This window comes from Cavia porcellus, unplaced genomic scaffold (assembly GCF_034190915.1).
Source record: "Cavia porcellus strain 051 isolate PalLab524CR breed Dunkin Hartley unplaced genomic scaffold, mCavPor4.1 scaffold_13, whole genome shotgun sequence".
Taxonomy (NCBI): Eukaryota; Metazoa; Chordata; class Mammalia; order Rodentia; family Caviidae; genus Cavia; species Cavia porcellus.
In genome coordinates this window covers 5,895,377-5,967,465 of record NW_026947496.1, presented here as the reverse complement: position 1 = coordinate 5,967,465, position 72,089 = coordinate 5,895,377, and the positions used below count along the sequence as shown (strand labels likewise).

At 38.1% G+C, this 72,089-nt stretch overlaps 1 protein-coding gene and 1 non-coding gene across 2 annotated transcripts; both read left to right on the top strand.

Annotated features, from left to right (window-relative positions):
• Window positions 1-24,927: 24,927 nt before the first annotated feature.
• On the top strand, window positions 24,928-25,046 carry LOC111754968 (5S ribosomal RNA). Its single transcript, XR_002789633.1, has one exon. It is a non-coding gene; the product is annotated as a 5S ribosomal RNA (ribosomal RNA).
• Window positions 25,047-48,108: 23,062 nt separating this feature from the next.
• Cavporv1r657 (vomeronasal 1 receptor cavPorV1R657) lies at window positions 48,109-49,065 on the top strand. The gene has a single exon (NM_001167435.1). The coding sequence runs from the start codon at window positions 48,109-48,111 to the stop codon at window positions 49,063-49,065; it is 957 nt and encodes a 318-aa protein (NP_001160907.1).
• The last annotated feature ends 23,024 nt before the right edge of the window (window positions 49,066-72,089 follow it).

The window sequence follows — 72,089 nt, the reverse complement described above, 5'->3', positions numbered from 1 at the left end:
ATGATATACTCACCAGTTCTCTTCTGGGCTCGTCAAATAATTTCCTTGGTCTTTTTATTTCCTTAGTCCAAGGAATTCCCACTTATTTCCAGTCCTGTCTTTGCCTTTCCAAATTACAAAACTCTGAATCAAATTTGGGATCTATCCCTGAGACACCTCAGCACTCACTTATTGTGTTCCTGAGAAAACAAATTGAAAAATGTCAGAGGAGCCTCTCTCTAGGTGAGTTGTGAACCAGTACCAGAAAGGATGATAATAACAGACTTTCCATTCAGGTTGATGCTCAGTACCCTGTCTGGATCGAAAGCCCAGAGCGTAGGCAGGGAAGGGCACCCACTCTGAGCTCAGATTTCTCAACACAAACAATGAGACTATTGCTATAACTGCCAAACACTGCAGAAAATTAAAATGAGTTACCCTAGTTTGTACTGAGTCACAACCTGCCAAATTCATAGGAATTCTCAAGGAATAACTATAATTTATACCTTTAATAAAGGTTAAAACCTTTAATAAAACCACATCAAACAGTCACATAATACGTTAGTATACATAAATTTTAAGAAAATGTGTAAAAAAAAACCCTTCATATTAAACACAAATGTTTGTAAAGAGTTATCAGTGTAATAAAAAAGAGAAAGCCTGTCTACTTTAGAATTACACCAATGCATCTAAAATGAGGGAAACAAATTTTATGACAGCTAGTGATACTGACAAGTTAGAATACTCTTAAAATCGAAGGCTGAAGAAAACAGAGGCTTCCTCAGCAATATAAAAAGTCCCTCACTGATCCTAACTTCTGGAAGAATGCGAGGTGAGGGCCACCCCAAGGCCACCCAGACACTCTGGTGAGCCTTGCTGCTCCAGCTTTTCTTGAGTCACAGCTCCCTGAACCCAGCGCCTAAAACTTTTGGCCTATTAAAAATCAAAACAAGAGTTAATGTCCTGACTCTGAGACCTTTCACCAGCTCCCTTGCTTCATGAAAAAGAGGTTAAGATTTCATCTTCCGAGGGGAATGTACCTGGCACAGGTGAGTAAAGGAGGAGGGCTCAGGCCTACTCTCCTGGCAGCTGGGGTCACCTGAGCTCTGAGCTGGTCCACATGGCAAGGTGCAGCATCCCAAGTCATATTTGTACCTTTAGGATTGCAGAGCTCTGGGCTGTCAGCAACTGACAAATGTCAGAGTTGTGCTCTGTCGGGGAGAAGGAAACCCTCTGCTGAACCTCATTTCCCTGAGGTACAACTTTCCCTCTCCTTCCACAATTACTGCATTTGTTTGGCTCAAAGGTTGTCTTGGGCTTAATTGCTTTAATAGAAGAAAACAAGAATGAGCAATCAGCAAAGTTTCCCTGTTTAGAGTTTACAACTTCTGGAGACATCTCTGCACAGTTCCAAGCTGTCAGTTAGAGCAGGGACAACTCCTGAGGCACAGAATTACTCCCTGCACTTTGGAAGCAATCACTAAGCAAACTTTAGTGCTATCAGACAAAGTGCTGTAACAGCAAAGGACACTGAATCATCAGGCCACCATGCAAGCAAGTGTAATCCTGAGGGGCAGAGGAAGGAAAATCACAGCGAAGTATCAGGAACCACCTAGCAGTACAGGCTCAGCTGATCAAAGAGTTCCCAGAGTTATTCAGCCATCAAAGGAGTCCGGTGACCGCTGTGAAAGCTTACTTCCCTGATGCATTTAATAACCAGCTGGTCGAGTTTGTGGGAAGCTGGGCTTCAGCAGAAATACAGCAGGGTGGTTCAGAGTATAGGGCGTTCTATAGTAATCCACGGGTATAAAGGTGTACGGCTGTCAAAAGTGAGTTACTCAGATTTCACTTTTCTTTTTGTTTTTATAAAAATACGCCTACTATAGGACAGCCTTAATCTGGTTCATGATCTCCAGGAAGATTTGCAAAACACTCATCTTCAAGGCTTCCTTTCTCCCACTGCTGTCATGTGTCATTTATCTTCCCGTTTGTGCAACTACCGATCTGTGTCCATTCTGACTAGAGAGAAAAACCAGCAGGAGGAAGAAACACATGCCAGAAAAGCAAATCTGTGTCAGAACTTTCAAATTAATATTTGCACACTTTTTTATTGGTACAGTGATCCATTATTGTCACTTGTACTTGACAGGTGGCACTTGACAGATGTTTCCTGCCTCAACACAATCTGGCTTCTCTAAATTAGAAAAACAAAGTAGACAGTAGTTAGTCAGCAAGCTGTGGAGGGCTGGGCTCCTCTCTGGGGGGGACCTGGGTGTCGGGGCCTGCAGAAGGAAGACTTCAAGTCATAGTGAAGGAGACACTGACACATTTTACCACCTCTAAGTACGGGTGTTTGCGTGCAAACTCTTTATATTTGAGAAATATTCAATAGACCTGATTTGAAGTGGTCCTTTAGTGAAATCCTGGATAAAATTCCATGTTTGACAGCGTACCATGGATCAAGCTGAGGGACCAAGGGCTTGGGCATGAGGTGAAGGCCTGGCCCCTAGTTCATTATGTGATTAACAATCAGGCAGTAAAGTTAGTCACACACATACACTTGGTGCTTTGTTTTGTTTCATTTCATTTTGTTTTGTTTTTTAGAAATCATTCCTAAAAAGTAATAAGAACTGTGGGAGTAATAAAACCCAAAATGTGTAAATGTTATTGTAAAAAAGAGAGGAAAAGAAAGTGCTCTAAAGGACACAACTGCAAGTGTGTTTAGGTGTGCAAGATAGATGACCATATTACTAAGTTTTTGATGGATCATTGAACACAACTGTTTGGAGTCTCACTGTTTGAATGTCCACTTTGCAGGCTTTAATTTTGTAACTTGAACAACTATTTCTAAGGTGACAATATGTAATCTATTAACTAGTGATTTCTTACTGCTTATTTTTTTTAAAATTCTGTATTACTTGTACCCTTTTACTATTTTGGGGGTTTTTTTCTTTAAATAAAAAAATTTTAAAGATATTTATAGTTCTTTTTATTTTAAGCCTTTATTTTTTTATTTTTATTTATTTATCAGTATCAAGGATCAAACTCATGACCACCTGCTTGCATAGCAGGTGCTTATGCCGCTGAGCTAAATCCCCAGCCCCCATAAAATTTAAAAAAAAAAAAAACAAATCAATCCTATCGTTGCAGTCACATCTATGGAAAAAAGTGCTTACCATTCAAAATGTGCACCTCCATCTTGCCTGTGATTTCAGTGACCACATACAAGGGAGATGCCTACTGCACTGAAACCCGGGTGAATGAGCTGGGGTGCATCCAGCATGACGGGCTGCACAGCTTGCAGAAGGGTGAGATGTGCTTAATGAGCCTGTGCTTGTTTTCCCTAAGCAGCAAATGCAGACACAGGAACACGTCTGCATATACAGTTTGGATGAAGGAAAAATGAATGACATTTCTAAAAGAGAAAATACGCAGGTGGTATTGTATGACCTGAATTGCAAATAGCAAAAGTAGGGAAGACATTTTTTTTACTGAATTGGTTTTCAGATTTAAAAAAAAATATTTTAAAGTATAACTGAGGGAAACTAAAGAATTTTAACATAAAAAGTGTAGAGTGCATCAGCAAATCACAATTAGATCTTCCAATAAGCTGCACAAGCAGGCCATGTGGGACCCAGGAAGTGAGAAGCCAGAAGGTGCCCCTGCACAGCTACCAGGGCGGGCTGGAAACAAAACCACTTCCCCACCGTGCAGGCAGCTGGCTCTCTCAGAGGGCAGGCTGAGCTGACAGTGACTGAGGCATAAAGCAAGTGAATGCTTGTACTGTTCGGTTGACTTTGCAGGCCTGGGGCCAGCGGTCTGAGCATCTTTGGGGAGGATAACAGTATGCAATACAGCAAATATGGGGGATTTCCTTTGATCCTGTTCTTGAAATCCAATATGGTTCTTGCTGTTTTGTTTTGTTCTGATTTATTGTTTTGTTTATACAATGTTCTGTTTTGATTGGTTTGATTCTGTTTTGTTTTACTGGACTTTATTACCCTTAAAATAAAACAAAATTTTAAAAAATGCTTGTAACATCACAGTACTGAAAGGGAATACCAGGTACACTTTTTTTCAGAATAAATTTCAAAGTATAGATTAAATGGATTAATTAGATGAAAAACTCCTGACCCTCAGGTGTAATGATCTCACCAGCAATCATTTCTATGTGGACGGTGGGGATACAGACAGCCTGTATCACAGACTCCATCTTGTTGCACTCTAAGAAAAATAACTTCATTATATTTGTATTATAGCAAATTACCTGTATCATGGCCATACCATATATATGTTTTCCTTCTCCCTCTGGGTGACCTAATTGATACGTTAATCAATGCTCTCCTCTGTAAAGAATTGCAAAATCTTACCTAATTGATATGTTAACCATTGTTGCCCTCTACAAATAACAGATGTGGTGCTAAAATAAGCTAACAAGGGTTGTTAATTACTGTTTGACTTCTCTATACTCTGCTGAGGAAACCAGGATGTTTTCCTAATTTAAACTTGTTTGAAGGGTAACTTGCTTGTATGCAGGAAGACCTGCTTGTTAGCACAACCCTTTCCTGATCTTGTTTTTCCCTCCCCCACAAAAAAGTAATCTCGCCGTATTTCTGTTCTGTAATGTGCCTCCTCTTGTTCTGTATGCGCCAAAAGGGTTAAGTTCCAAATCCTTGTAAAAACTTAAGTTTCAGCTTCTTGTAACTTTCGACCCCTTCTCACATGTTAGTGCTAACAAGCTGTCCCAAAATAATTAACTTTCTACTTTCTTCTCTGAATCTTGTTGTAGATGTGCTATTCCAAGATAATGCTTATCTGCAGGATGGGAGTAACTTGAAAGGCAACAAAGGCTCCCGATGTTATCAGAACTAAGTGGATAGCTTTAGTTTCCAGACTTGAGACAACAGCTGAGGGTTTTTTGTTTGTTTGTTTGTTTGTTTTCTCCCTCTCCTGCTTTTAAAATCCCTTTCTTCAGTCTCTGGGGTGCGCAGTCTCCAAATTGGCTCCCGGGAATTGTGTCACCAGGCCTGGCCTAAAATAAAGCATTTGCTCCTCAAATTTTAATGTCTTGCTTCCTTGGGTTTTATTCTGGCATCCAGGCTATCACACATCTCACAGGGACTTTATCTTCCACAGTCACTTTTTAACTTGTAACTTAGTCCTGATCTCCTAAAAATGAAATACTCTTTCACATAACTGTGAAACACCTACTAAAATCAGGAAATTAATATTAATCAATGCTGTAGGTCAGTAGAACGTAGTTAGACCTCATCAACTGTTTTAATGATGTTAATTATGGCAAAGGACCAGCCAACCTGGATTCCTGTTTGACATATCCCCAGCCTACTCACTCAGAGCTTGTTCTTTTGGACCCAAAAAGTTGGCTTAGACTCACCTTGCACAGTCAGAAGACCAATCCCAGAAAGAAACTTGTTCTCTAAGGAGGCGCAGTCCATGTGATGGAGAAAGGTAGTGAACTGTCTGGGCTCTCTGCGAATTCTCAGCAAACAACACCTTTTCCTTGATTTATCATCAGACACAGCTCCCTAACCATCAGGACACAAAACCACCTCAGCAGTTTCACAGCAGGAGATTCAACCAGCTTCCTGTCTGCTCAGGTACTCGTACTGATAATGGACCATCGTGCTTCATCCAAGGAAGAGACGACTGCTTTGAGTCTGGAAGAGCCACTGGACTCATGGACTCAGTCACTAAGGAGTAAAGCTGGATGGCGGCCAGTGAAGAGGAGGTTGCAGAGCTGCGCTCCCCAGAACCCACCCACTAGCTGAGCCTGCAAGTGGAGAAGAGCAGCTGGCTGGGCCTGAACAGCTCTTGGGGAATTCAGAGGGCCCTACCGGCCCTTCCTGCCCAATAGCCCTGCCTAGAGGAGAGGGAGAGAAAAGGGTTTTCTGCAACCTTCACTATCATTCTCAAATTATCTGTCAAATTACCAGCAAAATGCCTGTTGTTTAATACTGATTGTTACTTGTTTTAAACTTGCAACAAGGAAACAAGAAATAGTGAGGTTCTCGGCGCAGGCTCTACTGTACATCCTTCTCAGAGAGAAGGGCTCTGGCATGGACAGTGGACCTGAGTCAGAAGATGGCCCGTTTCACAGAGCATCTGCGAGGCACTCGCAGCTTAGTCAGTGTGACAGAGAATCCCACACAGCTATGAGGGCAATTACCTGAGCCTGGGAGTGGTCAGAAGCACCGACTTCTACAGTGCCAGTGCCAAGAAATGCATGCAGTCATCTGCACAAGCCGCTGTGGCCTGTTTTTCCTTATGGTTACAGAAGATATTTTTACCTCCCCTAAGGACACTACCTAGCATTTCTTAACAATCAACCTCATTCCCTCATTAAAACTCTAAGAAAAGTCTATAGCAAATGGCTCGCAACCATTGTGACCCAACCAAGAAACACAGTTGTGCAATGCGGAAGGCCCACAGTTGTGCAATGTGGAAATTACACCCCATAGAAGTGTGCAAATCGATCCCCCGAGCCCAGCTGCGCCTAGCCATCGGTGTGCAGAGGAGGAGCTGGGAGGATCTGGAGTGCCTGCAAAAGCCCCTTCCTATGTCTGGAGGACTGAATATCTCTGCAAACAGGGAGGGATCACAGGTTCCTGAGGCACCTGGGCCTGTGGTGAGTGCTCAGCACACTCTGCCCAAATCTCAGACAGTTCCGGACCCCCCAGGCTTCCAGGTGCAGTGAAGTGGAGCAGTGGGTTAGAGATCACTACATCTGCCTCCCCATCCTGGCTGCACTTGGAGGTCTGCTGAGCTTCCGACGGGTGGGCGGGCCTACAATATCCCCCGAGCCCAGCTGCACCTAGCCATCGGTGTGCAGAGGAGGAGCTGGGCGGATCTGGAGTGCCTGCAGAAGCCCCTTCCTTTGTCTGGAGGACTGTGGATATCTCTGCAAGCAGGGAGGCATCACAGGCTCCTGAGGCACCACAGCCTGTGGTGAGTACCCTAACCCAGCTGCGATTGAAGAGCTGTGGAGCTTCCAAGGGGCAGGTGGGCGCACAGTGTCCCTGAGGCCCAGCTTGTCTGGAACTGCGGAGTTCTGAACAAGCAGAGGAGGGCCATTGGTTCTGCAGGCCCAATGGCTTGGGGTAGCGTGGTGCCAGAGTCTCAGTAGCTGCAAACATAGAAGGGGATTTTCAACAGATCCTGAGGAAGCTTTCAAATAACACTTGAAACACAGAAATATAGGAAAATGACAAAACGAAAGACCGAATTACAACCACAAACCTCCAGCCAATCTCAGGAAACCCTAGGAGGAATGTATTTAGAAGAAAATATATCCCATCCACCTCATATATCAGACACAATAGCTACTGAAATTGACAAGCAACTCCAGGAAGCTTTAAAGAAATTCAAACTCGAAATAATCTCCCAGAAAAAAGAAGAAATGATAAAAGAAATGCAAGAGATTCCAAATATATCTAAAGAAAACACAGATAAAAAATTGGAGGAACTAATCAAAAAGATAGAATCCATAGACGAGCAATATAAGAAACAAACAGAATACATAATGCAGATGCACAGAGATATACAGGAAATAAAAAACTCCACTGAAAGTTGTAAAAACTGTCTTAATGAAAGTGAAGATAAAATTTCAGACCTTGAAGACAGGATTGCAGCTAGTGAACAGGAAAGGAAAGATCTTTTAAAAATAACAAGGAATCAGGAAACAACAATTCAATAACTGCAAGACGATGCAAAGAAGAATAACATAAGAATGATAGGGATTAATGAAAAAGAAGGAGACAACATAAAGGATATCAAGAGGATATTTAGAGAAGTAATAGCTGAAAATTTCCCAAGCATGACATCAGAAACTGACATCAGGATCAATGAAGCATATAGAACTCCAAATAGTCATAACCAAAATAAAACTACACCCAGCCATATAATAATCACCATCCCAGAAATCCAACACAAGAATAGATTATTAAAAGCTGTCAGAGAGAAAAGACAGATCACTTATAAAGGAAAACCTATCAGAATCACAGCAGACTTCTCATCACAAACAATAAAGTCAAGAAGAGCATGGAGTGAAGTATTCCAGATCCTAAAGCAAAATGATTCCCAAGCTAGACTGATAAATCCTGCAAAACTATCATTCAAAATAGATGGTGAAATACGATACTTCCATGACAAAGAACAGCTGAATAACTTCATGAACACCAAACCAACCCTGCAAAAAATATTGAAAGACAGTTTAGATACACAAAGGAAAAAAACCACTAAGCAAAGCAGATAATTAAACAGAACAGAAAGATAAAGATGCAACAGCAGAGAGATAAGATTCCTACAATTAGCCAGCATTTAACAGTAATAACCATTAATGTAAATGGTCTCAATGCACTAATCAAAAGAAACAGACTAGCAGAATGGATCAAGAAACAAAATCCAACCATATGCTGTTTACAAGAAACCCATCTAACCCAGAAGGATACTCACAGACTGAAAGTCAAAGGATGGAAAACAATTCTTCATGCAGCAGGAATCCAAAAAAAGGCAGGAGTAGCCATTCTGTTTGCAGACAACGTGAACTTTAAACCAACAATGACCATAAAGCATAAAGAAGGTCACTACATACTCGTAAGGGGAAAACTCCAAGAAGAAGAGATAACTATCTTAAATATATACGCACCAAACTCCAGAGCACCCAGTTATATAAAACAATTATTGACAGAAATGAAAACTCAAATTATCAGTAACACAATTGTAACACGAGACCTTAATACGCCATTGACACCAAGGGACAGATCAAACAGACCGAAAATGAGCAAAGAAATAACAGAACTGAATCACACCTGTGAACAAATGGGTTTGATAGACATATACAGAATGTTCCACCCAACAACATCAGAATACACATTCTTCTCAGCAGTACATGGATCATTTTCTAAAATAGACTATATATTAGCTCACAGATCATATTTAAACAAGTGCAAAAGAGCTGAAATCATCCCCTGCATGTTATCGGATCATAGCACTCTGAAATTAGAAATTAATGATAAAAGATACTGCAAAAATCCCACAAACACATGGAAACTGAATAACACACTCTTGAGTAATCAGTGGGTCACACAAGAAATTAAACAAGAAATTAAACAATGCCTAAAAGAAAATGAAAATGCAGATACAACTTACCGGAATCTCTGGGATGCATTGAAAGCCGTCCTGAGAGGAAAATTTATTGCACTGAGTTCCCACATCAGGAAAACAGAACACATACAAATAAATAACTTGATGCTACACCTCAAACAGCTAGAAAAAGAAGAGCAAGTCAAGCCCAAAGCCAAAAGAAGAGAGGAAATTATAAAAATCAGAGCAGAAATCAATGCAATAGAGACTAAGAAAACAATCCAAAGAATCAATGAATCAAAGAGTTGGTTCTTTGAAAGAATAAATAAAATCGATAACCCCTAGCCAACCTTATTTAAAAAAGGGAAGAAAAAGCCCAAATTCATGCAATAAGAAATGAAAAAGGAGAAATCACTACAGACCCAATAGAAATACAGAAGATCATCAACACCCATTTCGAAAACCTCTACTCTCAAAAGTTTGATAACACAGAAGAAATAGACAGATTCTTAGAAGCATATGAAGTGCCAAAGCTAGATCAAGAGGATGTAAAACTGTTGAATAACCCAATCTCTGTTACTGAAATTGAAAATGTAATTAAGTCCTTACCCACCAAGAAGAGCCAAGGCCCAGATGGATTCACTGCAGAATTCTACAAGATATATAAAGAAGACCTAATGCCAACACCCCTCAAACTATTCAATGAAATTGAAAGGGAAGCAATCCTTCCTAAGTCATTCCTGGAAGCAAATATTACTCTAGTACCAAAACCTGAGAAAGACCCAACTAAAAAAGAGAACTATAGACCGATCTCCCTAATGAACACAGATGCAAAAATCCTCAATAAAATATTGGCAAATAGGATCCAGCAAATCATCAAGAAGATTATACACCATGACCAAGTGGGATTCATCCCAGGAATGCAAGGATGGTTCAACATACGGAAATCAATAAATGTAATCCACCATATCAATAAAGCCAAAAATAAGAATCACGTGATCATCTCTATAGATGCAGAAAAAAGTCTTCGATAAGGTCCAACACTTATTCATGATAAGAACTTTACAGAAAATTGGAATAAATGGTCTTTACCTCAATATAATAAAGGCCATTTATGACAAACCAACAGCCAGCATCATACTAAATGGCCAAAAATTGAAAGCCTTTACTTTAAAATCGGGTACAAGACAAGGATGTCCTTTATCACCACTCCTATTTAATATAGTACTGGAAGTACTAGCCAGAGCAATTAGGCAAGAAAGAGAAATAAAAGGGGTAAAGATAGGAAAAGAAGAAGTTAAGTTATCATTGTTTGCAGATGACATGTTACTCTATATAGAAGACCCCCTAAACTCCATTGAAATACTCTTAGATACAATAAATAAATTCAGTAATGTGGCTGGATACAAAATCAATACTCAGAAATCAATAGCATTCCTATACACGAACAACAAAATTACAGAGAGGGAAATAAGAGAAACTGGACTATTCACATTAGCAAGCAAAAAAATGAAATATTTAGGAATTACTCTTACGAAAGAAGTGAAAGACTTATACAGTGAAAATTATAATACACTGAAAAAGGAAATTGAAGATGATCTCAGAAAATGGAAAGACATCCCTTGCTCATGGATAGGAAGAACAAACATTGTGAAAATGGCCATTCTCCCAAAACTGTTATACAGATTCAATGCAATCCCAATAGAAATACCATCAACATACATTATAGATCTAGAGAAATCACTCCTAAATTTCATCTGGAACCAGAAGAGACCTAGAATCGCAAAGGCAATTCTAAGCAGCAGAGACAAAGCAGGAGGCATCACAATCCCTGACTTGAAGTTATACTACAAAGCTACAGTAGTAAAATCAACATGGTATTGGAATCAAAACAGAGCTGAAGATCAGTGGAATAGATTAGAAGATACAACCACAACTACGAACACACTCAACCACCTTATTTTTGATAAAGGAGCCAAGCAGGTTCACTGGAAGAACGACAGTCTCTTTAATAAATGGTGCTGGAAAAACTGGCTCTCCGTTTGCCAAAAACTAAAGCTAGACCCATGTCTATCACCATGTACTAAATTAAAATCTAAATGGGTCAAAGATCTGAATATTAAAACAGAAACACTAAATCTATTGGAAGACAAATTAGGTAGAAACCTTGGAGACATAGGAGTAGGTAAAGAATTCATGAACAGGACTCAAACCGCACGGGAAATACTTCCCAGAATCAATAACTGGGACCACTTCTTATTAAAAAGTTTCTGCATGTCAAAAGAAATCTCCAGCATAGTGAAAAGAAAACCCACAAACTGGGAAAAGATTTTAGTGAACTCTCTCTCAGACAAGGGACTCTTGTCTAAAACATATAAAGAATTAAAAAAAAACTCAGACCTCCGAAATTCAAAGATCCAATCCAAAAATGGGCATCTGAGATGAATACGCAATTCTCAGATGAAGAAATGCAAATGGCAAATAAATACATGAAAAAATGCTCATCATCATTGGTCATTAGAGAAATGCAAATTAAAACCACACTGAGATACCATCTCACTCCTGAAAGAATGGCCAGGATCAAGAAAACCGACAACAAATGCTGGAGAGGCTGTGGGGAAAAAGGAACTCTCCTGCACTGCTGGTGGGAGTGTAGACTGGTACAGCCTTTGTGGAGATCTGTCTGGAGATTTCTCAAAAAGTTGGGACTGGAAATCCCATTTATTCCAGCTATTCCACTTCTAGGCATATTCCCAGAAGAACTGAAAGCATCATACCACAGTGATATATGTGCACCTATGTTTATAGCAGCACAATTTGTAATCGCCAGATCTTGGAAACAACCCAAGTGTCCATCAACTGAGGAATGGATAAAAAAGTTGTGGTATTTCTATACAATGGAGTATTATTCAGCTATAAAGAAGGATCACATTGTGATATTTATCAATAAATGGGCGCAGCTTGAGACCATACTCATAAGTGAAATAAATCAATCTCGCATGTGTGAATACCGAATAGTTTCCCTAATGTAAATAATGATTCAAATATATAAAAATATGTGGTAATCATGATTCCCCATTAGGTGGCCTTGAAGCCTTATAAAGTTTTCACTCATTAATTAGAAAGGCTTTATTATGGCTTCTTGATATGAAAATATTTGAAGCTAGAGTATATGAAGTTTTATCCAAATATTTCAAGGAAAAAGACACTATGGTAACTACTATTAAGTCAGGTTATAAGGTGGTGAAGTACTAGGTTGTTGAAACAGTCATGCTGTGACCTCTATTGTTATATTGTTATGTCCTGTTTTATCTCAATCTCCCCCTTATTGTTTCAAAAAAAAATTAGTCATTTCTTATGTTTGTCTTAATTAAAGAAAAAATTCAAAAAAATTAGGATATATAAATAGTAACTCTTTTTGATTTCCTATTAACTTGTTTTGAAGTCCTGTAGTACTCCCACGATCTTGTTTTGACTGATTAGACTCTGTTCCATTCTATATGATAGTATCAAGTTTGAAGACATAGGCAACTACTTTGAAGACAATAAGATTCACTAAGATACCCATTCTGGTTTGACTATTGTCTCCTTTGGAAATCCTGTAATGTTTACAATGCCTAAGTTTTATTGGTCTTGTTCTCTACTGTTTTGTCCAACTTTATAATATCTAATGAGATAGACAATTCTTTTTAAGGAAACAAGAGACAACGTTGATAACCATTGTTGATAACCTTGTACTCTGTTCTACACCATGTGCTATGTCTATCCTTGGTTTTGACTGACAGCTTTGTTTTGCCATATTTGACTGTATTCTCTCCCCCCCCCAAAAAAGTAATAAGCACTAAGGAGTAATAAAATCCAAAATGTGTAAATTTTGTTGTAAAAAGACAAGGAAAAAAAAAAGAAAAAAAAAGAAAAAGAGCTCTAACGGATATAACAGCAAGTGTGTTTAGGGGTGTTAAATAGCTGACTATATCAATGTTTTTGGATCATTGAACACAGCTGTTTGCAGTCTCCCTGTTTGAATGTCCACCTTGTGTTCTTTGATACTGTGATTTGAGGAACTATTTTCAAGAAGATAGTGTGTAATCTACTAGCAGGTGATTTCTTACTGTTATGTTGTTTTGTTTTGTTTTGTTTTGTTTTGTTTTGTTTTTGTAGTTCTGTATTGCGTGTACCCTTACGCCGCTTTGGTTTGTTTTGTGTTTTTCTCTTTTTCCTCTTAAATTAAAAAAAATAATAATAATAAAAAAAAAGTTGTGGTATTTCTATACAATGGAGTATTATTCAGCTATAAAGAAGGATCACATTGAGATATTTATCAATAAATGGACGCAGGTTGAGACCATACTCATAAGTGAAATAAATCAATCTCGCATGTATGAATACCGAATAGTTTCCCTAATGTAAGTAATGATTCAAATATATAAAAATATGTGGTAATCATGATTCCCCATTATGTGGCCTTGAAGCCTTATAAAGTTTTCACTCATTAATTAGAAAGGCTTTATTCTGGGCTTCTTGATATGGAAATATTTGAAGGTATACTATATGAAGTTTTATCCAAATATTTCAAGGAAAAAGACAGACACTATGGTAACTACTATTAAATCGGGTTATTTGGTGATGAAGCACAAGGTTGCTGAAACAGTCATGCTTTGACCTCTATTGCTATATTGTTATGTCCTGTTTTAACTCAATCTCTCCCTTATTCTTTAAAAAAATTATTTAGTTATTTCTTATGTTTATTTTAATTAAGGGGAAAAATTTAAAAAATTAGGATATATAATAGTAACTCTTTTTGATTTCCTAATAACTTGTTTTGAATTCCTGTAATACTGCCACGATCTTGTTTTGACTGATTAGACTCTGTTCCATTTTGTGCGATAGTATCAAGTTTGAGGGTATAGGCAACTACTTTGAAGGCAATAAGATTCACTAAGATGCCCATTCTGGTTTGACTATTGTCTCCTTTGGAAGTCCTGTAATGTTTACAATGCCTCAGTTTTATTGGTCTTGTTCTCTACTGGCTTGTCCAACTTTATAATATCTAATGAGATAGACAATTCTTTTTAAGGAAACAAGAGACAACGTTGATAAACATTGTTGATAACCTTGTACTCTGTTCTACATCTTGTGCTATGTCTATCCTTGGTTTTGACTGACAGCTTTGTTTTGCCATATTTGACTTTATTCTCTCCCCCCAAAAAAGTAATAAGAACTAAGGAGTAATAAAATCCAAAATGTGTAAATTTTGTTGTAAAAAAGAGAGGGAGGAAAAAAAAAGAGCTCTAACGGATATAACAGCAAGTGTGTTTAGGGATGCTAAATAGCTGACTATATTAATGTTTTTGGATCATTGAACACAGCTGTTTGCAGTCTCTCTGTTTGAATGTCCACTTTGTATTCTTTGATACTGTGATTTGAGCAACTATTTCCAAGATGATAATATGTAATCTATTAACAGGTGATTTCTTACTGTTATGTTTTTTTTGTAGTTCTATATTATGTGTAACCTTACACTGCTTTGTTTTGTTTTGTGTTTTTCTCTTTTTCCTCTTAAATAAAATAAAAAAAAAGAAGTGTGCAAATCACATCCCTAGGGGTGCAGCGAGAGGCAATGAGAGGACACAGAGGCTGTAGAGATGTGAGTCAAACAGGGACTGAGGAAATCACTTCTCCAAAAAAGCAAAGCAGTCTGAGAGCCGTACCCACAGGACACCTGGATAAACCACAGGCCAAAGAAGACTCGGCAGCTCATCTCAAGGGTTGATCCTCTGTGTTCTGTTCTTCATTCAGCTAATGCCTGTGTGGAAGAAAGATAATTAAAAACAGTATCGTATGCCCACCTATAGAATCTCTCCAGAGAAGTAAAGGAGAAAAAAGCAATATTCTTACTGAAAAACATTAAACCAGAATATCTGTGACAAAAGACATTCATTAAAGATACTGCAAGAACGGGCTGGTAGCTCAGCAGCATAAGCGCATGCCTTGCAACCACGTGGTCATGAGTTCGATCCCCAGTACCAATAAATTAAAAAAAAGATACTGCAAGAAAAAAAATCAACCTTTATATCCTAAGAAATACAAGCTCGCATATACAGTTTCCCGAGACTAACTCTAACTCAATTCAAGTAAGAGAATCCAACCATGAGTTCAAACATAGTTCACCCAAACTTACCTGGAGCACAGGCTGTCCGCATGTGTTCACTTACCAGTGAATTATCTTAATGACAAGGCATGGGATTGCATTCAGAGCAAGGTGCCCAGGAAACCGAGACTTTGTACCCATGGAAACCGGAGGACATGGGGTGATGTAGATTCAGAAGGACTCTAGGGCCTTCAGAGAAACAATTCCGGGGCATAAATTTGCAAGAGCATCATTCAACTTTCAGAAAGATTTCCATATCTCTCAAAAGATCAAGGAAAAAAATTTAAGTTACTGGACTTCTAAAGAAATACCCCAAGAAAAGAGAGACAAATTCCCCACTTTGCACCACAGGAAATCAGGCATCTGCTTCTTCATTTGCTTGCACCCTTCTAAGGGGCACAGAGTACCTTACTCATACGCTGTGCCTGGATTTCCTCCTTCAAAATTGTGAATGAAAATAGTAATTACATTCAAAGGCTATTCTTTCATTCATACCTCCCTTTTCAGTCCAACTGTTGTTTTGAAGTCCACTTCCAGGTGGTGAGAAGAGAAAATGCCTGAAGGCCAGTCTGTTAGCTGCCCAGCTAACAGTTCCTGTCACAGTTCCTGTTACTTCTGTCTCCTAGAAACCGCTGGTCACTGTGATGCATATTGTGAGAATCAGTCAAAGAGCGAACTGCTCTGCTCTGTGCTTCCCCTTTCACCTCCTCCCTGGGCCTGCAAGGCCGATATTTTGGAATGATTATGATCAGCACCCACTGACATAAAATAAATCTGCCTCCAAATGCTGGGTGTTCTTTTGGTGTTTCTGCTGCTGTTGCAATAGGACAGAATTAGTGTTTAAACAGGAAGTCCAGGTGCACGGACCCCTGCCAGACTGAAACAGCCAGACCCTAGCCTCTCCCGTGAATCAGCACCATTTCCAGACGAGGCTACCAAAAACAAAGGACACATCGGCGAGCAAACCCAGTCTGGGAGCCAGCACCATGTGTGGACCCCCACTGGACTGGGATGGCCAGATCCCAGCCCTTTCCAGTGTGTGGGCTGGCAAACAAGGAACAGCCACCCCACCCCTGGCAGCCATAAGCAACTGTTTTATCCGGAAAACCACAGGCTGTGATGATAGCTATGGAGGTGAAAGGCAGCTGGATGCCTGTGGTGCTTTGGAGTTTCACTACCATTACAGGTCTAAGGCCAGTGGTCTGATCATATGCTCAGCAGAGATACCCAGTGTGGCATCCAGTTGGGATCTCCTCCTGAGGGTTGTGGCCATTGTTGGTTCCCTATGGTCTTGTTTTGGAAATCCTATACCATTTCCATTGTTTTGTTGGGTTGGGTTTTATTCTCTTTTGTTTTGTTTGATTATGTCAAATCACATGGCAGGAGAAGTTATTTCAAAGATAGCAAGATATATTATGGTAGCAATTTTGGATTTACTGTTGGCTTATTGTGAAGTCCTTTATTGCACTGTCTTATTTTTATTGCTTCTATTCTGATCTGTTTAATTTTTACTATGTCTGTTCTGTTCTGTTTCATTTTTACTATGTCTGCAGCTATTTTGAAGACATCAAGAGGCATTACTGCAACTTTCATTGATTTCATAACGTTTTTAGGCCTGTATCTCTTACACTGGTTTGTTTTGACTGGTTTTATTGTTTTATCTACTTTAAAATAAATAAAAATATTTAAAATAAAATAACGTGAAAGAGAAGTCCAGCTGGTTTTGCATGCCATTTGCTGCTTCACAGGCCTAGAATAAACCAGACACTGATGGTGAACTTCTGAACTGCTAGTGCGCAAAGCTGGAGCAGGGAGACTTCCCCGGCCAGGCCCACGTTAGGACCTGCTCAGAAGCTGGGTCGCCAGGGTGGCTCATCACATCTCACCCCATGTTTCAAGGCTGCCTTAAAAGAAGAAAGACGCTCAGTTACTCTGTCTTGGAGGCTGGACGCCACTCTGACTCCCAGCTTGGGATGTCAGGAAAGGGAAGGCAGATCTGGAGGATGGGAAACTCTAGGTTCAGAAAATTGCCTAATTATTCACTTCCTGGCTGAACATCCACCTGCAATACACAATTCCGTGTTGGGAGCTTTTTTAGTGCTTGAAACACTTCACTCTGGCCTTTACAGTTTTGCCAGTCTTCTGGAATCCTAATGGTTTTACTTTAATAAGTGATTTTTTGCTTTTCTCTGACAGCTTTTAAGCTTCTGTCTTCCTATTGGACATCTGGGATTCTGAATATGAGATGTCCTGGGGAACTACTTTCAGCATTGTACTTATTTGGAAAACCTAAAAACTTAAAGTATAATAACCAAGCAATATTAATAATGAAGTGAAAATCAGAAGAAAAAAACGGAAAAAAGAAAAGCAGCCAAGGTGACCCACTTCCAACAAAGAAGCAGTAACACATAAATATACCCAAAATAAAACTAGAACCAAGAATAAAAACCTCCACTCAAACGGGGCGAGGTGGTACACGCCTGTAATCCCAGCACTCGGGAGGCTGAGACAGGAGGACCTTGCAAGTTCGGGGTCAGCCTGGGCTACAAAGGGAGCTCAAGGCCAGCCTGAACTGCGTAGCAAGACCCTGTCTCAAGAAAGACCAAAAAACTCCTGAAACTCCCATACCTTGTCAGAGCTTCAACCCTGAGCTACCCCACAGCTCTGCCCGCATCAGCATCATGGTCTGGCTGTGAACGCAGAGCAGGGTCCACCGTGGGCCGGACAGCTGCCTGCCTGAATGGGGGTGTGGGGCCTGCTCCCACTAAATGCATGGGCTGCGGGCTGGCGCGGCCTCCTCAGGCCTCTGAGGCTCTGAGGGCTGGAGCCCACTTAGAGGTGTGGATATTACGATGTCCCCTACCGCCTCCTTGCCTAATAGATGCCAAAAAGCCACTGACCCCAGCACGGCTGTCTCTGCCCCTAGCTGTCCATCTGGCCAGCCCGGCCTGCAGACCCAGCACCACCCAGGCCCCCTGAGGCCCCTGCCCAGTGCACAGCTGCGGGCTGGCCTCACGGTGTCCCAGCCTGCCCGACATGCGGGAAGGAGCAGGCCCGCATCCACTGCCTTCCAGCTCTGCCAAGTTGCTCTCTGCTTTCCCAGACGTCCCCGGCTGTTTGTCCCTCCACACTGTGTCTGTCGTAGAATCAGTGCTCTTAGTGGGAAAATACCCCTAATTTCCATAGGTAATCTAAGAGGACGATGATTGTTACACTGTGTATCGTCATCAAAGTCATTACAAGACACAAACCAAGAAGATTACTACAAAAAAAGATACCAACATAAACTTTCTCTTCAATGAGCTAAGAGTAAAGATGACTGCAAGTGGAACAAATTAACGCAGGTATTGAAACGTACCTAAAACACTGCAGGATGGGACTGCAGAAGGGGCTGACCGCCTCCCTGCTCCCTATTACTGCTCCTGTTCTGCGCTGCGCAGCTCTCCCGTCCTCTGCAGCCCACCAAGCAGGGGCCAGGGGTCCCCCGGGATGGCACCGGTGGGGTGCCGAGTGTCTGGTGTGCAGCTCTCCTGTGGTGCATGGGAGAAGTGACTTTTTATTTCTTCTGTGTCCTCCCTCAGCCCGACCCTCTCCCCGCTGGAGGGGGGCAGGTCTGGGGTGGAGGAGCGTACTGTGACCCCAGTGGTCTGCTTCCCTTCACACTCCCCAAACACCAGGCTTTAGTCCAGCTAGGTTTTCATTTATCCTCCCATATCTGACTCTCTCACCCAGGGTATCTGCTTAGCTCCAGCACCAATTCAGAGGCACTCACCTCCTAGGTGGTCATTCTCACTTCTCAAATTCTTTTTTTACAGTACACTTGGTGACAACAAAAAATAATAATAAAATGAAGATGTCCTGTTAAAGGTCAAAGCAGGACTGAGAGAACAGTAACAGGTAATGGCTCTTTACCCCAAGGCTCCCACCAGTGAGCAGTGCAAGTTGGAAAAATTACTACAGCACTCACAGTTGTCAGGAATCCCACTGTGAGGACCTGACCCTTCGGATATACATGTTTAAGAACTACAACAGCACAGGAGTATGCCTTATTATAGGGACACAATCCAACTGTCTCGCAGAAAGTGTGTTTTGTTATCGGTATGAAAATCCTGAGGGGCTGTGGGGCACCTGGGGGGAAGAGCACCTGCATACCTGGCATAGTATGCCCACCACCAAAGAGGAAGAAAAAACAACCATCGGTACCCATCCATGCAATCACTATTTGGAATTTTTAGTATTTATGAAAGAACGTGTAAGTTCAAAATGTACTGATGTGAAATAAAAATCCAGGGTGTTTGGATGCATGAGTGAGAAGTAATGTGAATAGAATTCAAAGTAGAAAGTAGTTATTTGTAGATTTTTACCTTCATCAACTTCTGCAAGAATAAAAAAGAAATTTTAAGAGTTGTTACCTATTTTGAGAGGATAATAACAAATGGAGGCTTTCAATAGTTCCTGGTTTTTGAAAAGATGTGAATGCATTTTTTTCAAAGTCTAAGTTAATTGGGAAAAAATTTATAACTTGTTTCTAGATACTCCCCATAACATTATCAACTATTTTTTCTCTTATTAGTTATAAAAATAATTTGATCATGCATTTTTTGAAGAATATCTTTTTTAACTGAACAGAATCAAAGTTCATATTTGACTAAAATATATGTATAGTTCTCACAATAAGATAAATTGACCAAGCCATTTTAATAACTGTTTTATTATTTTGAAGGTAGTAAAATACAACAGAATAAGATGGAACAAAGCCAACTGAGACAGTCTAGTGAAATTGATAGAGAACTTCACAGCAGGTTACTGGGATAACAGCAATAGGTACCACAGTATATCTCATTATCTTCACAATAGTTGTTCTTTCAATCAGATACAGCAAAATCAAACAAAATACAGAACTTATCAAAACAGAATATTGACTAGAGCAATACCATTAATCAGAACAAAGCAAAACAGTGATAAAAATATTTGCCTTTAAAGAGATGTTAGAAGGAAATCCCCCTTATTTGCTATATTGCATATGGTCAACCTCCCAAGAGATGCTCAGATCTCTGGCTCTCACTTCCTAAGCGGGAGGGGGTGGTTTGAGTCAGCCCGCACACAGGTAGGCTCAGAGCCGCTTACCAGGGAGGTGAGCGGGCTACTTGGTTTCCCACCACCCTAAGTTCCAACATGGCGTGGATCTCAAGAGAAGCTGATGGTCCTCACCCTCGGGCAGCCACAGCCTGCCACACCACAGCCACTTACCAGAGGGGCAAGCTGATTGGTCATCAAGCCATTTTAACAATACTGCATGCAAATCTTCACATGAGATTGTCAGTTGTCTGCCTTGGGAACCACCGAGGGGATTGGTAAACTACATTTCTGGGTACGTCAGGTGGGGCGTGGAGGTCTGACCTTGGGTACCATGGGTGGTCCCCAGCTTCTTCCTCTCTAGAACTTCCCCTGTTCTGCTTCCAGGCTGACAGAACCAACATCTTTCCTCCAACATGATGTGTCTACCTTAGAGTAGCCAATCATAGACTGAATCTCCTGAAACCTCTTACCCTTTAATCTGTGGGTATGTGTTAGGGTCTGTGCCTAGACCCCCAAACCCCCAAATGGATACACAGTGAAGGCTCAAAGGAATGAATGAGACACACATCATGGTCTTTAGGGCTGCAGGAGGGATGCAGTCCTTGACAGAGCTCGTAATTCTGCTAAACGGCCGGCTGACTGACACTGGCAGCCCATATTTAATCAGAAGGAGTTGAGTGGGCAGTGGAGGAAACCTGATCAGGATCAGAAAATCTCCAGGTGGCCTCAGCTGTGGCCTGTCTTACCCCAAGTTGTCTCCTTGTTCTCAGTTCAGCTATGCCCCAGCCACGCCACAGCCCTGCGGGTGTGCTCGGCTTCAACACTCACCAATAGGTATGGGGATGTATCTGTGTGACAGGACAGCTTACTAATACAACTCACTCACAGTAAAAACTCTTAGAGCAGTGACAGACAGACCTCTACCTCTTCCTTAAGCATCTGCCACCACATCTCTATTATGGTTTCTGTAAATATTTGGGCTTTTGTTCTTCTGCTAAACAATAACTAAGCACTCATTTCTACTTGGATTGTACTGTTCACACAGCTTCTTTTCTTGGTGGGGATGGGGTGAGACTGAATCTCACTCTGCAGTCCAGCCTGGCTGCAGACTCCCTGGGGTCCTCTTGTCTTCCATACAGACTTTGAAGTTATTTGTGTATCACGATGTGTGTTGGAGCTTCTCTTTCTCTATAACTGTGGCTTACATGAAGGTGAACGGTGTATTGTGTCTTAGGGTCACATCATCCCTGTGACCACCTTTTCCCAGTACAGAGCATAAAGAGCAAGACCAAGTGGACATTCCCGGCGGAGGTTTCAGGAACTGACTCACAAGAATGGACATAACAGGACTTCCAGGAGAACATGGTGGACAGATAGCAGCAGCTACGGAGGCTCGCTGAAAGACTCGGCTTAGAATTCAGGAATGGTGCGGACTAAGGAGTCATAAGCAGGTGGAGATATGCTCTGCTGACCCAGGATGAACTGGGCTGAGAGAAACCAACTTGGAATGCAGTCCTGGTGCTAGAACAGGAACAGAGGGGCCTCAGTGTGGAGGCTGGAGCCCACGCCATTGGAAGCCTCGATTTGGGTTTCCCACCGCTTGGCAGCTGTGTCTACATCAGCTGGGCAGGGAGAGAGACCTGAGAACCGGAAACGGCGAACAGAGTTGAAAACAGGACAGGCAGAGAGCCGTGCATTGATTTGCGGTGAGGTGAGTGAGAGAAACTGACACTCTCCCACAGTTTAATGAGACTCCAGCAGAAGACATTCTGGAACTGGGCAGACTTGCGGGAGTGGGGCGCTGCAGCGACCTCAGCCATGTATCCCCTTCTCAAGTGGGATTGGTGAGAAGTGCCTAACCTACGTGACGCTGCTGGTGGAGACCCAGTAGGCTAGCACAACCCAGATCCTAGAGACTGAGGGTGGCCTGGAGTGGCGGGCCCCGCATAGGCTGCCTGGTCTACAATTTCCTGGTGTGTTTCGGTGGGTGGGAACACCTAGCCAGCGCAATTCAATCAGGCTGTGGCTGACAGGGAAGGAAGCTGGGCCTCCTATATAAGCTTGCATATATAAGGAACAAAGAATATGGGAAGAGGCAGCAACAAGAAAGGCTCCTTGGCCCCCAATCCTGAGAAACAGGCAATAGTGGGCACCGCACCAATAGACATAAAGCATCATCTAGAGAGCCTCATAGATCAGTTCAGGAATGAAGTTATTAATGACCTGAAGCTAGAAATAAGCAGAATAGTTAGAGAAATGCTAAGCACCACCCAAGAAAAAACAGATGGTGGAATGGAAGAACAGAAAAAGAGGGGAGAATTTTTTGATGGAGAAAATAGAGAAAGCATAGAATACGTGAAGCAGGTTCAAAGAGACTACCAGGAAACTAAAAAGTCTATCAAAAACTGGCATGACAGCTTGAAAGAAACTAAGGACAGACTATCTGAACTGGAGTGCAGATTTGTAATATGGGAGAATGAAATGAAAAACTTCCTAAAAATAACAAAGAAACAAACAGCAATAATACAAAGACTAGCAGATGATAAGAGGATCCATAACTTAAGAATTAAGAACATATAAGAAGAAGTAGGGACACAAACCAATGAACTACAAAAGCTACTCACAGAAATAATCCAGAAGAATTTTCCTAATTTAGCAAAAGGTAAAGATACTCAGATGTATGAGGCATACAGGACCCCAGCCACCTACAACCCAAACAGAGCAACACCCAGGCATACAATAATAAAAATTCCAGAAATTCAATACAAAAACAGAATATTAAAAGCTATCAGAGACAAGAAACAGACCACTTACAAGGGAACACCCATCAGAATTACAGCAGATTTCTCTGCACAAACCATCAAATCACAAAGAGCGTGGAAATAATTCAAGCTTTGAAAGTTAATAATCTCCAGCCAAGATTGATATGTCCTGCACAACTATCTATGGAAATTGATGTAAAAACAAGGTGCTTCCAGGATAAAGAGGAACTAGGGGAATTTGCAACCACCAATTCAACTCTACAGAAAATACTGCAGGGTATTCTAAAAAAGAAAAATACAAAGAATCCAGAAATAGTGGCAGAGGGGCCACAATGAATGGAGCAGAAAACAAAATGAAGAAGACAAACTGATAGCTAATGACAGAAAAAGAGCTCAACAGAAATGAGGCAGAGAAGATTGGATGATAGGAACAGCTATTTTGGAGAAAATGACATCTTAATAGGTAATACTGATTTAGTATCATCTTGTTTTGAAGTCTCATCAAGCTTTTGTTCTTCTGTCTCCATTGGTCTAAACAGGTTGTATCTTATCGGATTTTATTATGTACGATCGTATAAGCAAAAACTTTTAAAGACAAGGAGATTATACAGAAACCATTGTTCATTTTCTGTTAGTTGATTCTAAATACCCTGTAATGCTGTCATTCTCTTAAATGGTTTTAGATTGTTTTGATATACTTGATGCTACAGTATACGAAGTTATACTCAAAGATTTTAAGGAAAGAGACAAAATGATAACTACTTTTATGTCAGGATTATCTTGTGGCGAAACACTATTCTGCTTAAATGGTTATGTTTTGATCTGTGCTGTTTTATTGTTATGCCCTCTTTTATCTCAATCTCCACTTCATTATTTACTTTTTTATTTTTATCCTTTTAATTAAGGGAAAAATTAAATAAAAAATAGCAGGATATATTATAGTAACCCACTTTGACTTTCCATTATCTTGATTTAAAGCCCTGTATTACACTCACCATCTTGTTTTTAACTGATGTCCCCCTATTCTGTTTTGCTTGATAGTACCAGGTTCAAAAGTTTAGGCAACAGCTGTGAAGATAGTGAAATTCAGTATGACCCCCATTTTTGTTGACTTTTCTCTACTTTTGAAGACCTATAATGTCTCCAATGTTTTGGTTTTGTCAGTTTTGTTCTTTACTGTTTTGTTCAATTTTATTATAACTGATGATATAGGAAATTCTATTAGAGATAGCAGGAGGCATTATGGTAACCATTATTGATCACCTTGTATTATGCTTTTACATTATCTATTATGTCCACCCTTTTCATTTGATTGACTCTGTTCTGTTAGGTCACATTTGGTTCTACTCCCTTCCAAAAAAGTAATAAGAACTGTGGGAGCAACAAAACCCAAAATGTATAATTGTCATTGTACAAAAGAGAGGAAAAGAAAGTGCTCTAAACGATATAACTGCATGTATATTTAAGTGTATAAGATAGAAAATGATATCACTGAGTTTTATTGGATCACTGAACAGAACTGTTTGCAGTCTCACTGTTGGAATGCCCACTTTACAAGCTTTAATTTTGTGACTTGAACAATTATTTCTAAGATGACAATATGTAATCCATTAACTAGTGATTTCCTATTGTTTATTTTTTCTGTAAATCTATATAACTTAAAAAAAAAAAAAAAAGAATGGACGTAACGGTCTCCCTTAAAGTAAAGGACAACACTAGACCCTGAACCACAAAGAAGACACCACTGAGCTTAAGAACAGGCAGTGTCTCGGTGAGTCAGGATATGTTCAGTGATTAGTGGCACAGAACTGTTAAGGGTGCTCTGGAATTTGGGTTTCCAAGAAAGGGGCTCTTGTCTACGGCCATACCACCCTGAACCCGCCCGATCTCGTCTGATCTCAGAAGCTAAGCAGGGTCGGGCCTGGTTAGTACTTGGATGGGAGACTACCTGGGAACACCAGGTGCTGGAGGCTTTAAAAAAAAAAAGAAAGGGGCTCTTCTGAGCTTCCCAGTGAAGAGTCAGAATCAAGTTGAGAAAATGTAAATTCAATCCAGAATCTTAAGCAGAAAATAACTGTAAAGAAGTATGTGATTAAAACTACTCCAGACCTGAAAGGAGAGACAGACAGGGAGGAGAAACTGTACACATTTCATTCTACGAAACACTGAGGTGGGTAAGTAATGACAACTGTCTTTCATTTCTGATGTATGGATACGTCTGTAACCAATAAAATCAAAATAGTAAGATGTATTCTGCATCATTTCTTCTCTCAACTTTTACTTACTATTTGAAGACATAATGGCTGGTTTCCCAAATATGATGAAAAACACAAACCTAAGAGCATAAATTCTACATGCCTTTATGACAGAAAAAATGAAAACTGAGGTAATACATACATGTATCAGTCTGATGTAGCCATACATGCATGTAAATATGTACATATTTGTCAGTATCAAATAAATATAATAAAAAAGAAAATGAAAAAGCAACTTGAGAATTAAAAGAACAATACTTTTAAACCATACATCTTCTAAAGGGTTAAAAACCAAACTGTATAAGAAACTCAACAGCATAGAAATAAAATAACCTGATTAAAAATTAGGTAAAACATCTGAATGAAGTTTTCTCAAAAGAAGACATAAAATGATCAAAAGCTACATGGAAAACATTGAACATCACTAATCAAACACAAAATGAAAAAGCCACAGTGAGACATGGCACACCCCTGAGAATGGCTAGGCTAGCATCAGAAAGATGAAGAGCACCTGAGTTGGTGGGGGTGTGAACAGAACCCTTGGCCATGGGCAGCAGGGACATGAGTACAGCCATTAGGAAACACAGTAGCAAAGTTACTCAAAGGTTTTCAAATAGAACTACTACATGACCCAGAAATTCCCCTGCCGGACACAAATCCATGGGCAATGAAATCCACAGGTGGAAGCATCAATGCTCCCCTGATTATAGTAGCAACGGTCACAACCGTAAGACACAGAGAACAGAGAGACACCCACTTACAGGTAAAAAGCAGTAGCTAGGTAAGATGATTAAGTCACAGACCCAATGTGAAGCACAAAAGATAGTAACTGTAATATTGTGCTGTCTGCTGAAAATTTGCAAAGAGTAGATTTTAGTTGCTTTTAACACACGTTTAAAACACAGTAACCACATGAGACCATCAATGTTAAACTGCCTGACTGCAGTAACCACTCCTAAGACATTAAAACATCATGCTGTGGACCTGAGATATACACAATAAAAATATTCAATTAAGAAATACTAGGTGCCTGGCCAAAAGTGTGGAAGTCATCACATTACAGTGACACCTGCAGACCCATGTTTACAGCAGCACAAGTCCTCACAGCCACACCCTGGAAGCAGCCTAAACATTCATGAACAGATAAATGGATGAAGCAAGTATTTACCTATATTGGATGGAGTACACCCGAGTGATTCACTAGAAATGGATGCGCCTTGAGACCATCCTGTTAAGTGAGATAAATCACACACAAACAAATGTTACAGAGTTTCTATTTATAAAAAACCCAAATTATAAATAAAAAGAAAAATAAAAGACAGATAATAGGAAGTAGGGAGACTGATCTTTCCCAAGCACGAAGGAGATGGATAGATGGGAGGGAGAAGGGAGCGAAGGGGCAGAGGGTATAAAAATGAACTAAGATGTGTCATGGACTGCAAATACGTACTAATACATAAGAAATATTAGGTACCCTAAGTAAGAGGATTGCACCCCAAAATTAGATTACTACCATATCTGCTTCACAACGGAAATCCTTATATTTTTTGCTAAAACAACACAGAATGCTTTGATCCTCTGACAGTTAAAACTGACTCTAGAAGTCGATCCAGTATCAGCAGCAGTCTCTCAATTCCTTACAGATGATCATTCCTTGTAGCTGATAATCCTTACAAGATTTCTCTTATGAATATGAAGGTAACACAGGATTAAGGAAATGGAACTGGGGAAGAGCACACCTCAAAACCGCTGAGTTCAGTCCCCAAATTAGGAAACCAGTTGATTTCCAGAAGAGCAGAAATGCTCCAGGTTGTGTATCAAGGGCATGACCCTTTGCCAGGCCTTGGGGTTCAGGCTGAGGACTTCTTAGCCACGCCAACCTACTCTGGCAAAGAGAACAGATTTTCGTGAGAGAGGAAAGCCGAGGTGGGACCACAGGCAGCACCAAATTTGAGGGTCACTAAAATTGGCACATCTCTTTTCTACTTTTCTATAAAGTTCAGCACCTGGCAATGGCTTCCTTGCAAGGACTCAGACTTTACATTTATTGCCCAGATGGAGCTGAGCTGTATGAGTGTTGGTGTCAACAACCAGAGACACCATCTGTCCATGGTCCCTCATGCCACCTTCCTATCTGTCCCTTTGCTTCTCATTGCACCAGTAGACAGGAAATAAAATCCAGGGTGGAGAAGGCAGCTGATTCTAGGTGCACAAAGTGGCTATGCAGCTGCCTACATAACATTTGTGTGATCTCCACCCTTCTCAGTGACTTTTACACATCCTAATAGGAAGGAAAGAAGGAAGGAAGGAAGGAAGGAAGGAAGGAAGGAAGGAAGGAAGGAAGGAAGGAAGGAAGGCACTGAGGTGAGGGGACACAGCTGACAGCTATCATTCAGGAGACACTTTTCAAAGGCACAAGAGCAATAGCGCTATGCAGAGTAAGTGGGAGTGAGAAGAGGAGGAGGAGAGAAGAGTGCAGGGTTCCTAGTAGTGCCCAGGAGGAGCTGACCTGGTGGGAGAGGCGGTGGGTGTCAACCTGCAATGTCCAGCTTTGTCTCTTCTGCTCCTGCAGCCTGTGTCTCCCTGAGGACTCGGAGTCAGCCTTGTGCATGCTGGGGCTGCTGGAGAGAAGGTTCCTTTCCATCATTTTATTTTTACTCAATTCTTACAGGTCCTTCTGTGTGGTACTGGACCTCCCCAGATTTTAAGGTTGTGAGTGAACATTTGATGATTGCAGCAATCCTCTGTGTACTGTTTGATGAGTGTTTCTATATTCAGAAAAGCTGGGCATCCATAATGATATAACCAGTAGCACAGATTTCTAAAATACTGGTTCAAGCTTGTGAGAATACAAATTACACATCCATAACAAGAAGTCAATTATGTACTTCAAGCTCTCACTTCATACGTGTTTCTGCGCACTTGTGTGTGTGCTATGACACTTAATCAGATGTGTATGACTACAGTCAGCACACAAGGATCTCCGTTCCTTGCAGTCCTGATATCCACACAGAGCAGACAGGAAGGCAGTGCTGCCATGAAGATCAGATAAGTCAGATTCAGCATGACGTATCTGTACCTTCTTGACAGTTCAATTTGTTATAACCAAGAAATCACAGTTAACTGTGACATCATACGTTTTCTTCTTTTTTCTTCTTTTTCTCCAAAAAGTGTGTCATTTTCGCCAAAAGATTTTTACATAAACTTTATGTCTAGAAATCATGGTTAGTCAATTTCTGCACCTAGTATCCAGGGAATTCCAGCCTCATTTCCATGTTTTTCAAAATTTCAATATTTCAGTTTCGTGAAAAATGTCATTTTTCTTGAAGGCAACATCTTGACTACCTTTACAAAAATAATTGATCATGTATTTAAAATGTTGTCTTTTAACTTTGTAAAAAATGCACTGACAATGCAGAGTGTCTTAGTTACTTTTTACTCATAGCTGACACAAAATACTTGAAGCCCAAAGTTGGCAAAGGAAAGTTTTATTTCTTACAGTTTTTGGAGGTTTTAGTCCATACTCATTTGGCTCCAAGGCAGGCTGGCATGGCTGGGCCACAGTTCATGGCAGCTGCAAACAGGAAGCAGCACCCAGCCAAGAGCAAGAAAAACCTTCCTCCTGCCATTACAATGCATCCTGGCTCCACCCCTTTGTGGGTGGAGCGCTGACACCATCAATCCAAGCACTAGACAATGAACTGATCACAAAGGCATAATGCAAATGCATGAGGCCTGGGGCCACAGACATAAACCATGACACAGAGCATTTGAGTACTTTAGCATTGCAGTAACGTTTTGAATCAGGATTTGTGAATCTTTGGGCTTGGTGCTTTTCAAGATTTTTTCAGTAATTTATTCTGGTATCCTTTCATTTGCTCATAAAATTTAACATGTATGTTTCCATTTCTTTCAAAAATATCATGAATATTTTGATTTTGTCATGGCAAACCTATATTGATTTGGTTAATATTGACAATGTTCTATCAGTGAATGAAAGTGTACTATTATTTCTATATATTTTTATTGTTCGTAATTTCTTTGAGCAGTATTTTGGAGTTTTTACCATAAAAATTTATCATCTATTTGGTTAAAATTACTATATGTTTATAATAAATTATTTTCTTATTTTCTGAATTTATTTTAAGAGAACATTTCACATTTTCTTTCCAGGCTTCTTTGTATGAAATCAATTTATTTGTACATGTTGTATTCTGTCTGGCAAATTTGTTAAATTTATTGGCTCAACAAATAGGCTTTCTTGTGTGTATAAAATGTTTTGGATTTCTACCAAATAATAAACTGTTGTCTGTGAAAAGAGATATATTCTGTGATAGTTAAGCTTTATTGGGTCAACTTGATTGTCTAGAAACCTACTTGGGGTGTGCCTAGAACACATTTCTGGGGTATCTAGGCAGATCATGGAGTGGTGGTCTTGGGTGATACATCTGACCCTTGTCTTTTCCTTCCTGTCTCTTGCTGATCCTCTGCTCTGCTTCCCAGTTACCATAAAGCAAAAAGCTGTGCTCTCCCATTCTCTTCTACCGTGAATGTCTGACTTTGGGGTCTATTCACTATGTACTCAATCCTCTGTAACCAGGAGTTAAACTAACCCTCTGCTACTTATGTTGTGGGGATCTGCTACTGTGTCTCAGCAACTTGAATAATCACTAATGCAGAAAATTAGTACTAGAGAAGTGTGTTCGTTGCCATGAATGGACTCCAAACATGCGGTTCAAAAGTGCCAGGAATTTCTTTTAGAAGAGTTTGCAGAGATGGAGACAAGAGAAGCCTTGGGGTGCTACACATAGAATATACAGGGTGATTCTGGATGGCGCTCAGAACAGAGTGGAGAAGCAATGCAGACAGTAAAAGTGAGGATCAAAAAGTTTTAGCTGGGAAAAGGGATTCCACTTGCATTTGGATTGCAGAAAAAAATGTATAATACTCTCCAAGAAAACATCTATAATTTGCTTATGTCCTGAAACTGTAGAGGCCTGAGGTTAAAGTCAGTGAATTAACTGATCTGGTGGAAGAAATTAAAAGGCAGTGTAAGATTCATGAGGTGGCATGTTACATCCTGATTGTCTTTAGCAAGCTTCATAGTGAAAAATGGTGGCAAAAAGCAGAGTGGAAAATTTTGAAAACCTTATAAGAAGGAACATTGTGCAAATTTGGGGCCACACGAATGAAAATAGCATCTCTTTGTTACCCATTCCTCAGCTGATGGGCATTTCAGTTCTTTTCAAAATTTAGTTATTGAAAATTGTGCTCCTATAAACATGGGTGCACATATTTTTCTGTGGTGTGATGTGTTCCATTCTTCTTGGAAAATAAACAGGAGGAAATAGCTGGATTACACGGCCCCTCCAATTCTAGTTTTTTGAAGAGTCTCCAGGGATAAACATAGTGGTTTCACCAGTCTGCACTCTCACCAACAATGAAGGGTTCCTTTTGCCTAGAGCTCTGCCAACATTTGTTATTGGTTGATATCTTGATGACGGCCTTTATTCATGAATTGAGAATCTATGTGTTTTAATTTACATTTCCTAAATAAGCAGCAATGTTGAAGATTTCTTCATGTGTTTATTTGTCATCTGTATTTTTTCATCTATCTATTGTGTGTTCATCTCAGATATCCATTTTTGGACTGGGTCTTTTAATTTGGGGAGTCTGATGTTTTTAAATTCCTTATATGTTCTTGATATAAGTCTCAGGGACTCTGAGTCTCAGGAAAAGCTGACTAAAATGTTTAGCCATTATGTGAGCTTTCTTTTCACTTTGTTGGTGATTTCTTTTGATGTGCAAAAACTTTTTAAAAAGATGAGACACCAGCTGTTGATTGTTTGAAGTAATTCCCACATGGTTTGCATTTTATTCATAAACTCTTTGCCTAACCCTATGTCTTCAAGATTTCTACCTGTCTTATCTTTCAGTAGATTTAGTGTCTCTTTTTTAATGTTGCAGGTTGGCTTAGCTAATGCCAACTTTTGCCCTGTATTTGATCCTAAAGTGTGAGAAATTACTCAGTATACAAATCCCATGAGAAAAGCAGAATGAGCTGCACCCATAAAAGAAAAACTAACCTGCTCAACAAAAAGCAAGATACAGGTGTCAACCAAAGTTAATGCAAGATTTTAGCTAAAATGTTTGCAAAAGGATGTGTTTTTTGTGGTTTTCTGTTTCAAAAGCTCTGTAACTTTCCAGTTCAGCACCATCCAGTAGGACTTTGAAGCAGGGGTCTATATGTAACTGGAGGATGAACTTAGCTAATAAAATTCCAATATTAGTTTGACTGCTTGGATTCCTAAATTGTTTACGAACCAACATCATTGAGATCTTTGTTCCATATTGGCTTTGGTTTAGTGCATGATTATTGTCATGGGTCTAGTTTTATTCTTCCACATGTGAAAAGCCAGTTTTTCCAGAACCACTTATTAAAGAGGTTGTGTTTCTTCCAGTAGACATGTTTGGACCCTTTGTCGAAGATGTGGTATCTGAGTGACTTTTTAGTTGTGTCTGCACATTCTAGTCTGTTCCACTGATGCTCAGGTCTGTTTTTTGCCAGTACCATACAGATTTTATTACAGTAGCTTTGTAATATAATTTCGAATGAGGGACTCAAGTGATGTCGTGCCTTGCCTTTGTTGCCCAAGATAGCCTTTATTATTTTATGTCTCTTTAGTTTCCAAATGAAAATTAGGAATATTACCTCTAGATATGTGAAGTATGCTAGTGGTATTTTGACCAGGAATGCATTAAATCTGCATAACAGTTTTGGCAGTATGACCATTTTCATAATGTTGGTTCTTCTTATCCAAGAACAAATAATACATTTTCCATTGTCTGCTATCTTCTTCAATCTCCTTTTTTAGAGTACTATAGTTTCCAGTGTATAGACTTGTTACATCCTTCATTAGGTTGATTCCTAACTATTTACATTTTGCATGCTAATGTGAAAGGTGTCCTGTCTGTAATTTCTCTCTCAGTGAGTTTATTGTGTGGACAGGGATGCTGTTGAGTTTTGAGTGCTGACTGTATCCAGCAATGGTACTGTACCTGTTTGTGAACTTTTGAAATGTTTTGATGGGTTTTGGGGACTTGCATGTAGAGTATCATGTCATCTACACATAACAATAATTTAAATTTTTCCTGTCCTATCCTTATTCCCTTTATTTTTGTTTCTTATCTAAGTGCTCTGGCTAATGTTTCCAGAAGTATATTGAACAAGAATGGTGACAGAGACATCCTTGTCTTGTTCCTGATTTTGGAGAGAAAGCTTTCAGTTTTTGTCTACTTGGTACGATGTGAGCTGTTGGTTTGTCATAGATGGCCTTTATCAGATTCAATTAGAGACCATTTACTCTGATTTTCTATAGGGTTTTCTTGTGAGTGTGTGTTGAACATCAAAATCTCTTTCTGCCTCTATTGAGATTATCATGTGATTTTTGTCTTTGGCTCTGTTGATGTGATCTATTACATTTATTGATTTGCATGAATCCCTCTTGGTCATGGTGTGTAATTTTTGATGATTTTTTGCAGTCTTTGCTAGTATTTTGCTAAGAATTTTTGAATCTATGTTCATTAAGGAGCTTGACGCATAGTTCTCATTTTTGCTTTGTTCTTTCTCTAGTTTTGATATCAGAATAACATGCCTCCAGAAATAAGTTAGGGAGAATTGCTTCCCTTTCAACTTCATTGAAGAATTTGCGAAGATTTGGCATTTAATCTTTGTCAAATTTCTTGCTGAATTCAGCTGTGAATTCATCATGACCAAGAGTTTTCTTTGTTGATAAGTTTTAATTACATTTTTAATTTCAGTAACTGATATTGAGTTAGTCACAATTTTTATATCTTCTTTTTTATTTTGAAGAAAATAAAACTAAATGAGGGAAAATAACATGGAGTCAGTCAAAGCAAAGGAATGCACATCGTACATGACTTAAACCCCAAATACAATGTGATCAACAATGGTTTCCATAATGTCTCTTGTTATCATCAGTAGAAATACCCATATCATCAGAAATAATAAAACTAAACATAACAACAGAGAAGAAAGTCCATAAAAATAAACTTTGGAAACTTAGAACTCCAAAAGAAGATAATAGTTAAACCAGCATGGGTATCATAGTGAATCTTATTTTCTTCAATGTAGTTGCCTATACCATCAGACTTGATACTATCAAACTAAACAGATTTGGATAAAATTCGTCAAAACAAGACAGTTATCAAAGAAAATAGACAGATAAAATCATTCAAAACAAGACAGTGAAAGCAGTACAGGGCTTCATATTTAGTTAATACGATACAAAAATTGCTACCACAGTATATCCTGTATCTTTGGATTAGCTGTCCATGCCATCATATCTAGTAGAAATAGATAAACTAGAATAGTATATAACCAAACTAAAAGGAGCAATGAAAACAATATGGGTTTCAAATCATGATACAAGATTAACAGTGGCCAATGCCTTCCCTTTTTAGACAATTCCTCCCCTTTCACTTTCACAGGGGGCATTGTACATTTTGTATCCCACAAACTCTTTTAGCTTTTAGATTAGGGAAGCAACCTGCTATTTACATAAGTGATTCTGAACATTTTTACTACTGAGCATGATTCCAATTTGTATCCATTTACCTACCATAGCCTCAAGGTTTCCTTCCTTATAGCTGAGTATTTCTCCATTTTGTAAAAGTGTTATGTCTTTCCAACCAATCTGCAGCTAATGGGTGAGCTACACTTACTTTTTCTGATTGCTTGTCACATTATTATATAGAGCATGATTTTCTCATCTTTGACTTTTGATTAATTAACCATCTTTTAGGTTAATTATATTTGCTATACAGAGCATCATGATAGACCATATCTCCTGATATATTCTATCTGTATTTCATTTTGTTAGTGCATCAAGTTCATCTTTGTTAGTGACTATGGCCCACCTTACATGCCTCACCTCTGCTATGATATTTTTTTTTTGCCATTGGTTGTCTACGTTTCCCTTTCATTCCACTGTCTACCCTATTCAGTGAGTACCCTCTGCCACTGTTCTTGAAACTATGGTCTTTTTTCTCTCTCTCTAGAATGTCCTTCCGTATTTTTTTTAGCTTTGAATTGGAGGTCACAAACTCACCAACTTCCTCTTTGTCATGGAAACATCTTGTTTCTCCATCAATTTTGAGAAATAGTTTTGCAGGGTACATCAATCTATGTTGGATGAGGATATTTTCTTTCAGGGGTTGGATTATTTCACACCAAGCGCTTTTTGATTTCATGGTTTGTGTCAAGATTCTGATGGGTTTCCTTTATAGGGGATCAGTTTCTGTTCTCTGACAGATTTTAATATTCTTTTCTTGTGTTCAGTTTCTCAGATCTTGATTATTATATGTCTAGATGTAGGTCGATTTTGGTTGTAGCTGGCTGGTGTTCTGTATGCCTCATATATCTGAATATTATTTCCTTTTCCTATGCTTGGATACCTTTTATAATTATTGCATAAATAGCCTTTTAATTTAATCCATGTTTACCCCTACTTCTTCACTCACATTTTTTATTCTTAAGTTAAAGGCCCTCTTGTCAGCTTCTAGACTTTCTATTGTTACTTACTGGTTCCTTGTTATTTTTAAAAGATCTTTCCTTTTATGACTGCAAGTTACAAACTTGTCTTCAAGGTTTGATAGTCTATCTGTAGTCTCTTTCAAGCAGTTTTTCCAGCTTTCAAAGGAGTTTTTAATTTCCTGGTAATCTCTTTGAATCTATTTCAGGTATTCTAAATTTTTTTTGTATTCTTCATCTAAGGTTTCCCTGCTCTGACTATGCTTCTCTATTCTTCCATCTGTGTCTTCTTGAGAGGTGCTTAGCATTGCTTTTATTATATTTCTTATATCTTCCTTTCCTTGTATCAATATTTCAGTTTTGAATTATTTTATAGTTTAACAAAGTTTGTTTTCATTATGTCAGATGCTTTTGCTTCAAAACCTACATATGTGCAACTCTCAATCTCTGCTGGTTTTACTCTACTGGGCCAGTACTGTTTGGCTTGGTAGCTGGAGACTGTCTTTTGCTACTTCCCGTTGTCATGTTCTTGCTTTATTCCAGACAATTGGGTAGCAGCATCCCTGGCACTTTCTGTATCGGTTATAATTACTCTGAAGTGTGCTGCCTAGTGATTGCATCTTTCCCCAATCTGCTGGTGACTACTGGAGTATAATCAGGGGTGAGGCAGGCTGGCCCCTTCCTTCTGAGCTGATTAACCACTGAGGGTCTACACCATGTTAGTGTGTGTTGCATGGGCAAGGATGGTTAGGGAAACCTCGGCCATGGCTATGGGAACACACACACAGGGACAGGAATAATTCTAACCAATTTTAACCAATCTAGTCCACAGTAGGAGTGGCTCAATGAAACTGGCTATAGTTCTGGTTCCAGGCTTATCTTGCCTGTCTTGGTTACATTTTACTGGTTGCTGAGACAAAGTACTGGCTGCCAAAATTTGGGAAAGGAAAGGGCTATTTCTTACAGTTTTTGGAGGATTCCTCCATACTCAGTTGGCTCCAAGCAGCCTGGTATGGTGGGGCCACAGTTTATGGGGGCTGCAAACAGCAAGGCAAAACTGGCAAAAGACCAAGACACGCCTTCTTCCTGCAATTACATTATGTCCTGTCAACACCCATAGACCGGTGTAGCACTCACATGCCCAATGCAAATGCTAGACAACGAACCAATCACAAATGCACAATGCAAATGCATAAGGACTGGACCAAAAACATAAACAATGATATTCCACCCTTGGACAGATTCACTGTGGAATTTTTACAAGAGATACATAGAAGACTTAAAGCAGACACACTTCAAACTCTCCAATGAAAGCAAAAGGGAAACAATTCTTCCTAAGTCATACCTGGAAGAAATATAAATCTAGTACCAAAACCTGAAAAGGACCAAACTAAAAGTGAACTAAGGTCCAATCTCCCTAATGAACACAGATTCAAAAACCCTCAGTAAAATATTGGCAAACAGGATGCAGCAAATCATCAAGAAGATTACACACCATGACCAAGTGGGATTCATCCCAGGCATGCATGGATGGTTCAACATAAGTAAGTCACTAAATGTAATCCATCATATCAATAAAGTCAAATGTAATAATCACATGATCATTTATATAGATGCAGAAAAAGCTTTTGATAAGGTCCAACACTCACTCATGATAAGAACTGTACAGAAAATTGGAATAGATGGTCTTTACCTCAATATGATAAAGACCATCTATGACAAACCAATAGCCATCATCATATTAAATGGCCAAAAACTGAAGGCCTTTACCTTAGCATCAGGCACAAGACAAGGACGTCTCTTATCACCACTCCTATTCAATATAGCACTGGAAATACTAGCCAGAGCAATTAGACAAGAGAGAGAAATAAAAGGGGCAAAAATAGGATAATAGGAAGTGAAATTATCATTATTTGAAGATGACATTGTACTCTACAGAGAAGACTTCTAAAATTTGATTGAAAGACACCTAGATATAATAAATTCAGTAATTTGGCTGGATACAAAGTGAATGCTCAAAAATAAACAGCATTTCTATACACTAACCACAAAATTATGCAGAGATAAATAAGAGAAGCCACGCCCTTCATACTACCATCCAAAAAAATGAAATATTAGAAATTAGTCTCATGAAAGAAGTAAAAGATCTATACAATAAAGGTCATAAAACCTTAAAAAAAGGAAATCAATGAAAATCTCAGAAAATGGAAACACATCCGTTGTTCATGGATGGAGAGAATAAATAGTTTTAAAATGGCCATTCCCCCAAAATTGCTATATAGATTCAATGCAATCCCAATGAAAATACCATCAACATACCTCACAGACTTAGAGAAATCACTCCTAAAATTCATCTGGAACCAGAAGAGACCAAGAATAGAAAGATGACTGTAAGCAGCAAAGGCAAGGCAGGAGGCATCACAATCTCTGACTTGAAGTTATACCACAAAGCTAGTGTAATAAAATCAACATGGTACTGGAGTAAAAATAGATCTGAAGATCAATGGAATAGACTAAAATATACAACCACAACTACCAATACACTTAACCACCTTATCTTTGATAAAGGGGTCAAACATTTTCACTGGAAACACAACAGTCTCTTTAATAAATGGTGCTGTTAAAACTGGCTCTCCATACGCTGAAAATTAAAACTAAACCCAGTTGTATCACCATTAACTGAACTAAAATCTGAATGGATTAAAGATTTGAATATTAATACAGAAACAATAATCTGTTGAAAGACAAAGTAGGTAAACATCTGGAAGACATAGGAGTAGGTAGAGAATTGATGAACAGGACTCAAACCCCATGGAAAATACTTCCAAGAATTATTCACTGGAATCACATCTTATTAAATGTTTCTGCATGTCAAAAAAAATCTCCAGCATAGTGAAAAGTAAACCCACAAATTGGGAAAAAAATCTTCGTGAACTGTCTCTCAGACAAAGGACTTCTGTCTAAAACATAAAGAATTTTTAAAAAAACAGATACCCAAAACTCAAGGACCCAATCCAATTGTGGGCAACTGAGATGAATGCATGGTTCACAGAGGAAGAAATACAAATGGCAAATAAATACATGAAAAAATGTTCATCATCATTAGTCATTAGAGAAATGCAAATTAAAACAACACAGATTCCATCTCACTCCAGAAAGAGTGGCCAGAATCAATAAAACTACAAATAACAAATGCTGCTGAGGCTTTGGGGAAAAAGGAACTTTTCTGCACTATTGGTGAGAGTGCAGACTTGTGCAACCACTATGGAGGTCAGTCTTAAGATTCCTTAAAAATCTGTGAGGAAGGTCCCATTCGACCCAGCTATTCCACTTCTGGGCATATTCCCTGAAGAACTGAAAACATCATGCCACAGTGATCTATGTGCACCCATGTTAATAGCAGCGTAATTTGTAATAGCCAAATCTTGGAAACAACCTAAGTGTCCATCAACTGAGGAATGGATTAAAAAGTTTTGGTATTTGTATACAATGGAGTACTACTCAGCTATAAAGAATGATCACATTGAGACATTTATAAATAAATGGATGCAGCTCAAGACCATACTAATAAGTGAAGTAAATCAAACTCACATGTATAAATACCATATAGTCTCTGTAGTGTAAGTAATAGTAAGAGTACATAAGAGTTTAGGGTAATCATGATTCCCCATTACATTGTATTAAAGACTTTTAATGACTGCAGTTGTAATGTGTTTGACCAGGTTTTTATTTTAATATCTGTGTGGTACAACCAGCTAGTTTGAGGGAACCAAGTCATTATAATAATCAGTACTGATATAGTATCATCTTACTCTGAAGTCCTACCATGCTTTGACTCTTCTGTTTCTATTGACTCTATCATATTGTACCTTATCAGATTATATTACGTGTGAAAGTATAAACAAATTTCCTATGGAAAATGACATAATATAGTATCCATTCTTTGTTTTCTGTTATTTGGTTCTGAAAACCCTGTAATACTCTCATTCTCTTGACTGTGTTTATACTCTTTTGTTATGTTTGATACTATTGTATATGAAGCTATACTCAGCTATTTCAAAGAAAGACATATTGTGGTACTTACTGTTAATTATTGGTTGTCTTCTGGTGAAATACTATTTTGCCTGCATTGTTCTGTTCTGATCTTCTCTGTTATGTGCTCTTTTGTCTTAATCTATTTAAAATAAAAAAAATAAATTCTGTATTACCTGTACCTTTTTCTGTTTTGTTTTTGTCTCTTTAAATAAAATTACAAACAACTTTGTATATAGTATAAAACTTTAAAAACAAGTAGTAATCAAACCAGAATGTGTATCGTAGTGAGTCTTGTCATCTTCAGTATAGTTGCCTATACTCTCAGGCCTGATACTATCAATCATATCAGTTTTGAATAAAATCAAACATCAGTCAAACAAACCAGTTTTGACTAAGATTAGTCATGATAAAACAGTATAAATCATACAGGGCTCCAGATTAAGTTAACAGAAAATTAAAGATTATTACTGTGCTATATCCCGATGTTTTGGGATATCTGCATGTGCCCTCAAATCTACTGCAAGTAGACAAACTGGGAAAGAATAAAATCTATCTAAGTAGAGTGGTGCGAGTAATGTGGGTTGTAAATCCTGATACACTATTAACAATATCTTCTAACATCATTTTAAGACTCTCTATCACCTTTCTTTTCCTCAGGATACACTATGCATTTTTGGGTCTCATCAAGATCCTTGATTTTAAATTGGGGGGAAGGCAACCTGCTGTTTACCTAAGTGGTTCTGAACATTCTCTCTCCTGGACTTGATCTCTAATTGTATTCCTTTACCTATTAAAATCTGTCTTTCCAATTTATCCACAAATACTGGTCTAGTTGCCCCTATTACTATCTGGTTCTCTGTCACAGAGAACATTATTTTCTCGTATTTGATTTTTTGTCCATGTACTCTTTTTCATGTTAATTATGTTTCCTAAAAATAGCATCTCAGTGGACCCTACCTCCTGATCTACACTACGTGTGGTTCTTTTGTTTTATAAATTTAGTGTATCAAGGTCAACTATATTAGAGATTATAATCTACCTTCTCTGCCTCATTTTTGTTATGCTCTTTTTTTACCATCAGTTGTTTGCTTGTCTTCTTCATTGTGTTTTTGGCTGCATTAATTGAGGCCTCTCTGCCACTGTTCATGGATTCCTAGTACTTCTCTCTCTCTCTCTCTCTCTCTCTCTCTCTCTCTCTCTCTCTCTCTCTCTCTCTCTCTCTCTCTCCTCTCTCGAATGCCCTGAAGTATTCTTTGTAGACTTGGGTTGGTGGCTGAAAATTTCCCAAGTTCAACTTTGTCTTGGAAGCATCTTGTTTCTCCATTAATTTCTAGAGAATGTTTTGAAGGAAAAATCAATCTGGGCTGGAGGCTATTTTCTTTCAGGGCTTGGAACAATTTCTCCAGGTTCTTCTTGACTTGATGGTTTGTGTCAAGAAGTCTTCCATTATTTTGATGGGTCTTCCTTTATAGGTTTTCTGATTCTTGTCTCTAACAGCTTTTAATATTCTGTTCTTATATTGAATTTCTGGGATCTTCATTATTATATGCCTGGGTGAGCTCCATTTTGGTTGTAGGTGGCTGGAGTTCTGAATGCCACATACATCTGTATATCATTTTTTCCTATAATTCAGAAGTTTTCCATAATTATTTCTGTGAATAGTCTTTGTAGTTCCTCTGTTTGTACCTCTGCTTCTTCACTCATATTCTTGATTCTCAAGTTATAGATCCTCTTGTCATATTCTAGCCTCTGTATTGTTACTGCTTCTTTCCTTGTTATTTTTAAAAGTTTTTCCTTTCATCTTCCCACATTGCAAACCTGCCCTCCAGTTTCGATAATCTATCCTTAGTTTCTTTCAAGCAGTTTTGCCATCTTCCCATAGATTTTTTAATTTCCTGGTAATCTCTTTGAATCTGCTTCATGTATTCTATATTTTCTTTATATTCTTTATCAAATGGTTCTCTCCTTTGTTTGAGTTCCTCCAATCTTCTCTCTGTCTTCTTGACAGGTGCTTAGCATCTCTTTTATTAATCTTCTTATACCTTGTTTACTTGGCTAAGCATTTCCCTTTTGAACCTGTGTATGAGGTCCCAAAGATATCTCTTTATGTCCACTAGTGCTATTTTATATATTGCATGTTTACTGTCCTCATTCTCCTTTGTATTTACGTGTCCTGGGTTAATGTTCTCAGGGTTGGGACCTGGGGACTTTTTCTTGATGCTTCCTCTTCCCATCATTTTTGTTTCTTCCAGGAGGACCTAGTTCTTTCTTTGTTGGTTTACAATTCTTCTAAAGCACGCTTGCTGTGTGACCCTTCCCACTGCACTGTGCTAGTGAGTTGCAGATAGGGGCAGAGTCACTGGTCCCTCCTCTCTGGATCAGTCAACCTGCTGAGGCCTTTACCATATTAGTGTGCACTGCTTCCCCTCTGGGTCAGTTAACTTCCTGAGGCCTTCACTTGATTTGTGTGCTCTGCTGTCATAGGGAACTGATTTCAGATAAGCTATTAGGTCTCAGCCAGGTCACGTTACACAGGCCAAGCTCAGCCCTCCAATCCAGTCCAGGAAGGGAATAAGTGATGGAAGTCACTGCTGCCCCTTGTTCTGCCAGTCCTGCCTGGTGCCAGAATGTCATCTGTTTGAGCCACTTTTCCTGTGGAATGGTTTTATTCCCATCACTCACCACAGGTTGATGCAGTTTCCCTGCTAGGTTAGCTCTCTGTTTGGCTTACTGACTGCTGACCTCAGGGTGATTGTGTTTCCAGGGAGTCAAAGTGGCGGGATTTTGGACCACTTGGTAAGTTGCCATCACACGAATTTGGGTGCTGCAGCTGGAGCACTGAACCTTTAGCTGTTCCAATAGTAGCACCAGAACTGTATGTTTGATTCCTTCTTCTCACTGTAGTTTCTTCTTGGGATGAGAGAATTCATCTCACTCTCTGTTCCATACTCTCCATGCTGTAATATGTTGAATTCTATGTTGACTATCTCAGAGAGCCTCTGTAGCCTGCTGTTATCTATCCACCATCTTTACTCATTTTTCACTGAACTTCTTTAATGAATTGAAAGCAAAACAGTATTTCCAAAATCATTCCTGGAAGCAAGGAGTGCTCTGATAACTAAATCAGAGAATGACCCAACCACAAAAGAAAACTGCAGACTAATCACACTAATAAACATAAATGCCAAAATCTTTTTAAAATATTTGCAAATAGAATGCAGCAAATCAAGAATATTTTACTTATGATCATATAGGATTCATCCCAAAAATACAAGAATGTTTTAACTTGCACAAATAAATAAATGTAGTACAACATACTAACAGAGCCAAAAACAAAAACCACATTATCATATCAACAAACACTGAACACTGCATTTTACAACATCTAACATCCTTTAATGATCAAAAATTGGAATAGATGGTCTTTATCTTAATCTGATAAAAGACCATTTATTACAACAAGGGCCAGCATCACAGTAAATGGTCAAAAACTTAAAGCTTTCACTTTAAAATTGAGAACAAGGCAAGGATGTACACCATCACTGCTTCTATTCAATGTAGTTCTGTAAATGCTAGCCAGAGCAATTAGAAAGGGGAAAAAATAAAAGGAATAAGGATAGTATGTAAGACATTAAATTATCATTATTTGTACATGACATGATACTCCACATGGTAAACCAAAATACTCCATCAAAAGACTTGTCAATTTAATTCAGTCATGTAGCTGGATAGAAAACTTAACACTCAAGCACCAATGGTATTCCTGTATACAATCAAAAACTCACTGAGAGAGGAATTAGGAAACTGCACCATTCACAATAGCATCCAAAACACTGAAATACTTTGGAATCAATCCGATAATGAGAGTAAAAGATCTATACATTGTAATTACAGTACTATGAAGAATATTGAAGTGGATATCAGAAAACAAAAAGATATCTCTTATTCATGGAAATGTAAAACCAACATGGTGAAAATTACCATACTCTAAATATTGTTATACAGATTTATTGCAATACCAAGAAAAAACATCACTAGTATACATCTCAAAAGCAGACAAAACATTCCTCAACTTCATTTTGAACTGCAAGAGACTCACATGAGCAAAAACAGTTCTTGGCAATAAAAATAATGCAGTGAGAATTACAATGTCTGACTTGAAATCTTTTTTTTATTTAAAGAAAAGGAAACAAAAGATACATGGAGATAAAAACATGTATTTATTGTTTCCTTTTCTTTAAATAAAAAAGGGGGGCTGGGGATTTAGCTCAGCAGCATAACCGCCTGCCTTGTAAGCAGGCAGTCGTGAGTTTGATCCCTGGTACTGACAAAAAAATGAAAAAGACAAAAAAAAATGCTATTAACTTGAAATCTTGCTAAAAACCTACCGTGATAAAAACAAGATGCTCCTGGAAAAAAGAAAAGCAATAACAACAAAAGTAACAGAAAAACCCCAAAACATATCTGAGCATCCATGGAACATGGAACAGATTAGAAGGTGCAGAAATGCCTCCAAGTACATTCAGCCAATCTATCTTTGACAAGGAGCCAAACACTTTCATTGGAATAATAAAGGTTCCATAATAAATGATGCTGGAAATTCTGGATTTCATCCTGCCAAACACTAAACCTAAATCCAAGCCTATCACCATGAACTAAACAAAAATGAAAAACATATCAAAGACTTAAATATTAAAACAAAAATTAAAAGCAGCAAGAAGAGAAAATAGGCACAACCCTTGAGGGCATGCATGCAGGCTAAGATTTCATGTACAAAACCCTGATCACACAGGAGATTCTACAGAATAAATGAAATCTTATCTTATGAAAAAAAAACTTTTAAACAACAAAAGAGATCACCAATAGGGTGAAAAGATACTCCACAGTGTGGGAAAAATGCTAGCTAGTTGTCCTTCAGGCAAAGAACTTCTATCTAGAAAATAATGAACTGAAAAATATCATCAGGAATCTCCCCCAGAATAAAGAATCAGTCCAAACATGGGCATCTGGGATGAATACAGATTTTTAGATGAAGAAACACAAATGGATAATAAACACATAAAAATATTCAGCATCATTGGTTATCACAGAGATGAAAATGAAAACAATGGTGAGATTTCATCTCTCCAAAAACAATGGCTGCCATCAAGAAATGAAACAATTAGAAATGCTGATGGGGCTATGGGAAAAAGGAAACCCTTCTCCACTATTGTACACTGGTTGAGTCTGGAGATTTCTCAGAAAACAAGAATTAGAGGTCCTATTCTATTACTGGGTAACTTCCTGGAAGAATTAGAAAGATCATACCACAGCAATACAGGCGCATCAATGTTTATAGTTATCAGTTTACATTAGGGAACTCTTAGAAACAACTCAAAGTCTCATCAGTCAAGGTATGGAAAAAGCAGATGTAAATTATTGGAGTGAATGTAGAATTCTGTTAGGCTCTACCCTTCGTTCCTGTTACGCCTCCCCTCAGGTAAACCTGTAAGAATGAGTCAGGATACAGAGGCTGGAGAGCCAGGTTCACCGTGGTGCAGTCCATAATAACCAGGCCATGGAACCAGCCTAGGGCCTCTCAACACTTGAACGGTTAAATGAAATGGGATGCATATCAACATACAGTACACTTATCAGAAAGTAAATAAGCAAAGTGCTTTAATACGATGAGAGAGAAATGTTTGCAAATCAGAACCAGGCACCCAGGGAACTGAAATCAATGATTTCAGTCGAAAGTTGGAGAAGAGGAGGGTGCTCCTGCATCAGGACATTTCTAAGATTTCCAAGCCCTTGAGGAGGCTTCTTGGGGTGTAAAATTGAAAGGAAAATTAGCATGTGGACATGTCTACACATCAAAGGGGTGTAGAAATCATTTTTAAATGCCCAATTTCTGCAAAAATGCACAAAAGTGAAGAAAAGCTAAATTTGATTTTTTTGTACAAGAGGAGTATTTCATATTATATTTTCATTTGGCTTACTATGTGTTTTGACAGTTTTCATGTAATTCTGGTTTGATTCCTTTTTTGAAAATAGGAGATGCAAATGCTATTATATCATAGGCTATTCTTTCATTCATGGAGCAACAATTTTCACCCCTGGAGGTACACACACACAGGTGCAGGCTGAGGGAGTGTAGGACAAGTGTGACTGACTGAAAGCAGGAGTCTCCCTGGGTTTGGGGTTCCTTTTTCCATGGAACATTCATGGGGATGGGAAAGTACTGCGACTGTAGCAAAGACCACAAATGGCCAATGCTCACAGACTGATGAAGCAGGATAACTTGACTGGGGATTTAGCTCTGCCACGTAAGGACCTGCCTTGCATGTGCATGATCATGAGTTTCATCTTATTATCAAAGAAAAAAAGCAGGATGACCTGACTCTGCCCATGTGCATGGCTGGGGTGTGCTCAGAAAGCAGAGTGATCATCACTGTTTATCTCCTTGAGAAGGAGAGGAAAGCGATTCATTCCATGATTGAGAAACTGCTCCCCACTCTACCTCATAGCTTGGAACCTTAGGAACTGAGGGGAGGATTTGATGACTGGATCTTTACTGTGTCACTGTGCAATCTTCTCTTAAAATAATTAAGGCCCAACTGAGCCTCAGAAAACTTCTGAACTAAACATTGGTGTAATTGCAGAAGTAGAGAGAAAGTTGTACACAAGGGACTAGGATTCTTAAGAGGTTTTTCTTCTCCCAACAAGGTGACAGTAGTGAAAATAAACTCCAGGAGTGAACTTATGATAGCCAAGAGCTCAACAAACCAGAACATATAAATATGACAGGAGCCTCACCTTACAAAACAGGGGCTGGAGAAACACCTCCAAGGCAGACTCATCACAGAACTGACTACACCACACTTTGAAAGGTGAGTAGCTCTCACAAGGTGTGTTTCCTCACACCAAATTATCTTCAGATGTTCTCTCAGAAGCCTCAAGTTTATCTTTCTTTGACTGAGCAAGAAGTTGTTCAGAAGACCTGTGGGCCTTAGGACCCTCACTCTTCCTGAGGTCTTTAAAATACCAGCATCTCAGGTAAAAAGGGGACAACAGGTCCAGAAATCACTACTACAAACATATCAAGCCATTCCTGTCCCTGGGTCCCGGCTCTGACAGCACCAGGGTGCTGGTGTGTTGGCTTGGCATAATGTTTCCTCCTTGCATGATGTAAGCAATCATAAAGTTGTAGAAGCTTTTGAGTTTCTATGAAAAATTGTTTATTTCTTTGTCAGACTTCCGTTGCACTAGGACTCTGTCGGCATCACAGTCGTTTATGAACTGAGGATGTTTCATGTTTGGTGCAATTCTGTTCTTAAATATGGGCTAACTCTGTGACTCTTCACCATGCTATATTCTCCTTTAAGGCCTTAATGTGTATTTTAACCTCCGCATGTAGGTATAAGTCTCCTTATGCTAACACATAATATATGTTCATATCAACATAGTTTATTATACATATGTTCAATAGGGGAACACCTAATAATTACTAAGATTGAAAATTACAGTTGATTTTTAGAGACTTGCAACCATGGAGCTCCTAGTTTATGACTTCTAATAGCAGAAAATAATTCACTTTAATTTTATCCTAGTGCTATGAAATAAAATGCCTTAATTTTACTGTTTTACTCATGAAAATTGAACCTGACATAAATGCTCTAACCTTCCTGAAGTGTAATCTGTTTAATCAAATTTGACATCCTGTAAGTATGTTAATGCAATGCATGTTTTAAAATATCGTATTTAAAACATATTTCCCATGTCATGCTGAGAATTCACTTCTTTCTCCTCTGATGTTTTGACAACAGTCAGAAAGAATAAGATGTCACTGCTGAGTGTGTGACATCTGGGGTTGGTGTGACTCAGAGCTTTGCAGTTTGAGGAAAGTAGGAGGTAGCTGGTGAAAGTAGGGAGCCCTGGACCAAAGACACAGAAACAAAAACAGGAAAGCATTAAAAGGCCTTCAGGATGATTGAATGCATTAATCATAACAGTTTTTAACAAATTCCAGTCTCTGACTGAACACTTGATCAGTTCTTATTCTACACTTGCTAGTGAGTTCTGCTGAGCTAGGCACAACTTGTATCCCATTTCATTCTGTGCTAGACAGGGAGCACATTGTCCTGTTTCTATGCCACTCTGATGTAGAGAAGAATTTTCTGCTTATCTGTTGACAGCAAAAACAATAGCTGACAGAGAAGGGATGGGAGGGGTTGCTGTGCTCCGTGGTGTTCATCTGGAGCATCTGAGCAATGTGGAAGGCAACACACAACGTATTAACCACTGCCAATTTCCTATAGCTCTGTTCGGTAACCTTCTTACTATTTCTGTCTCTTTAAATAAAAAAATAAAACACAAACTGGTGCACTTCAGTAATCACACCAGCAGGAGTCAATCTTGTGGTCAAATCTACTTCTGCGTACTTTATGTTCTCAGAGACCTTCAGTGCAAAGAAATCTAACAGATTCCTTGAGTTTTCTATAGGAAGTAGAGGACCCAGTGTGACATCAATTTCTCTGTGACAAAAGTGACATTGTAGATCCTAGCTGTGAAAAGATAAAATCCTCTCCAGGTCTGAAACACATACACCAGCAGTTTTAGCTGAGAAAGATCAAAGCAGCACTGCTGTCATTGTACTTACTGTAAAAAGAAAACGCAGAAGCAGAGGCTGCAAAGTTAGCAGGAACATGGTTTCCATGGTCACAGCACAGGCATCAGATGTGATGATGGCAGTGTTTCAGTCATGTCACTTCACACCACCCGTGGTCTTTTGAAATCAATTCATGAGAATCTGATAAAATTAAACGCAAGCATAGGAAGCCATGCTGCTTGGGCAGATTTGGGATTCAATTCAGGAATGTTTATTTTGATTGTAAAGGAGTATACAAAGATTTGAACAGGTAGAAAGCTTTTACAACTTTGGAGGTAAAGACAATCTGGCTTATTAATTTGCAGTTGTGCAAACGAGTCCCCAGACCGGCACTAGAATACATCTGGAATAATCTGCAGGAGTGCGCAGCAAGAGGTACAGAGTCCTTCCAACAGAATCTGCATTTTTGCACAAAACTGCAGTCTCTCATAGGCCAGGAAATTGTGGTGAGACTGTGTGTTACAGATATGTATGTGTCATTATTACTGAAGCTTTCTTCAGAAAGCTACGCATGTGCTGGATACATTTTGCCTATTAGTTTAGAAATGCCATCTAACATTGTCAAGGGAGCAATCTCTGTGTCGCTAACTGGAGTTGGCACTATGGGTAACATCTTTGTTTTTGTGAAGTACATGCTCGTATTTGCAGGAAGTGAGATGAAACCTATACATTTCATTCTCGTCCATTTGGCTGTTACAAATACCATGACTCTGCTTTCCAAGGGAGTGCCAGGTACCTTAGCAGTTTTCGGTGTGAGGAACTTCCTAGATGACACAGGGTGTAAGATTGTTGTTTACATGCAGCGGGTGGCCCGGGGCCTCTCCATCTGCACCACTGGTCTCCTCACAATGGTCCAGGCCATCACCATGAGTCCCAGAACCTCGGGGTGGAGGAAACTCTGGCCTATGTCTGCGTGGCACCTCCTTCCCTTGTGTCTTTTCTTTTGGATTCTCAATTCCTCAGTAGGCATGAACTTACTCCTTTATATCACAAGTATAAACAAGAACACATCAAAAGGGAGCATGAACCGTAGTCCCTGTTTTTTTCAACCAGAAAACTCAAAAGTGAAATGGATATTTCTCATGGCCATGGTAGGACGAGACATCGTGTTTTTGGCTGCCATGGGCACAGCCAGTGGTCACATCATCTTTCTTCTCCGCAAGCACCACCAGCGTGCTCTCTGCCTACAGATCTCCAAGTCACTCCACAAAGCTGCCCCTGAGATCAGAGCCTCTAAAAGTGTGATCCTTCTGATGCTCTGCTTTGTTTTGTTCTATTGGACAGATTGTGTCTTTTCTGTATTTAATCATTCTTTCCTTGAGAATAATTTCATTTTATTAGATGTTTGGAATTTTGTGACCCTCGGTTATGCTATTGTCAGCCCATTTGTGCTGATTCACAGAGATGTACACCTGACCAAGTTCAGGCGAGCTCTGTGGAACACAGCAAGCACTGAAAAGCTGCGTGTTCCTTCATCCTTTCCTTGGGTAAGTTCGAAGTAGCTATCAGTTTTACTGTGCTGTAGGTAATAAAAAATCCCCTGTAAGTAGAGGAAAATGTCAGTTATATTCTCCTAGAAAGACACTGGCGTGAGTTCTGAGCTGACACAGAAGTTACTGGATCCTCAGCTGTGTACTCACTGCACAGACTTCAGCCCTGCAGAAAGCAACTCACGTGGAACCTGTGAGTTGGCACCTTCACTCCCAAAGCCACTGGAAGAAAGAGGGAGGTGGGATGGGCCCATCATGGTGTGATGCCTTGGATTTGGAAATATCATGAGAATGTGTTTATCTTAAGTCAATGTATATGCATAAGTATAATTTAAGAACAGCCAATTGTACTATGTATAAGTGAAAAAGTGATATAGGCAATAATATCATGTTCATTTCCATATTCACACTTTGACACAAGAATTTCTTCAACAACAGGCTCTTGCAGATAAACTTGTTCACACAGAATGAAAAACATAGATTGCAGCACTGTTTTCAAAGCAATCACAAATATATTGTAAAATTGGACTTCTGCTTGTTTCTTAAAACACCCATGGATGACTGTATGAGAGAGGGTTGTGCATTAAACCTGTAAAAGAAAGGGAAGGGTGAACTGCGAAGCTATGTGTTGAGGTCATCTGGGTTCTATCTGTAATTAGCACAAAATACTATAAGTACCAGTACTGAAAATGGTATGCGATATTATACTCAATTGTATTGTGATGAATTTATGAGATGCTTTACAAATGAAAGTAATTAAAAGATTAGTTGTCTCATTACAGAGAAAGCTTATAATTAAAGATGTAGTAGACTTGCATTTTTTCTAGATTAGTTGAGTTTTAACTTTTTAACTTTTTAAAGGATATTAATGAAATGTTAATGTTAAATGTGGTTTATTTCAAGACATCATTTGTGAAGGTCTTTATGGTATCCAGCACCAATAGTCAATTTTGTTTTGTATTAAGAATTTTTGATTTTTAATTTTCTTAAATTTGAACAAATGCATATGTCTAAAAAATGCATAACTTTGTTAACAAGACTTTCTTTCAACCCACTTTTACAACTATGTCATACTATTTTCATGATTTCACATATTCATACCAGCAAATATTACAACTGAATTAGAGAGAAGCTGCTGGATTATTAAGTTTCTCTCTTCTGTTTCCTTTCAAGCCTTTTATGTGTCTGGATCTTACTTCTCTAGTAGATCAGGCTGAGTGCTGTTTAGTCAAGATTGTTTGCACCATGTCCACACAGATTTTACACAAATAATTAACATTATTATGTCACACTCCAATATTTTTAGAATTGTATCTTTCTCATACAACTATAGGAAACAACCTCTGTTTCATAGTTTTCCTCTGGTAGTCTCTTCCTAATGTCTACTGTGAAGAACAAAGCCAGCAATTCTTGAGATGATTATTGGTCATAGAATCCAAGGTAGAAATGTAAATCCCAAAAATAAAATTAGGAATGCCACTGGAGAACTACAACCTGAAGAGACGATTGAGCATCACAAATGGAAAATTTCTAGAGAATTAAGGGAAGGTTCTAGGGCTACCGGAAAGAAATGGTTGAGATTTATCTTAAGTTCAGCTTCTCTAAACAAGTGATGTCACATTTCCCACGAAAATTTACAATTAAATTGAGACAGTTGACATCATATCCAAAATCATGAGCAGAAAATTTTTAAAACTAGAGAAGCACAAAATAAAGTTGTTAGAAACCTAATGGAGTGGGCTACAGGAAACAGAAACCATAGAGACTGATGAGTAGAACACACGGAGAGGCTAGGAGCACATCAGCTAGCTGTGAGGAGTGGAACTCTATATATAGATTTTCACCAATAAGTAAGAGAAACTCTGAAATAACTTTGACCAAGGACGCCTGAATACTCTTCGAATTTGTTGAAAGCAATTAGCCTCCAATTTAAGAAACCCCAGATCTCCTGTGGAACAACCTCAGAAATTCTTAAATCTTAATCATATCAAAGATGCTAAAAATGAAATCAAAGACAAAATATTCGAAGTAAACAGAAAGCGTCTATGGTCTGCAAAGCAACAATTTCTGAGTGATAGTTAATTTCACATGGGAAATCTTGAAGTTGGCTGAGTGTAGTGGTGTAAACCTGTAATCCCAGCACCCTCTGTGGGTAAGGCAGGAAGACAGTATTTTAAGTTTAGCCTAGCCAATTTTATAACACAGAGGCACCTGGTTGTAAAAGATATAATAGGGCCAAGGATAGAGCTCAGTGCCTGTAACTGGGCTCATTCCCTGGAAAAGAAACAGGAAGGAAGGAAAGAAGGAAGGAAAGAAGGAAGGAAGGAAGGAAGGAAGGAAGGAAGGAAGGAAGGAAGGAAAGGAGCCAGAGAGGAAAGAAAGACAGAGACAGAGACAGTGACAGAGACACAGACACAGACAGAGATACTGTACTGGACTCAAGAAAGAACTCCACTGATAACAAGGTTTGGCTAACTTCCCCTCTGCCTGATGATTCATGGTGATATGTTATGTCTGTAGAATACACTGTCGGCTCATACACGGTGTCCATAAACCACTGAAATGTCTATACTGCCCTGACCCACTAGTCACCCACCTTAGGAAATGTCATAGGTCCCTCTGGAAGAGTGGGAGACTGTCACTGCACAATTTTGGCAGTCTAGCTACATTCATTATCAGGATTAAATTCTGAATCATTTGAAGAACTCTAGGTGACAAAGGATAAGGAGTCATAAGTATATGGTAGACCTAGACCTTCATGCCTATAGCGATCAAATGAGATGCTGACCTCCTCAGCTGCTCTGTCTCTACAGATGACATGACTTAGTATTCACAGCCAGGGATTTATGAATCTCATCGTTCAGATTACTGCCTGTTATCATCACCATGGCCACCTGATTCCTGGAGAACAGTGTCAGCATGTCACACATGTGAGTTTGGGATTAGATAAGTTTTAATAGATTTAGCAATCTTAGCAAAATGGCGGGAGTGTGTGATTTCCTGCTCAATCCATGAAAAGCTCTAACAAGCTTTCTATAAGATGCTGAGCCATTCATATCAATTTCTTCCATAGATGAAGTGGGTAACTGCAAGAGAACTGAACTAGACCCTTTTTTACACCACTGCCACAATACCCATCTCAAAATCAGTTCAAGATTTAAATGAAAGACTAGAAATTATAGAGCACTCCAAATACAATGTGGAACACACTCCTTTGCCTTGGAATTTTCAATTGGGTTTTGGGTATTACCTCAAAATCAGGAAAACATGGAAAAATTCCCAAGTGGACAAAACCAGGCTAAATAGCTTCTGCACCCATAGGTAATACTCATTGTGGTGAAAGGAAGACCATGGAGCCGGAGAACTGTTTGCAAATTGTGAGCCTAAAATACATCTAATATCCAGAAAAGACATGCACAGAGTGAATAAACACATGAACAAGAGTTCAACATCAGAATCCTCAGGGAAAAGGAAACTGAAAGTGAAGATTTCACCTTTCATGTCATCTGTAGAGACAGAGCAGCTGAGGAGGTCAGCATCTCATTTGATCGCTATAGGCATGAAGGTCTAAGTCTACCATATACCCCATATACAGATGACCCTGACCCAACATGCACACCTTCCAAAGCTTTGTTTTCATTTTATCCTTTTTTCCTTTTTCCCTTCCCTCCTTTCTTCCTTTCCCCTTCATAGTTTCTCATACCTTTTTGAACAATTTTTCCACTTCACAATATCTAGTGTACTGGTCCTTATTTCTTCTTTCTGTCTCTCATACCAGGGAGACAATGCAGTGTCACACTTGCTTACTGAAAAGCTAAAATCTACTTGTAGCATTAAGACATGGAAAGAAAGCAGCCAATCTGAGACCTATCACCCAGCACAGCCTCTTTTCAATAATCAGTGTCCTGAAATCCCAGCAATCAGGGTTTCCAGCTGCACAGCATCCAGGGATAGCTGCAGACTGAAAGTTCAGACCCTCAAGCCTGTTTTCTGTTGAATTCCAGATTTGTTTCTTAAAACTGCTCTATATGTTATTAAAACTGGTAGCTTAATTTACTGCTGTTTGATATTCATTCTACTTCTTTAAATAATCCACTTTCTTTAAATAAGTGATGTATTTGATAGTCTAGTCATTTTTCAAAAGAAAATTTAAAAGAAATTTAAAATATACCTAAAGAGGCCCTGCTGCCACCTCTCCTGCCCGGGGCCCATACTACCACCCCTGGGGACCAGAAAGTGCACATCCAACTGAGTGGAGGCGACTCCGGTCCGGCCCTGCTGCTGGGGCCCATACTACCACCACTGGGGACCAGAAAGTGCACGTCCAGCTGAGTGGAGGCGACTCAGGTCTGGCCATGCTGCCGCCTCTCCTGCCCGGGGCCCATACTACCACCGCTGGGGACCAGAAGGTGAGTGCCCAGCTCAGTGGAGGTGACTCAGGTCCGCCTGCAGCCTCCTCTGGACAAGGAGTACACCACAGCTGCTGGCCGGAAGGAGGGAGCTGGGCCTAGCTGCTGAAACCTGCTCTGACCTCGCCTGTGACCTTCTTATGATCTGGAGACCATGAACACTACTGCCACTGCCTGGAAGAAGGAGCAGTCCTGCTGAGGAGGGGAGCTTTGCTACCAGAAGGGGAAACTGTGCAAATTGAGGATGCTTTAGGTCTACCTGAGAGGACCCAGGCAAGCCTATTTTAATCCAGGGGCTCCGCTGCCCAAGGAGGGAGCTACCACAAGAGGAGTCCCAAGAGCCCAGGACATAAGAGTCAATTTACAACATGACCAGGGGAAACTCTGGAACAACACTTGAAACACAGTAATATAGGAAAATGATAAAACAAAAGACTAAAATGCAATCTCAAATATCCAACCCAACCCAAGAAAGATTAGGAGCCATGTACATAGAAGAAAATACATGCCATATACCTGAAATACCTGAAACAATAGTAACAGAAATAAAGAAGCAACTCTGGGAAGCTTTGAAGGAATTCCAACTACAAATAATCTGTCAGGTAAAAGAAGAAGTAATAAAAGAAATGAAGGAGATGCTGAACATATCTAAAGAAGACACAGATAAAATATTGGAGGAACTAAACAAAAGGATAGAATCTCTGGATGAACAATATAAGAAACAAAAGGAATATATAAAACAGATGCAAAGAGATATACAGGAAATCAAAAGCAACATTGAAAGTTGTAAAAACCGTGTGAATGAATGCGAAGATAGAATTTTGGACCTCGAAGACAAGATTGCAGCCAGTGAAGAGGAAAGGAAAGATCTTTTAAAAATAACAAGAAATCAAGAAATAACAATTCAACACCTGCAAGATGACACAAAGAAAAACAACATAAGGTTGATAGGGATAAATGAAAAAGAAGGAGACAATACAAAGGATGTCAAGAGGATATTTAGAGAAGTAATTGCTGAAAACTTCCCAAACATGAAATTGGAAACTGATATCAGGATCAATGAGGCATATAGGACTCCAAATAGCCATAAACAAAATAAAACTACACCCAGACATATAATAATCAACATTCCAGAAATCGAACAAAAGAATAGAATATTACAAGCTGTCAGAGAGAAACAATAAAGGCAAGAAGAACACGGAGTGAAGTATTTCAGACCCTAAAGGAAAATGATTTCCAACCTAGACTGATGTACCCTGCAAAACTCTCTTTCAAAATTGATGGAGAAATAAGATACTTCCATGACAAAAAACAGCTGAAGAAATTCATGATCACCAAGCCAATCCTGCAAAGACTACTGAAAGACAGTCTAGATACACTTAAGAAAAATCCACTTAACAAAGCAGCCAATTAAATAGAACAGAAAGATAAAGATGCAACAGCAAAATACGTGTCACTAATAAATCAATATATAACAGTTATAACCATTAACATAAATGAACTCAGTCACTAATAAATCAATATATAACAGTTATAACCATTAACATAAATGACCTCAGTGCACTAATTAAAAGAAATAGACAGGCAGACTAGATCAAGAAACAAAATCCAACCATAAGCTGTCTATAAGAAACCCATCTAACCCAAAAGGATACTCACAGACTGAAAGTCAAAGGATGGAAAACAATACTTCATGCAAAAGGAACCCCCCAAAAAGTGGGGGTAGCTATTCTGTTTGCAGACAATGTGAACTTCAAACCAATAATGATCAGAAGAGACTAAGCAGGTCACTACATACTGGTTACTGGAAAACTTCAAGAGGTAGAGATAACTATCTTAAATATATATGCACCAAATTCCAAAGCACCCAGTTATATAAAACAAGTAATATCAGAAATGAAAAACCAAATTAGCAGTAATACAATTATAACAGGTGATTTTAACACACCATTGACACCAATGGACAGATCAACAGGACAGAAGAGCAGCAAAGAGATAAAAGAACTGAATCACACCTGTGAACAAATGGAATTGATAGACATATACAGAGTATTCCGCCCAACAACAACAGAATACACATTTTTCTCAGCAGTACAAGGGTGATCCTCTAAAATAGACCACATATTGACTCACAGAACATATTTAAAGAAATGCAAAAGAGTTGAAATCATCCCCTGCATGTTATCAGATCATAGCGCTATGAAATTAGTAATTAATGATAAAAGATACTGCAATAATCACATAAACACATGGAAACTGAATAACACACTCTTGAGTAATCAGTGGGTCACAGAGGAAATTAGAGAAGAAATTAAACAATACCTACAAATAAATGAAAACACAAATACAACTTACCAGAATCTGTGGGATGCAATGAAAGCTGTCCTCAGACAAAATTTATTGCACTGAATTCCCACATCAGGAAAACAGAACAAATACAAATAAATAACTTGATGCTACACCTCAAACATCTAGAAAGAGAAGAGCAAGTCAAGCCCAAAGCCAAAAGAAGAGAAGAAACAATAAAAATCAGAGGAGAAATCAATGCAATAGAGATTAAGAAAACAATACAAAGAATCAATGAATCAAAGAGTTGGTTCTTTGAAAGAATAAATAAAATTGATAAGCCCCTAGCCAACCTTATTTTAAAAAGGGAAGAAAAAGCTCAAATTCATGCACTAAGGAATGAAAAATGTGAAATCACTACAGACCCAATAGATATACAGAAGATCATAAACAGCTATATCAACAACCTCTACTCTCAAATTTTGATAACACAGAAGAAATAGACAGATTACTAGAAGGATATGAAGTACCAAAGGTAGGTCAAGAAAAAGTAAAACTGCTGAATAACCCAATTTCTATTCATGAAATCAAAAATGTAATTAAGTCATTACCTACAAAGAAGAGCCCAGGCCCTGATGGATTCACTGCAGAATTCTACAAGAAATACAAAGAGGACCTAATGCTGACACTCCTCAAACTCTTCAATGAAATTGAAAGGGAAGCAATCCTTCATAAATCGTTCTAGAAGCAAATATTACCATAGTACCAAAACCTGAAAAGGACCCAACTGAAAAAGAGAACTACAGACCAATCTCTCTAATGAACACAGATGCAAAAATCCACAATAAAATATTGGCAAATAGGATGCAGCAAGTCATCAAGAAGATTATATACCATGACCAAGAGGGATTCATTCTAGGTATGCAGGGATGATTCAGTATACATACATCAATAAATGTAATCCACCATATCAATACAGTCAAAAGTAAGAATCACATGATCATTTCTATAGATGCAGAAAAAGCTTTTGATAAGGTACAACATTCATTTATGATAAGAACCTTACAGAAAATTGGAATAGATGGTCTTTACCTCAACATAATAAAGGCCATCTATGACAAACCAACAGCCAATATCATACTAAATGGCCAAAAAGTGAAGGCCTTTACTTTAAAATCAGGCACAAGACAAGGATATCCCCTGTCACCGCTCCTATTTAATATAGTACTGGAAATACTAGCCGGAGCAATTAGACATGAAAGAAGAATAAAAGGCGTGAAGATAGGAAAAGAAGAAGTTAAATTATCACTATTTGCAGATGATATGATACTCTGCATAGAAAACCCCCAAAATGCCATTGAAAGACTCCTAGATATAATAAATAAATCAGCAATGTGGCTGGATACAAAATCAATACTCAAAAATCAATAGCATTCTTATATACTAACAACAAAATCACAGAGAGAGAAATAAGAGAAGCCACACCATTCACACTACCAACCAAGAAAATGAAATAATTAGGAATTACTCTCATGAAAGAAGTGAAAGACCTATACAGGGAAAATGATAATACATTGAAAAATGAAATTGAGGATGATCTCAGGAAATGGAAATACATCCCTTGCTCATGGATAGGAAGAATAAATATTGTGAAAATGGCCATTCTCCCAAAACTGTTATACAGATTCAACGCAATCCCGATAAAAATACTGTCAACATACCTCATAGATCTCGAGAAATCAATCCTAAAATTCATCTGGAACCAGAAGAGACCTAGAATAGCAAGGACAGTTCTAAGCAGCAAAGGCAAGGCAGGAGGCATCACAATCCCTGACTTGAAGTTATACTACAAAGCAACAGTAGTAAAATCAACATGGTACTGGAATCAAAACAGAGCCGAAGACCAATGGAATAGATTAGAAGATACAACCACAACTACAAACACACTCAACCACCTCATCTTTGATAAAGGGGCCAAACAGTTTCACTGGAAAAATGACAATCTCTTTAATAAATGGTGTTGGAAAAACTGGCTCTCTGTATGACGAAAACTAAAACTAGACCCACGCCTGTCACCATATACTAAAATAAAATCTAAATGGATCAAAGATCTAAATATTAAAACAGAAACACTAAATCTATTGGAAGACAAATTGGGTAAAAACCTTGAAGACATCGGGGTAGGTAGAGAATTCATGAACAAGCCTCAAACCGCAGGGGAAATACTTCCCAGAGTCAATAACTGGGATCACATCTTATTAAAAAGTTTCTGCACATCGAAAGAAATCTCTAACATAGTGAAAAGAAAACCCACAAACTGAGAAAAATCCTAGTGAACTGTCCCTCAGACAAAGGACTTCTGTCTAAAACATACAAAGAATTAAAAAAATCAGACCCCCAAAATTCAAAGACCCCATCCAAAAATGGGCATTGGAGATGAATAAACAATTTTCAGATGAAGAAATACAAACAGCAAATAAATATACAAAAAAATGTTCAGCATCACTAGTCATTAGAGAAATGCAAATTAAAACCACACTGAGATTTCATCTCACTCCTGAAAGAATGGCCAACATCAAGAAAACCACCAATAACAAATGCTGGAGACGCTGTGGGGAAAAAGGAACTCTCCTGCACTGTTGGTGGGAGGAGAGACTGGTGTAACCATTGTGGAGGTCACTCTGGCGATTTCTCAGAAAGCTGGGACTGGAAGCACCATTTGACCCAGCTATTCCACTCCTAGGCATATTGCCAGAAGAACTGAAAGCATCATACAAAAGTGATATATGTGCACCCGTGTTTATAGCAGCACAATTTGTAATAGCCAGATCTTGGAAACAACCTAAGTGTCCCGCAACTGAAGAATGGATAAAAAAGTTGTGGTATTTTTATACAATGTAGTACTACTCAGCTATAAAGAATGATCACACTGAGACATTTATAAATAAATGGATGCAGCTCGAGACTATACTTATAAGTGAAATAAATCAAACTCACCTGTATAAATACTGAATAGTTTCCCTAGTGTAATAAACGATAAGAATACATGAAATTATGTGGTAATCATAATTCCCAGTCACACTGGTTTGAAGCCATATAATGTTTTCACTCATTACTTGGAATGGTTTTAATTTGGGTGGTTTTATTTTATTGTCTGTGATACTACAAATAACTATTTTGAAGAGAATAAGAGCATAATAGCTAGCGCTGTTTAATATCATCCTGTTTTGAAGCCCCATCAAGTTTCTGTTCATTTGTTTCCATTGGTTCTAACATGTGGTACCTTATTATATCTTAATGTATGCGATAGTATAAGCAAGTTTTTTATAGACAAAGAGATAATATAGAAATTGATGTTTTGTTTCTGCTAGCTGGTTCTAAATACCCTGCAATAATTTCATTCTCTTGAACGATCTCACACTGTCTTAATAAATTTGATGCTATAGTATACGAAGATAGACTCAAATATTTCAAGGAAAGAGTCACTATGGTAACTACTATTAATGTCAAGCTATCTGGGGGTGAAACACAATGATGGTTAAATTTTTTTATTCTGACCAGTGTTGTTACATTGATATGTTCTTTTTTTAATCTCAGTCTCCCCCCTTTTTCTTTCCTTTTTTTTTTTAAATTAATTTCTTTCTTAGTATCTTTTAACTAAGGGAAAACTAAAAATAGTGTGATAGATTATTGTAATTTTTTTTGTTTCCCTATTAACCTGATTTGAACCCCTGTATTGTTCTCCACATCTTGTTTTGACTGGTTTCATTATATTCTGTTATGCTTAATAGTATCAAGTTTGAGGGTATAGGCAACCATTTGGAAGGCAGCCAGATATTCTATGATGCCCATTATCATTTGACTATTATCTTCCTTGGAAGTCCTATAAGCTCTCCAATGTGGGTTTTATTGGTCTTCTGTACTGTTTTGTTCAATTCTTTTATACCAGCTGATATAGGCGACTCTTTTTAGGATAACAAGAGGCATAATGGTAACCATTGTTGATCACTTAGTAATCTTTTTTTTTTTTTGCACTATATACTATGTCCATCCTCCTGTTCTAACTGACTCAGTTTTGCTTTGTCACATTGGGTTTTTCTTTGGTCTGTCTTATTTTTTGTTTTGTTTTGGTTTGGTTTGGTTTGGTTTGGTTTTTGGTTTTTTATCTTTTTTCTTTTCCTCTTCAAAGAAAAAGTTACAAGAACTGTGGGAGTAATGGAAACCAAAATGTGTGATTGTTAGCATAAATAAGAGAGGAAGGAACGTGACCTAAAAGATATAACTGCAAGTATATTTCAATGTGTAGGATAGAGAACCATATTGCTGAGTTTTTGTTGGATCATTGAACAGAACTGTCTGCAATCTCACTGTATTAATGTCCACTTTGTATGCTTTAATTTTGTAATCTGGACAACGGTTTTTGAGATGACACTGTGTGATCTATTAACTGGTGAATTCTTACTGTATATTTTTTCTCTTGAAAGTCTGTATTACTTCTACCCTTTTAGTGTTTTGCTTTGTTTAGTTTTGTTTTTCTCTTTAAATAAATTAAAAAATAAATAAATAAATAAATACCCTACAATACTTTCATCCACTTGAATAGTTTTACACTGTCTTGATATGTTTGTTGCTATAGTATACGAAGTTATATTCAAATATTTCAAGGAAAAAGACACTATGGTAACTACTATTAAGTAGGATTATTTGGTGGTGAAGCACTAAGTTGCTGATATTGTCATGCTTTGACCTGTGTTGTTATGTTGTTATGTCCTCTTTTATCTCACTCTCTCCCTTATTCATTAAAAAATTATTTAGTTATTTTTATTACTTTTTTAATTAAGGGGAAAATAGCAGGATATATTATAGTATCTTTTTTGATTTCCTATTAACTTGATTTGAAGTCCTGTATTACTCCCATTATCTTGTTTTGACTGATTAGACTCTGTTCCATTCTGTTTGATAGTATCAAGTTTGAGGGTATAGGCAACTACTTTGAAGGAAATAAGATTCAATGATGCCCATTCTAGTTTGACTATGATCTTCTTCTGAAGCTCTGTAATGTTTACAGTGTTTAGGTTTTATTTGTCTTGTTCTGTACTGTTTTGTTCAAATTCATAATACCTAATGATATAGGCAATTCTTTTTTAGGAAGCAAGAGGCATTATGGTAACCATTGTTGATAACCTTGTACTCTGTTTTTACATGCTATGTCTATCCTTGGTTTTGACTGACAGCTTTGTTTTGTCATATTTGGCTTTCTTCTCTTCCAAAAAAAGTAATAAGAACTATGGGAGTAATAAAATCCAAAACATCTAAATTTTGCTGTAAAAAAGAGAGGAAAAAAGTGTTTTAAAGGACATAACTGCAAGTGTGTTTAGGTGTGTTAAGATAGATGACAATATTACTGAGTTTTGTTGGATCACTGAACACAACTGTTTCCAGTCTCACTGTTTGAATTTCCACTTTGTATGCTTTAATCCTGTAGCTTGAACAACTTCTTTTAAGATTACAATATGTAATCTATTAACTAGTGATTTCTTACTGGTTTTTTTTTGTAGTTCTATATTACTTGTACCTTTATATTGTTTTGTTTTGTTTTGTTTTGTTTTGTTTATTCTTTTTTATTTTAAATAAAAATTTTTTAAAAAGAATCAGTTTGTTATCTAAAAGACAGAAATCTTAGGAATTGGTTATGAAAAATTTAAAGCTTGGGGAAAAATCCAGAAAATATCTCAACTCCTGAAGTTGAGGTAGAATGTAATACTTAACCAAATAAGAATCATGGAAGAAGACTGAATGTGGATATGCCCACACTGGGTTATAAAATTTGAAGCCATTGGATTTCACAGAGGCCTGCATGTGGGGTTGGGGAAGGCAGACCCATTAAACATGAGCATCGGGCTTTTGGAATCAGACACAGGAGCACACAGGTCTTGGAATCAGCTGAGGGGAATCTGAAAGCACAAAGGTCTGAACACATAGGCTTGCTTTCACAAGGCTACAAATCGGTAGGTTCATTTTTCTAGTGAGCTGAAGACCAGCTTGAACTACAAAGGAAGATCCTATCTCAAAAAAAAAAAATAAAGAGAGAGATAAAGTGAAAACCACAACCATATCAACACCAGTGCATGGAATTCACAAGGAAGGCAAGCAATTAAACAGAGGAAAAAGTCAGGAAACCAACAAGAAGGAAATATTATGAGAAAGATAGGCCAATACATATCTGTTATAACCATCAATGTAAATGGTCTCAATGCACCAATCCAAAGATGCAGATCAGTTGAATGGATCATGAAGCAAGATCAAACAATATGCTGCATTGAAGAAACACATTTAACTCAAAAAAAAAAATTCACAGACTGAAAGTCAAAGGAGAGAAAAAATACTTCATGTGACCAGATCCCAGGAAAGACAGGAGTAGCTATTCTATAAGCACACGATGGAAATTTCAAGCTAAGAGTGAGGAAAAGAGACAAGTGTCACTATATACTTCTTAAGGGAAGACTTCAAGAAAAAGATGACAATCATAAATATATGTGCACCAAACACTTGCACCAAACTACATAAACAAATACTAACAGACATGAATAATCAAATAAGAACTAACACAATTTAATGCAGAAACTTAATACCTGTCTCTCACAATTAAGTGTATCAACAAGACATAAATCAACCAAGAAATATCACAATTAAAACTAAGTTGTGAACAAATGGACATGGTAAATGTGTACAAGGTATTAACCCCATGACATCAGATTACATATTCTTCTCTGCTGCATGAGGGACAGTGTCCTGGTTAGATTCTATAGTAGCCAACTGAGCATACTTACATAGGTGCAAATAAATTGAAATGACCTCATGCATATTATCTGAACACAGAGCAATGAAATTGGAAATCAATGTCAAAAGAAATCACAAAAGCTAAATAAACACATAAATACTAAACAAAACCCTCCTAAACTGCCAATGGGTAACACAGGAAATGACAGAAGAAATTAAACAGCATCTACAATTATATGAAAATGCCCATAAAACACATCAGAACTTATGGGATACAAAGACATCAGTCACATGAAGTAAAGTTATACTGGTAAATTCTCACATCAGGAAACTAGAACATGGTCAAATGAAGAATTTAACATTTTCCCTCAACCGCTAAAAATGGAAAAAACAAATCTAACCAAAAGCTCATATGAAGAAGTAAAGTATAAAGAGCAGAAATCAATGCAATTGAGACTGAGAAAACAATACAAAGATTCAAAGAATCAAAGTGTTAGTTCTTTGAAAGATTAAATAAAATTGATAAACCTATAGTCATTCTCAACGAAAAGAAGAAAGAATAGACTTGAGTTCAAGCAATTAGAAATGACAAGGGTGCAATTACAGTGGATTCTATGGAAATTCAGATCCTCAATACCTACTTGGAGAACATGTACTATAGTAAGATGGAAAACACAGAAGCAATGGACAGATTCCCACACAAATAAGAATCACCATCTCTCAATCAAGAAGATATAAATATTCCAAATAACCCCATATTAGTCAATGAAATTGAAAATGTAATGACATAACCAACAAGAAACTCCCTGGCCCTTATGAATTCACCGTTGAATTCTACAAGAAATTTAAATAAGACCTAATGTCACTGAACTTCTTTTTTTTATTTTAATGACATTTTTTCTTTTACTTTTATTGGTACACTTTAGATATACATAGTGATAATAGTCATCACAGGGAATTTCTTCTTGTACATGGTATATCTTGCTTCTTTTTTTCCCATGTCCTTCTCCTCCCTTCAAACCTTGTTCATCTCTTTATTTACAAAAGCTTTGCTTCAATTTTTCCTTTTACTCTTTTTGCCCCTTCTTATTGACAATTTTAAGATAATTTAAGAACAACAGAAAACACATTTTTTCCTAATGAACATGCAGCTTTCACTAAGATAAATCAACTAAAATTATTTTGAGTATGTTGATATTAAAAGTACAAAAGTATCAAAATAATAAAGCAAATCAGAATGAAGTGCTTATTTATATTAGGAGAAAGTGATAAAATCAAGAAGCTATATTTCCACCTCAAGCAGTGAGGAAAAAACAAAGAAGTGAAACTTTTGTGTGATTTTTTTATCCCATACATTATTCTTTTACTTCCACACATTTGCAGATTTTTTCTTTCTTTTTTTCTTTTTTAAAATTTTATTTAAAGAAAGACTAAACAAAAGAGAAAACTGGTAGAAATAATACATACATTCAAAGAAAAAGATAAACAGTAATAAATCAATAGGTGATGATTACAGATTGTCCTCTTACAAATAGTTATTCAAGATACTAAAGTGGAACATATAAAGTGGGGATTCAAACAGTGAGACTGCAACAAGTTCAGTTAAACTATCCAACAAAAACTTAGAAATATGGATATCAATCCGATACACTTAAACATACATGCAGTTATCCATATCTTCAATTATGTTGAGATTGAACAAACCCAAGCAGGCTAATATCACTCTGAACAAAGAATAATACTATTGCTGGGTTTCACATAATGACACTCCAGGATCAGTACTGGGTACTTTAGTGTCTCTTTTTCTTCAAAGTATCTCCTAATTTCATCATGTGTCACGTGGTCTGTTGTCCTAACTGTTTATAGGTTCTACACATGCATGACTCTTAACATGTATTTCTATCCTTTCTGTATTAGAGGGAGAAACAAAACAAAGCAATATAAAACAAAACACATTCCTATAAACACATGAAACAAAAAAGACATATAAGACTGTTGTACAAGGAGTTCTAGCCTAGTTCCTGTGTTCTCTCTTGTTATCTTCAATAGAATTGGCTATACCATCAGACATAGTATAATTGAATATATCAGTACATAACAGTATTAATAAAAACACAATTTTGTATATAGCATAAAACTTCCAAAACAGGCAGTAATCAAACCAGAATGTGTATCATAGTGAGTCTTGTCATCTTCAGTATAGTTGTCTGTACTCTCAGACTTGATACTATCAATCATATCATTTTGAATAAAATCTGTGGATACCAAACAGAAATCAAACAAATCAGTTTCAACTAAGAGTAGTGGTGATAAAACAGTATAAGTCATACAGGGCTCCAGATTAAGTTAATAGAAAATTAAAGATGATTACTGTGCTATATCCCAATATTTTTGACATCGCTGTCTGTGCACTCAAGTAGACAAACTGGGACAGAATAAAATCTATCTAAGCAAAATAGTGCAAGTAACGTGGGTTTTAAATCCTGATACACTGTTAACAATATCTTCTGCCATCTTTGTTAAGACTCTCCCTCCTCTTTCACTTCCCTAGAGTACACTGTGCATTTTTGGGTCTCGCCAAGATCCTGGGTTTTAATAGGGGGAGGAGCAAACTACTATTTACAGCGTGGTTTCCTCATATTTGATTCTCAGTACATGTACTCTTTTTCATGTTAATTATATTTCCTATAAATAGCGTGTCACTGAACCCTACCTCCTGAACTACTCTACATGTGGCTCTTTTTTTCTTAATTTAGTGTATCAAGGCCATCTATATTAGAAATTATAACCAACCCTCTCTGCCTCATTTCTGTTATGCTCTTTTTTGCCATCAGTTGTTTGCTTGTCTTCTTCATTCTGTTTTCTGCTCCATTCATTGAGGCTTCTCTGCCACTGTTTCTGGAATCCTAGCAATTTGTTCTCTCTCTACAATGCCCTGCAGTATTTTCTGTTGATTTGAATTGGTGGTCATGAATTTCTCAACTTCCTCTTCGTCTTGAAAGCATCTTGTTTCTACATTAATTTCTAGAGACAGTTTTTCCGGATACATCAATCTGGTATGGAGAGTTGGGATTGATTTCAGGTCTAGGAATATTTTGCTCCAGGCTCTTCTTGACTTGACGGTGTGTTGAGAAGTCTGCCATTATTCTGATGGGCCTTCCTTTAGGGTGTCTGTTTCTTGTGTCTAACAGCTTTTAATATTCTGTTCTTATATTGAATTTCTGGGATCTTGATTATTATATGCCTGGGTGCAGCTCTGTTTTGGTTGTAGGTAGCTGGAGCTCTGAATGCCTCATACATCTGAATATCACTTCCTTTTCTTATGCTTGGGAAGTTTTCCATAATTATTTATGTGAATACACTTGGTACTTCCTTTGTTTGTACGACTGCTTCTTCATTCACATTCTTTATTCTCAAGTTATAGATCCTCTTGTCATCTTCTAGCCTTTGTATTGTTACTGCTTCTTTCCTTGTTATTTTTAAAAAGTTTTTCCTTTCATCATCCCACATTGCAAACCTGTCCTCCAGTTTGGATAATCTATCCTTAGTTTCATTCAAGCAGTTTTACCATCTTTCTATCAAGTTTTTAATTTCCTGGTAAACTCTTTGAATATGGTTCATGTGTCCTATATTTTCTTTATATTCTTCATCAAATGGTTCTTTCCTTTGTTTGAGTTCCTCCATTCTTCTGTCTCTGTCTTCTCGAGGGGTGCTTAGCATCTCTCTTATTAATCTTCTTATATCTTGCTTTACTTGGCTAAATATCTCCCTTTTGAAGTCATCTATGAGATCCCAAAAATATCTCTTTATTTCCAATGGTGCTGTATCTGTTATTGCTTGTTTGGTGTGATTCTCCTTTGTATTTACCTGTCCTGGGTTAATGTTCTCAGGGTTGGGACCTGGGGACTATTTCTTGTTGCTTCCTCTTCCCATCTTTTTTGCTTCTGCCAGGAGGCCCTGGTTTCTAACTTTGTTGGTTACAAGTCTTCTGAAGCATGCTGGCTAGGTGACCATTCCCACTGCAATGTGCTAAGAGTTGTAATAGGGGCAGCATATGCTGGCCCCTCCCCTCCAATCAGTCAACCTGTTGAGTCCTTCACTGCATTAGTGTGTGCTGCTGCCACAGGGAATTGATTTCAGATAAATTATTGGATCTCAGCCATGTCACGTTACTCAGGCCAAGCTCATCCAACATTCCCATTCAGGAAGGGAACAACTGACTCAAATCACTGTTGCCCCTTGTTCTTGCCAGGCCTGCCAGGTGCCAGAATGTCATCTGTTGGAGCCCCTTTTTCAGTGGAATGGTTTTATTCCTATCACTCACCAAAGGTGGATTCAGGTTCCCTGCTAGCTCAGCTCTCCATTCAGCATGCCGACCCCCAACCTCCATGTGACTGTGTTTCCAGTGAGTCGAAGTGGCAGGAATTGGACAGCTTGGCAAGTTGCTGCTACACGAGTTTGGGCATTGTAGCAGGAGCACTTAACCTTTAGCTATTCCAATTGTAGAACCAGGACTTTATGTTTGATTGGTTGTTCTCACCTTAGTTTCTTCTTGGGATGACAGAATTCATCTCTCTCTCTGTTCGGGACTCCCCACAATCTATTATGTTGAATTCTAAGTTGACTATTTCAGAGAGTCTCTGTAGTCTGTGGTTATCACTCTGCCATCTTTGCTCATTTTCCACTGAACTTCTTTAATGAAATTGAAAGCAAATCAATATTTCCAAAAGCATTCCTAAAAGCTACTATTGCTCTGATAACTAAATAAGAGAATGACCCAATCACAAAAGCAAACTGCAGACTCATCACACTAATAAACATAAATGCCAAAAATCTTTTTAAGATATTTGCAAACAGATGCAAATATCTTAAAAAGATTTTTGGCATTTATGTGCCAATCTTTGGCATTTATGCAGCAAATCAAGAATATTCTATGTCTGATCACATAGGATTCATCCCAAAAGTACAAGAATGGTTCAACATGCACAAATAAATAAATGTAGTACAGCATACTAACAGAGCCAAAAACAAAAATCACATGATCATCTCCATAAACACTGAACACTGCATTTAATGATGTCTAACACCCATTAGTAATCAAAAATTAGAAAAGATGGTCTTTATCTTAATCTGATGAAAGACCATCTATGACAAACTAATGGCCAGCATCATAGTAAATGGTCAAAAACTTAAAGCTTTCACTCTAAAATCGAGAACAAGGCAAGGATGTACACCATCACTGCTCCTATCCAATGTAGTTCTGTAAGTACCAGCCAGAGAAATTAGGCAAGAGGAAGAAATAAAAGGAATAAGGATAGGAAAGTAGGATATTAAATTATCATTATTTGCAGATGACTTGATATTCCACAATCCTCCATACAACCCCAATACTCCATCAAAAGACTTGTCAATTTAATTCAGTCATTTAGCTGGATAGAAAAATTAACATTCAAACACCAATGGCATTCCTGTATACAGTGAAAAAACTCATTGACAGAGGAATTAGGGAAACTGCACCGTTCACAATAGCATTCAAAAGAAAGGAATACTTTGGAATCAATCCAACAATGAGAGTAAAATATCTATACATTTAAATTGTAGTACACTGAAGAATATTGAAGTGGATAGCAGAAAACAAAAAACATATCTCTTGCTCATGGAAAGGTAGAACCAAAATGGTGAAAATTACCATACTCTAAATATTGTTATACTGATTTATTGCAATCCCAAGGCAAAAAAAAAACATCAGTAGTATGCATCTCAAAAACAGAGAAAACATTCCTCAACTTCACTTAGAATTGCAAGAGACTCACATGAGCACAAACAGTTCTTGGCAACAAAAGTAATGCATGGACAATTACAATGCCTGACTTGAAATTTTGCTAAAACCCTACTGTGATAAAAACAACACGGTACTGACAAAAAGAAAAACAATGACATCAAAAATAACAGAAAAACCCCAAAACATATCTGAGCATCCAAGGAACATGGGACAGATTAGTAGGTGCAGAAATGACTCCAAGTACATTCAGCCAGTTTATCTTTGACAAAGAGCCAAACACCTTCACTGGAATAGGAAATTGTCCATAATAAATGATGTTGGAAATTCTGGCATTCATCCTGCCAGACACTGAAACTAGACCCAAGCCTATCACCATGAAATAAACAAAAATAAAGAACATGTCAAGGACTTAAATATCAAAACAAAAATCTAAAGCTGCAACAAGAGAAAGTAGGCAGAACTCTTGAGGACATGCATGCAGCAAAGTTTCCATGGATAAAACCCCAATCACACAAGAGATTCTATAAAACATCAAGAAATGGAATCTGATGCTATAAAAAAATATTTGCACAACAAAAGAGATCACCAATGGGGTGAAAAGATAATCCACAGAGTGGGACAAATGCTAGCTAGTTGTCCTTCAGTCAAAGAACTTCTATCTAGACATATAAAGAACTAAAAATATCATCAGATATCTTCCTCCAAAATAAAGAATCTACCCAAACATGGGCATCTGGGATGAAAACACATTTTTAGATGAGGAAACACAAATAGCTAATAAACATATAAAATTATTAAACATCACTAGTTATTAGAAAGATGAAAATTGAAACAATGTTGAGATTTCATCTCTCTCCAGAAAGAACGGCTGCCATCAGAAATAAAACAATTAGAAATGCTGATGGAGCATGGGAAAAAGTAAACCATTCCCTGCTATCATAGACTGACTGAGTCTGGAGATTGCTCAGAAACCTATGATTAATGGTCCTATTCCACTTTTGGTATCTTCCTGGAAGAATTAGAAATATCATACCACAGTGATATAAGCATATCCATGTTTATAATGGAACAGTTTATAATAGTGAAAACTTAAAAACAACTCAAAGACTCATCAATCGAGGCATGGAAAAAGAAGATGTGTAAATTATTAGAGCAACCATAGAATTCTGATAGGAGAGTCTGGAGAGCACTGCCAATGCCACCACCTGGAGGAGGGAGCTGCGCTGCGGGGACCTACATAGGCCTTGCTTGTGACCTGCTCTCACTCCAGAGAGCACCACTGCCACCACCACCACTTCTGCCAGGAGGAGGGAGGAGGGAGATGCACTGCAGAGGAGGCTTGAGGCCTGCCTATGCCACACAAAAATGGATAGATTCCTATAAGCATATGAAGTACCAAAGCTGGATCAAGAAGATGTAAAACTGCTGAATAACCAAATTTCTATCAATGAAATTAACTACTTACCTACAAAGTAGAGTCCAGGCCCTGACAGATTCACTGTGGAATTTTACAAGAAATACAATGCCAACACTCCAAAAACTCTTCAAGGAAATCAAAAGCGAAGCAATTCTCCGTAAGTCATTCCTGGAAGCAAATATAACTCTACTACCAAAACCTGAGAAAGACCCGGCTACAAAAGAGAACTACAGACCAATCTCCCTAATGAACACAGATGCATAATTCCTCAATAAAATATTGGTGAACAGGATGCAACAAGTCATCAAGATTATATACCATGAAGAAGTGGGATTCATCCCATGTGGGAATAGTTTTACATACGTAAATTAATAAATGTAATCCACTATATCTATAAAGACAAAAGTAACAATCACATGATCATTTCCATAGCTGCAGAAAAATGCTAACACTCATTCATGATAAGAACCTTACAGAAGATTAGAATAGATGGTCGTTACCTTAGGCATTCCATGACAAACCAAAACCCAGCATCATATTAAATGGTCAAAAACTGAAGCCCTTTACCTTAAAATCAGGCATAAGACAAGGATATCACTTACCACTGCTCCTATTCAATATAATCCTGGAAATAATAGCCAGGGCAATTAGACAAGAGAGAGAAATAAAAGGGGTAAAGATAGGAAAAGTGAAAGATAAATTATTATTTGCAGATGACATGATACTCTACATAGAAGACCCCCAAGCCTCCATTGAAAGTCTCCTAAATATAATAAATGTATTCAGCAATATAGATGGGTACAAAATCAAAGCTCAAAAATCAATAGCATTCCTATACACTAACAACAAAATTAAAGAAAGAGAAATAAGAGAAGCCACACCCTTCATACTAGCATCCATAAAAGGAAATAATTAGGAATTAATCTCACCAAAGTAGTAAACGATGTATACAGCGAAAATTATAATTCCCTGAAAAAGAAATCAAAGATAATCTCAGAAAATGGAAAGTCAGCCCTCATTCATGGACAGGGAGAATAAATATTGTGAAAATGTCCATTCTCCCAAAATTGTTACACAGCTTCAATGCAATCCCAGTGAAAATACCATCAACATACCTCTGAGACCTAGAAAAATCACTCCTAAAATTAATCTGGGACCAGAAAAGACCAAGAATAGCAAAGGCAATTCTAAGCAGCAAAGGCAAGAAGGCAAATCACAATCCCTGACTTAAAATTATACTACAAAGCTACTGTAATAAAATCAACATGTACTGGAATAAAAACAGACCCAAAGATTAATGGAATAGATTAGAAGATACAACCACAACTACAAACACACTCAACCACCTTATGTTTGATAAAGGGCCAAACATGTTCACTGGAAAAAGCACAGTCTCTTTAACAAATGGTGCTGGAAAAAATAGCTCTCCATAGGCTGAATACTAAAACTGGAACCATGCTTATGACCATGTACTAAACCAAAATCTAAATGGATCAAAGATGTAAATATTAAAATAGAAACACTAAATCTGTTGAAAGACAAAGTAGGTAAAAAGCTTGAAGACATACGGGTAGGTAGAGAATTCATGAACAGGAATTAAACCACATGGGTATAACTTTCCAGAATCAATAGTTGGGATCATGTCTTATCAAAAAGTTTCCACGTGTAAAATGAAATCCCCAGCACAGTAAAAAGAAAACCAACAAACTGGGAAAAAAATCTTAGTGAATTGTTCCTCAGACAAAGGATTTCTGTCTAAAAATATAAAGAATTTTTTTAAAAATCACATCCCCGAAACTCAAGGACCCAATCCAAAAATGAGCATCTGAGATGAATACACACTTCTCAGATGAAGAAACACAAATGGCAAATAATTACATCAAAAAATGTTCATCATCATTGGTCATTACAGAAATGCAAATTAAAACCACACTGAGATTCCATCTCACTCCAGAAAAAATGGTCAGGATCAAGAAAACTACCAACAACAAATGCTGGAATGGCTTTGGGGGAAAGGGAACACTCTTACACTGTTGGTAGGAATGTGGAATGGTGCAACCACTGTGGAGGTCATTCTGGAGATTCCTCCAAAAGCTGAGATTGGAAGTCCCATTCCATCCAGCTATTCTATTTCTGGGCATTTTCCCAGAAGAACTAAAAACATGATTCCACTGTGATATATGTGCACCCATGTTTATAGCCGCACAATTTGTAATAGCAGATCTTGGAAACAACCTACATGTTCATCAACAGAGGAAGGGATAAAAAAAGTTGTGGTATTTTTATACAATGGAGTACTACTCAGCTATAAAGAATGATCACATTGAGATATTTACTAATAAATGGGCACAACTTGAGACCA

What these genes read in the sequence shown, in the direction of transcription:
- Cavporv1r657 (NM_001167435.1), top strand. Translation starts at nt 48,109, where the DNA reads ATGCCATCTAACATTGTCAAGGGAGCAATCTCTGTGTCGCTAACTGGA.